The following is a 72,089-nucleotide window of genomic DNA, read 5'->3' as shown; positions in this document are numbered from 1 at the left end:
ATATGACTTAGTCCATTCTTTCCATTTAGAAATTTTGTGACACATTAGTTGTTATTTTACAGATCAGGTTGTCTAAACTACACTTTCAATTGATAGTTTCAAATATAATTTAAATAAAATTCCCTGTCCAATTTTGTTTCCCCTTTGATTTAAAGGTAATTTATAGTCCTGTTATCCACCATCCTGTTTATTTTTTTTATTATTTGTCACAATCTTTTACTGGCTTTGTATTTTTTGGGGTGACATTTTCATGTTAGCACATTTAATTGCCTGCTACTTAATTTTACTATTTTCAAAATTGGCATTAAAAACAATTTTCTAGTTTAATAACTATGTTTTAAGCTTGAAAATGTTATAAAAATTCCTCTTAAATTAAAACATTGTTACTGGCAAATTATCCAAATATCAGAAAACTGAATTACGTATATCAGTATTTACTATAGTGTTTCAGGCCCATGTCACGGTAGGAGAGAAAGCAAATTTAGTCACATAGTTGCTTCCAATATGTAGTAACAGCAATGAACCTTTTTTCTATCTATCCTTGCAAATGTTTTTGAAATGTTTCCTAGGCTTTCTTTCTCATTTCTTTTGAAACTAAATATAGATACTACCCCTGCTGTTGTCCTTCTACTAAAGATTTAAATTTAAGAAATAATAAATGCCTGTCTAGACAACCCTAAAATTGTTTTAGTTACTGATGTATGGATGACGGATAAATGTCATCTTTTCTGCCTACAGTGCATTTTGAATCTATTCTACTGACATTTGTCTATAGCTGACCTGTGTCTGCATTTTAGATTTACATGAAACATTTAAGTTTTACAACTATAAACTTTCAATTTCATTATTCCTACTCTACATCCAATACAATAAAACAATTAGATCCTCTACCATGTTTCTTCTTCCTCACATGGATATTTTTAATTAAACCAGCAGGGAAGATTGTAATCAAATGAAAGGCAATGGAATTTACTTCATCCCTTACCTGGTGAAACAATTATTAAATTCCCTAGCTTCATATTTCTCACACCGATAAAATTAAATCTGCAGCTCTGCTAGGAAGGGCAGGGAAAAAAAAAAAAAAAAGCAGTCCCAAGTAATCAAAGCCTATACGTCTTCAGTACAATAATGCAAAATAGAACTCGGTTGTCTGGGAAATTGTTAGCTTACTCTTGCCGATATCGTTATCAGTTTTCCTCATTTTCACTTTGTTGGGAAGTGTTCCTATATTTTACACATAATAACAGAACAGCAGCCCTTAGAAATGTGGTTATAAGACCTAATTAGGTTATTTCTGAACAATGTTTTTGTAGAATAATGGCTTACCTTGAGATGACCCATGATTCTACTGAAAGAGCTAGTTTTCTTTGCTTTTGCTATAATATAAACAAAAACATTATCAAGAACATGAATGTGAAGAAGAGTTTTTCAGGCTGTACGTCTATGAATCTTTTTTAGACATCTCATTAATCTGATACACTGTGACATGTGACATTCCCACTTTTCACCTTTTACGCTGTTTAAAATGCTTGGGTAAGTTTAAAAATTTTTATGAAAAACAATCCTCCTTACCTTTTAAGTATACGGGGTAAACAATTTACATAACTGCTAGCCAATAAAGAAACAAAGACTGAGCAGCTATGGAAATGATAGCTGCAGTAAAATGAGCCATGGTTCCTAATAGCCCTCCATCGGATTTAGGTTTGCATCAGACATTCAGCTGGCAATGGCCAGTGAAGATGTTCTTTCTGTGCACATGTTTCATTTACAGCACATATCTCCAATGTATCCGTATTTGTCTCCGTCATCTGACTGTGAGATTAAGAACAGAAAACATAACATTTATCACCATCAAATACTTCACTCATGGTAAGCCCTCAATGAGCATTAAATGAATTAATGAATTAATTAATATTAAAAGAATGAATAAGGATGCTGATAGTTGAAATATGGAGTTTGTGAATCCAAACTCCGTCCCCTTTCACACCAAAATATTAAAAATACTTGTTAATCTTCTGCAGGATCCTATAAAGGAACCTGGAAGGTAGAAGTGAGATTGAGCAGCTGATGAACACGCAAAGACCCTGAAAACAAAGGGAAAAAACCTTTTACGTGACTAGCATATTTGGATGAGATGAGAAGAAGAAAACGCAACAAGGGAGATGGGTATAATTTTACAATATTTTGATTATGAACTGAAGCTTTAAACTATGTTAATGAAGAAACTTAATGAAAATTAGGCTGCAGTCTTAACTTCATGACTCTCCTTTATGATTTATTTTGTGTGGATTCAAAACCGAATCCATTTTCTGCAAGGAATGCAGACTCTAATTTATGAAATGATTTATATGGGCAGATGCAGACAACGTTGGCTGAAACTGGTATTTGGTCAGGCATCCAGGAAATGGAGTTTTATCTGTGGTAAACGTGACTAGAGTCAATGCAAATTTTTCAGACAATATAATTAGCAAGATGATAATGATTTTTGAAAGCAATTTACAAAGATAAATTATGCTATCTTGGACTGTTTGGGATATGGATATAGGAAATCAAGAATAGAGTACAAAAAAAAAAGCAAAAGGAAATCTTCTCAAAAAAAAAAAAAAAGAAGAACATTCCCCACAGGGGAAATAATAAATGAAATAAAACAAAATGTAGGTGAATCCATTATTATTCTCCTTAAAAGGATTATTAACATCTTCATTAATTTCCTTAGTTATTATTTTTCATCAATTTCTTGTTGAAGCATTACTAGTTAACATAAACGGAAAGTAGACAAAAGATTCCTTGCAAACCAAGTAGATAATTAATAAATGAGAAGATAGGTCCACAAATTTACCCAGAATGCACTACAGAGAGATGAAAACAACAAAAAAATATGAACAAGACTTTGAAATATCAAGGCCAGAATGTAAAGGTACTAGAAATATCTAACAGATGTTGTGAGTTTAACTTTTGATATGGTGGAGTGAGTTTTCAGTAGACTGACCTTCCAACCGCTATTTATTCTTATACATTCTGGGCAAAATACCATAAAACAACTACCTTCTGGGTTTAAAGAGTGAACGGAAGGAAGCCTGTTTTGCATGAGACCAGAGGATTAGAACTCTCAAGGGGTGGGTGTCCTTGTGGCTTTGGCCCGAGGGCAGACTGAGATTGCTGCAGGGCAGAGCTCCCAGAGAAAATCTGCCATCTTTCTGGCCTCCGGAAAAGGAAGACAGGACAACCAGAAAGCAAGGGAAGAATCTGCACAAAAGAGATCCAGAATATCGGAGCCCAGTTCCATCAATAAAACTGATCCCAGTCCTGGACACTGGACCCTGCATGTCAGGAGTCCATAAACCTTGCAGCTAGGGAAGGCTCTCAAACGGAGCTGCCCACAGCAGCTGGAACAGTTTGCTGCTTGAGTCTAACTTCATTAACTAGATGACAGAACAGAAGAGTCGTATTTTTTGGAGGAAGCTAACAGAATCCAAAGACTCCACAACCTAATATTCAAAATACAAATAATACAATTGTAAACTGCTCAATTCACAAAATACTCAGGAACTGTGGTATGTTCCAAAGACAGAAGATAATCAGTAGCAACTACTGTGAGATGGTTGAGATGTTGGGATGAGATAAGGATTTTAAAGCAGCTAATAGAACTCTGCTCAATGAGATGAAGGAAAATATTTTTGTAATTGAAGAAAAGATAGTAAACTTTCAGCCACAAATAGGGAGTATAAAAAAAGTTGCAGATGGAACTGTGCCCTGCCAAAAACATGTTGGAGTCCTAACTGCTGGTACCTGTGAATGTGACCTCATTTGGAAGTAGGGCTTTTGCAGATGGAATTAGTTAAGATGTGGTCATAAGGGAATAGTGTGAGCTCTAAATCCAGTCACTAGTGTCTTGATAAGAAGAGACTCACACACACAGAGGAGGTTGAGGTGAGAATGGCACAGGAAGGTGCACACAGAGATTCACGTGAGGCCACATAAGGAAGGAAACCCTGAGAACTGCCAACAATACTGATGGAATGCGGCATCCTGACTTCAGGCTTCTAGAGCTGGGAGAGAATAAACTCCTATTGTTTGACATTACCCAGTCTGTGGTAACTGATTTGCAGTTGCCTGAGGAAATGGAAACAGTCATCAAATGGAAATTTTAAACTGTTTTATATGTGTATATATATATAATTTTACATATATAATTCTACATATATATATATAATTTTACAATTCACTGCATGGGCATAATAGCAGAATGGAGATGACAGAGGAAATAGTCAGGAACTGTAACAAATTGATGGAAGGTATTTATCCAGAAGAATATATGCGGACGTGCAAGAGAAGTGAAACACAGAAATGGACTTTGCAAGGCATAAGACAATTTAACCCAAGTGAGTAACTTTCACTCTACCAACATTTATGACTTTGAAAGAAACTGCAAGAATTACCAATTTAAGAGGAAATGTGAGAATTTACTTACAAGTTTATAAAGTTTTTTTTATTGGCGCCAAGAAACCAATGAGCACAAGATTTTAGTTTGTACTTATTTATATGGAAAAGAAGGTATGAGAAAGGTACTTAACAAAAGATGTTGGGGATGACCCATTCTGAATGACAGTGAGGTGTCAGTTTTAGGTGTCCTGATAGATGATTGAGATAATATGAGGATTTTGGAATAAAGGGGAAAACATTCATAATAAAGGCATTAACATAGATATTAAAACACAGAGGTTATTGAGAGGGCTTAGAGTGGAGGAAATAAAACAAGTCTTATTTTTAAATTTGAGAATAAACTCATTTAAATAAGATTTATTGAGCTCCTACTTGGTAACAGTCACTGTGTACAATAAAGCAAAAATAAGTAGCCGGTCTGTTTTTGAAAAAGCTCATGATACAGTAACAAATCGAGAGAGTGTCCTGGGGACTAAGAGTCACTGGTTCTGGGGGTTTGTGTTAAACCAAGGGCGAAACATCAACAGTGTGGTGCTGTGGAGACGTGCTGCAGCCAAATTTCTGAAAACAAGAATGTGAAATAGAGGGTGTGTCTACTCCAGGGGGAACTGAAGACACAGAGGCCACAGTATCAAAGGGAACTGGGAGAGAATTACAAATTAACAAGAGGAGACAAAAAGATGGCAGAAACAATTATATTATTTCAGATGGGTCGGAAGAAATTGACAGCTGTATGTTAAAGAGTCTATAGAGTAGAAGGGAAAATGGTCGTGAGCAATTAAAGGTTGATTTAGCCAAAGACAAGATCAAGCTGAATAGAATTAAGAGAAGTAGGAAATGGACTTTTAAAATTAAAATCAGTTACCCAATGGGGCATCAATATGGTTAAATGAATGAAAGGAATTTCACTGTAGGTGAACGTGCATGTGACTGTGTACATGCATATGCTTGTGGGCATATATGCATGCATGTGCAAGCGTAGTTAGTGAGAAAAAGTGAAGTTAAGAAATATAAAGGCTAGAAACAGCGTAGGCAGTATACTTTTCTTCTAAAAATTGCTTTGTTTAATTTAATGAAATCTAGTTGGGGTTGAATAGAATAGAATCAAGTATTTTCCCAAAGATTACTAACAATGGTGTAATATTGGTATTTGAGTACAGGGAGTCTTAAAAGCACTTCAATTTTAGATTTTATTTTCAACAATCAGCCAATCGTACCCACCTGGTTATTTAAAGCCAATGCTTTTTATTTGTGACCGTGCCCTGGAACTACCATAATAACTAACATAACACCTAATTGTTTTTTTATAACACTGTATCTGACTTAAATAAATTATCTTCTCTGTGTTTAACAAGTACAAATTGACAAGTATAATTTGGCAGGTTCCCAATTTATGTGCCACTGAGACTTGAAAGCAGGTGCACACGGAGCAGAATGTAGAAGGAAAGATTAAAAAGAATAATTTAGCAAGCAATCACTATCAGCCTCACGATTTTCTGTAACAAGAACAAAAGCGCATCATTATATTAAAGCGTAACAGAACCTGTTTACAGCTCTTACTGTTGTTGTCAGTTTTAAATCAAGGACTAGTTTGTCCAAAATCAAAGAGATCCCATTTGTCACCATTCTGCAGAGGGTGCTGTTTACCTGGCTTCCTAGGTGACATGAGTCACTGGAATGGGGACAGGTAGTCCTTTCATCTATTCAGTCTTAATAGCTTAATATCTAAGCGGGTTCCTCAAAGAAATAGAAACTTTTTTCTTAAGTATTTAATAATGCATAGTCATCTAAAAAACTGGAAAATGTATTGAAAGAAATGAATCAAAACATCATTTCAAGGGATGCTGGGGTGGCTCAGTCAATCAAGCCACCAACTCTTGGTTTCAGCTCAGATCATGATCTCACGGTTTGTGAGTTCAAGCCCCACATAGGACTCTGTGTTGACAGTACGGAACCTGCTTAGGAGTCTCTCTTTCCCTCTCTCTCTGCCCCTCCCTTGCTTGCTTTCTCTGCCTCTCTCTCAAAATTAAATAAAAAAAAACTTTTTAAAATTTTCAAGAAAAAAGACCATTATTATAAGAGTGAGCAATACTACAATACCTTCTCATATTTTAGAACATTTAACAATTTCTACCTTACCACATATAATTTGCTGCCAATTATTTTTCATTTTATATTATATTGAAAAGCATTTTGCTGTGTTTCTAAAATCATTTAAAATAATTGCTTCAAATTAGTAAATATCCCATTACCTTCTTTGAAATTTTTTGTTTTCAATTCACATCCTTAAGGAAAAGTTCATTGTAACATACAATGCTCTCAAAATATAAATCAGCTTAAGTATAAATGCAGAAGGCAATTTGTTTGGATATACACAACACACGTACAGATATATATGAACTGTGGAACTGATCTGGTATTCTGGTGTTATCTGCTAATCTTCCTCACAAAAATTGATAAAGTCATCAGTTAGATGTGGCTCCGGAGAATGTCTCTGTTCTGATTCCAGGCTAGGTCCTCAAATTCTGTCATTCCGGCTTCCAGTCACCTAACTACCTGATTTCTGTCTCCTCCTCTGTAGCAATACCAGTAAGATAAATTTGCATAGGACCCTTTTCAAAGTTTATAAATGTTCTCAAGTAATTTTGAAAAGTAAAACACTTGTTATAAACAGTACTTCCCACGGTCTGGCCATCTCTGTTTCTACGGACTACTGTGCATGGCTCAGATGTTCCACGTGACCGGCACGCACGTGCGGGGGACCAGCCTTCCTCTGGGTGCTGCGGTGACAGAGTCCTCCATGCCACTTGGCAATTTGGAAACAGCTTCTGCTACTGCTGCTGTTTGCTGTTTGGAAAAACCTTTTTTCCAAACGTGGAAATCCCGTAGTTATATTTTGCCTAGCATCTCTGACATTCTTCCTTATGGCTATGATTCTATACAATAGTCCAAATATTACTTAGGGGGTTGTTTTGTAGGTATTTATCCCAGTGAATATGCAAATTTAACTAATCTTCTTTACAGTGCATAGCACAAATATAAATACAGTTTTCTTCCCCACAACTATGCAGAAAAAGAGAGGCAGTTACATCTGAACTGAATAGCAGTCTCCTTTTCAGATATTTAGTTCATTGTGAAAAGATGACAAACTTTTTACCCAAGTAGCCTGCAGAGGAAGTTATGGCTTAGTTAGAGGATGCTTATCCAGTACTAAAGGAGAGAAGTGATAAAAAGGTATAGAGAGTGAAGAGAAATACGTATGAACTTTTCTTGCTGATTTCTTTTTGTTGGTTTGAGTTTCAGTATTTGCTTGGTTTCATTATTTTTAAAAAAAATTTTTATTTTTATTTATTTTTGAGAGAGAGAGTGAGAGAGAGAGAGAGAGAGCAAGAACACAAGCAGGGGAGAGAGAGAAGGGAGATACAGAATCTGAAGCAAGCTCCAGGCTCCCAGCTGTCAGCACAGAGCCCAACAGAGAACTAAAACCCACTAGACTCGAGATCAGACCTGAGTCTTAGTCTGACACTCAACCAACTGAACCACCCAGGCACCTCCTGCTTGGTTTTATTATGCTGGTGATTACTTAACACGGCAGAAGATTTTTTCATTGCTTCCTATGATTCTGCAGTGATCAGGACTGGTGGAAGAAATCGGGCACCCTAAGAAGGCTCATAACCTGATACTCCTTCAAATAAATATTGTCAGATGACTGTTTAACATTTTTTAAATAAGGAAGATACTGCAATCTATAGGAAAGAGAACAGAAAAAGAACTGCTTATGACAATACCGCAATGTCTGGAGGAATTCATCTCCAAACTCCAAGATCCAAATTTGCATTTTCCACTTAGCACAAGACTAGAAATTCCTGAAGGAAGAGTCTAGCATGACAGCTGGGAATGGGGAGCCAAAGCTCACCCTAAATATTCCATCTTTCCACTCTGTACCCATACAGAGAGTTCAAGGAAGTACAATTTTCTTCATCCTCTTGTTTCTGGTGGCACTGAGTTCTAGAGAACATTGAGCAATTTCCATACTATTCTTTCCCTTAAACCAGTTCTTGTAATTTCAGCATCAATCCTACTTGTCTTATAGGCATTATAGATGTGAGTGATGATTTTTGAAAAAATGTCTTTCTTTACTCAATATACAAATGGGCTTTAAAAAACATTAGAGAGATATGAGTAGTGACAATTCTAAATCAAAGAGTTAAGGCTATATTCATCAGAGTTCTGTCTCCATCTGTCTTTCCAGCTCTCTCCCTCTCTTCTCTCTCTGTCTTCTCCTTTTCTCTTTCCATCTCTCTTTTTCTCTCTCTCTGTCTGTATCTTATTTCTTTTTTTGACAGTTTTCCTCTTTTATTTTTTCCTTACATGAAGTCCAATGTCAGAACTTCTTTCCCTGGTCTCATTGTCACACATTAATCCTTAGAGTAAGATTTGTTTCTGCCTTAACCTACTTCCTTGAAACTTACCTTTTGGTGCCACATAGTTTTGAAATAATAGTGATGGATCTGGTGAATTATGACACATGGGATGCAGTTAAATTCCTTAATGATTTGTTTATATGACTGAATTAATTGATATAAATTTTCAACCAGATTCACAGTGAGTTTTTTTCTTCTAATGGATAGACCATTTCAAATCTTTTAAGTACATCAGGTAGAATATTTACAAATACTTCTTCAGGTAATTATTTATCTAAGAACTGAGGTCAAACACCTGTCAAACATCCCTACATAAAGCTGTATAGACTATGACTAAGAATCACCTATGAATACCTATTTAGAGACTTTGTGCTCCGGGGAAGTCAGTAAGCCTCTCTAAGCTCAATATCCTCACTGTAAAATGGATATCACGGAAGGTTGAGAGAAAAATGAAAAAAAAATGCACATAAAGTATTAAGTACAGCACTAAGAAATAAAAGGCTTGTAATAAATATTCTCTTCAATTGTTACTTATCTCAAGTCCTCATTAAATAATCAGGATCTTGTTGTTTTAACAGTTTAATTTAATATATTCTTATTCAAATGTTACAGAAGACAGAAAGAGCAGAGTTTAAAATGACATAATCTTTAAAGTATCTTCAGACCCTAGGGAATAATGATTCTATGATTCATACAACTATGAATTACCCTTCGGAATGAGTGTTCAGTCAAATACAATTCTACATACACTCTTACTAATGTATTTTTTTAGTCTTCCTTTGTTCTTTGTAGACGTCTGACAGCAACTTGATGAAACTCAAAAGCAATGAGATTGTAGCATCAATTTTCTTAGTTTTACTTGAGTATCCAATAAAATAAATGTGGGGGTCCCTGTTTATTGATGTTGAGAAAGTGAAACTAAAATCACCATTGAAACAAACGGAGGTTGATGATTCCCCCATCACTTGAGATGACATCATTGTTAAAGATTATTTCTTTGGGGATGTGTTTGCTGTCGAGTCCTATTGGCATCGGGGAGGATGCCTTCATTATCTGGTTACCCTGACTGGAGGTTCGAGCAGTGGAACTTAGAAAATGCTTCTGTCAGTACACAGCAACAATTTGATGATTTTAATGTTTTTGCTCTTTCAGAACTCAGATTTTTTTTCCCCCCAAATAGCCAAAGGCACTAATGCCAGACAGGCTGTCCGATTATTTGGTTTAAAAATCAAACTAAACTCCTAAGTCCAGTTATCATCTTTTTGACAGATTTTGAAACAGAGCACCAGAGCTACACTACAAACTGTCAAAAAAAAAGTTGTGTTTCAATTCTATAGCTTCCCCAAGGCCTGGTTACCATTTGGTATTCTTAACTTACTTATTGAATTTTCACTCAAGTAGTCTGGGTGTCTGAGGATTGTCAAGCCGTTCTATTAGAAAGAAAAGCTCATTTGTAGAATGGCAGTGTAAACACGGCTGAACTAGAATGATGTCAATTCACTAATTTTTACCTCTCATAGGAACTATATGTCATATTTGAACATGATTGTCACTTGGCTCAGAGTGATCCATTTCTAGAGAGTTCTTAGTACAATGAAAACAGATAAAAGAGGACTGCAGTTTAATTTTATGCCAAATTTAAGTATTTTGTTTCAAATTAGTGTGTATATTGCAAAATGGGTTTCCACAGTGTGTGAATAGAATGTAGTCTTTTCTAAACAGAGGAGTCTTTTGGAACACATCATTCCCCCTCAAAAAATAAATGAGTGGGGCTCCTGGGTGGCTCAGTGAGTTAGGCGTCGGACTTCAGCTCAGGTCATGATCTCACAGTCTGAGGGCTCGAGCCGTGTGTTGGGCTCCGTGCTGACAGCGTGGAGTCTGCTTCTGATTCTGTGTCTTTCTCTCACGCTCTGTCTCTCTGGCAAAAATAAATAAATATTAATAAATACATACATACATAAATGAGTGACAGCAATTTTGCTTTACACATTCTTGACATATTTTATTTTCATGGCTTTATAGTTTTCTTATATTCTTTCCAAAATGGAAACATTATGGAAATACCAATTACTAGTGGCTCTAAATGTTCAAGTAATTTATAGAGTATGAATAGTCTAGCTACAAATGATATCAAGCAAGCCCATTTCCGTGTATGTGGCTAAACGTCTGCTTAAAAATGAGTCAGGGTTTTTTTTGTTTGTTTGTTTTTAAAGAAAACAGTTAATCAGGTAGATTTTTAGATGCTCATTTTGAAAATGCATAGCATAATCTTCTCATTTTACAGATGTGGGGAAACTGCCCCGAAGGAAGGAAGGAACTTCCTCAGAGTCCTGTCTGTAGCGGCACAGTGAACGCGGTCCGATCCCCGGGTCTGACGTGGTTTTCCAGAAGCTCCCGCTACCTGCATGGAGTCCCTTCCTCGTTCCCACTTTGCTCGCCCGCACCATCGTATACAGCAATAACATAACCAAAACGAGTTCTGATAACCATTCACCCATCACGACTTTTCCAAGACTGCTTTTATTGTGAAACTTCTTGCAAAAGATAGAAGGGCAGTTTAAGGAGGTCCCGAGTGGCGTCAGACTGATTACAGTTCAGGTCATGATCTCGTGATTTGTGGGATGGAGCCCCGCTTTGGGCTCTGTGCCAACAGTGCGGAACCTGCTTGGGATTCTCTCTCTCTCTCCCTCTCTTTCTGTCATTCCCCTGCTTGCTTGCTCTCTCTCTTCCTCAAAATAAACATTGAAAAATTAACATAGGCAGTTTAACACAGGTCTATAATCTGAAACTTAGTTCTCTCTGAGATGGAAAGTTTACAGAGAAACAAATTAATGCTTCAGTGTTTTTTTCTTTTACTTAAATTTTGTGATAAATGAGGTGGGAAAGATAAAACTGAAAAAGCAAATGTTTCCTACTTTAAGAATGGGAAGTTGGATTTTGGTGGCCATAAATTCTTCATCTTTGCCTCAAATAGCAGCTTCACAGCATTACTATTTTCATATATTTGCATATGTCTATGAAGACATGTCTACAAAAATTAATCATAGTGAGTTTCATCTTTGTTCTACATGTAACTCATTTCTCATAGCATTTGCGTTGTTGCTGTTAACTCTTTTTTAAACATACTTTTCTAAATGTTTATTTATTTTTTAGAGAGAGAGAGACAGAGTATGAATGAGTAAAGAACACAGAGAGGGAGTCACAGAATCCAAAGCAGGCTCCAGGCTCTGAGCTGTCAGTACAGAGTCCAATGCGGGGCTCGAACTCATGAACTGTGAGATCATGACCTGAGCCAAAGTCGGATGCCTAACCGACTGAGCCACTCAGGCACCCCTGCTGTTGTTAACTCTTGACTTCAAAGTTGGGTTTTTTTTTTTAAAGATCATGAGTTCAATACCCATAATATACTCTTCTCCTCAAGGATTTAGATGTGTCTCCAAAAATGCACAACTTCACATTATGTTCTCTGACAGTAAAATGCAGTAATACAAAACACCAATTATGTGAACTGCTGTGTGGATATCACATTAATACTTCCTGTCATTTTTATTCAAGTGCATGAATGATGTACTGTGCAGTTTGCTTGAGATTCAATGATATTCTGACTATTCTAATTAAAACGTGTCTGTCGAAATAAACATTATGGAACATATAGTAATTTTAAATGCAAACTGAATGAGATTATTTTCTTTTATACCGTTTGCTAATGTGTATTTTATTATTTGGATTGGAAAAAAAAGGTTTTGTTCTACTGTGATGAAAACCACTTTGACTAGTTTAGGTCATTCTGTCAGGAAAGGGATGGAAGAGACAAGACAGAGCAGGGGAAGAATATTTGTTCAATAGTTCATTCTGTGGCCAACAGAGAGGCTAATTTGCAATTTACGAGAGTCTATAGTTCAACATTTCCTGTCTGCTAGATACATATAGAAAGATGACCTATAATGCATATACCCCAATTCCAGAAATTGGGAAGTAAAGCTAATAGTTTTTAATTTGTCTTTCTTAAAAGACAGCAATAAAAGACAGCAGTGTCACTCATGTTTTAAACTTATAAGAAAATCAGGTTTTATCAGTTTCCCCTCATTTGTAGTGATCTTGACGTCAGATTACTGAGGGATGTCACAACACTCTTAAATAACTTAATTTTGTTTGCTACATAAAGTCAATATCCAAAATACCAAGTAACTCAAACTTTGATAATATGCACTGTGAAATATGCTTTCTCCTTTATAGTAGCTCTCTGTCTCACTTTCTCTATCTCCCTCACTCTCTTTATCTTTAAAAAAATTTTTAATGTTTATTTTTGAGAGAGAGAGAGCATGAGAAGGGCAGAGAGGGAGGGAGACACAGAATCCGAAGCGGACTCCAGGCTCAGAGATGTCTGCACAGAGCCCAATGCAGGGCTTGAACTCACAAGCTGTGAGATTATATCCTGAGCCGAAGTCAGACACTTAACCGACTGAGTCACCCAGGCGCCCCTCCCTCTCTCTAGTTAGATCAGCAGCACATGCACTGTTTTAAAAAGTAAACTTCACTTTTCATCATAGCTTTTTTGGCAGAGTCTGTAACTTTTAATTATTTAAACTCCTATTCTTTGGAGAGAAAGTTCGCTTTTGCAAGTGACTGTGTGAAGAATGATATAATTCTCTCTATTATTCTTTCATTATTAATTTTAGCAGGGCGTCGCTTTGCCCTGCTTTCCTGACTAGGTTACAGCAGAGCCCAAAATCTGCTCGGTTGCACGGGTGCCTGCAGCAGTTCCTATTTATCTCACTTGAAAAGATCAAATATATTTTGAAGCTGTGCAAAATATTAAGCCAACACAAGCAGAAGCTGATCTGGTTTGGAAAGTGAAAAGCAAAGGCAAGATTTGGAAAGTTCTCTGCAGAGTCACTTGATGATATGAGGTGGGCAGGAGTCTGAGAGGAGTCTCCATATGGTGCGGGGCAGTTTTGTGTCCTTACAGGAACATAGCTGGGGTGTAGCTGGGTTCTTTTGCATTGGCGGGTTTACGTTCCGGCATTAGCCAGGGCTACAAGACCATTAACGGCGAATTCCCAACACAGAGGAGCTGCCTTGAAGGGATGGTTGACAAGCGCGAGGATGGCTACCAGGCAGGCTCGTGACCATGAGCAGGAACAGACAAAAGTTGTCAGGCTACAAGAGTTTGTGCAAAGCTGTATTTGTCGTGAGCGTTTATGGAGTGATGAGCAGTTTCTTCTACGTGGACTGGATAAGGGTGGCTGAGGGGTGTGAGAGCAGCGGGATGGTTGGTCACATACTGAGTGGGAACAACAGCTTTTCACATGTTTAAGTTCCCAAATCATTGAATCATTTAGTCTCAATTCCTTGTGTGGGCATCCTTGTCTAGTTCTCTTAATTTTTTAATTTAATTTAATTTATTTGATTATTTTGTGTTTTTAATTTTTAGAGAGAGTAAGTGGAAGAGAGGGGCAGAGGGAGGGTGAAAGAAGCTTTATTGTAAAGTTGTCTCCTTTTTCTCAAGTTTACCTATTGAGAGAGAGAGACAGCACACACAAGCGGGGGAGGGGCAGAGAGAAGGAGAGACAGAATCCCAAGCAGGCTCCATGCCACTAGGGCAGAGTCCAATGTGGGGATGGGGGGGGGGGGGGTGCTCAACCCCACAACTCTGGGATCATGACCCGAGCTGAAATCAAGAGTCAAATGTTCAACCCACTGAACCACCCCTGTGCCCGTTCTAGATCTTAGCATGATGTAATATATAATTTTAGAATAGTCTAATATTAGAACATGATCATATTCTCATATACAAATTACAAAATAAAGAAGAAAAAGAAAACTATGCCCAAGTGGAAATAACCATGATCAGAGCAGAAATAAATAAGAGGCCATTAAAATTCATTTTATGGGGTTAGCCCCACCCTTATACAAAAGCCAGACCTGGAACCACAAGAAAGAAAGTACAAGCAAATATCTCTAATGAGTACAGAGGCAAAAATCCTCAACAAAATACTAGCAAACAGAATTCCACAGTATAGTAAAATGATCGTACACCATGATCAAATGGGACTTATCAAGTAGGGTTTATCCCTAGGATCCAAGGACAGTTCAAAATATAAACATCAATGATGGGAGACACCACATCAATAGGATGAAGGATAAAAATCACATGATCACATCAATAGATGCATAAAATGCAATATTCAACATTTTTTCATGTTAAAAATTCTCAGTACTTTAGGTGTAAAAGGACTATAATAACGAATATTCTCAATATAATAAAGGCCATATACAACAAGCCCATGGCTAGCGCCGTGCTGAGATCGGGAATAAGACGAGGGTGCTCACTCTTGTCCCTTCCGTTCAACTCAGTACTCAGAGTCTATTTAGGCTTCCTAAAGTCAGAAAGAGAGAGAGAGAGAGGAAGGAAGGAAGGGAAGGAGGCAGGGAGGGAGGGAGGGAAAGAAAGGAGGGAGGGAAGAAGGAAAGGTATCCCAGTTGGAAAGCGAGAAGTAAAATTATCTGTATTTGTATATGACATTATCTTGTATATAGAAAACCTGAAAAGACTCCACCAAAAAACTTTTGGGACTAATAAATTAATTCAGCAAACACATAGGACACAAACAATATTACAGAGCTATAATAATCAAAGCAAAATGGTACTGGCAAAAAACAGACACATAGATCAATAGAACAGAGTCACAGTTCAGATATTTACAGTCAAAAAATTTTGACACGGTTGCTAAGAACACAATAGGAAAAAGGTAATCTCTTCAATAAGAGGTGTTGGAAAAACTGGATATCCACGTGCAAAAGGAAACTGGATTCCTATCTTACACCATTCATAGAAATTAACTTGAAATGAGTTACAGACTTAAGTGTAACATCTGAAACCATAAAAATCCCAGAAGAAAATACAGGGAAGAAGATTCTTGACTTTGGTCTTGGCAATGAATTTTTAGAAATGACACTAAAACACAGGCAAGAAAAAAAAATAAACAAGTAGGATGACATCAAGCTAAAAAGCTTTTACATAGCAAAGGAAATAATCAACAAAATGAAAAGGCAACCTATGGAATGGGAAAAAACACTTACAGACCACATATCTGATAAGGGGGTAATATCCAAAACAAATAAGGAACTTACACAACACAAGAGCAAAAAGTATCAAATAGTTTGATTTAAAAATGGGTAAAGGACCTGAATAGATATTTTTCCAAAAATGATATACAAATGACCAATGGGTACATGAACAGATTCTCAATATCACTAATCATTAAAAAATGCATGTCAAAACTACAATGAAATACCATCTCACAACCATGGGATGGTGAGAATGTGGGGAAAAGGCAATTATTATGTCTAAATAGTGGCAATGTAGAATGGTGAAGCCACTGGAAAATAGTACTGACTGTTGTCTAAATATTAAAATACTGGGTATATATCCAAAGGAAATGAAATCAGTGTTTTGAAAAAATACCCCCACTCTCATGTTCATTGTAGCATTATCACAATAAGCAAAAAATGTAAAACTGAAACAACTTAAAGTTTCCATTGATGATGAGTAGACAAAGAAGATATGATATAAATACACAATAAAATATATTATGGAATATTATTCAGCCATGAAAAAGAAGATCACTTGGAACAACATAGGTGAATCTAGAGTCACTGATGAATCACATGCTAAGTGAAATTATCCAGACAGGAAAAATAAAGTAGAACTTACAAAAACAGAGAGTAGAATGATGTTACCAGGAGCGGGAGGTGGTAGTCAAAGAGTGCAAGCCGTCAGTTATAGGATGCATATGCACATGGTGACCATAGTTAATAACAGTGTGTGGTGTACTTGGGATTTGCTAAGAGAGTAGACCTTAAACCTTCTCACTACACACACACACACACACACACACACACACACACACACCCAGGTAAGTGTGTGTGTGATGGATGTGTTATTTAACCTGACTATAGTAATCACTTTATAAAATATATATATGTCAATCATCACATTGTTTACTTTAAATACATACTATTTTCTTTGTCAATTATAGCTCAATAAAACTGAAAAATAAAGAAAACTCTAAGTAACATTACCATCCAAAGCAACAAGAAAACACAGAAGATGGTGATTTTTATAAAGTCATAAACCAATAAATGGCCACCGGGCTTCAGAGTAAAAGAAAAATTCTTTATAGATACTTTTGAATTAGCAAAGACTGGGACACATTTTGTCACCAAATAAAAGCCTTTTAGTTAGTTGATGTCTTTGGGATATCTTACAGAAAAGAGTCAATTAAAATCATTATCTACTGAAATATCTTTTGGTTAGCCAACTGATGACACACCAAATCTAAAAATTTTCACCATAAACTCCCTGCCAACAAAATAACAAAAACATTATTCTAACTTCCAAATTAGCTTACCATTTCTTCTCCTTGGTTTTCTGCTTCCACCCACAAGTTTTTGTGAAGTTCTCAGTAAGTTAATAATCTTAGTACATGTCCTCCTCTACAGAAAGGCAGCTACTAACAGAAAAATTTTTGTTTGCTTTAATTTTGTTTTTGATAAAGCTTGGAAACACCTCTGAGATATATATAGGGATACAGTCACCTGTTAAGCTAATACATCTAAGCTAACTCAAAGTTCCATTAAAAATATATGAAGAACATGGTATGTTAGGATGTAAAAGTCGCTTCTATGGCTAAGTAATTTAAAATGCTCTTTACTTGTTTCCCAAAGAATATTTTAAAGTTCTAACTATTTATATAACATTTCTTTAGTTAATGCTTCCCATGGTAGCTCTTCAAGGGATGTCTAATTAAAGTCCTAATGATCATAAACAGAAAGAAATCCTTACAATGGAAAATCCAAATTAGACAGAGTAACAGTCACTCCTAAAGACTTGAGCTGACATCTGAGATGTTTTTCTTTATTTCTTAGGTTTGAATTGTTGCCATTCTTAGTTGTTTTCATTGATGTGGTCATCACTGTATCCAACAGCTTTTGAAGGAAAAAATAACACTGTAGCAAAGTCATTGAAACCAGCTGATAGACCATTCCATAATGTGAATGCATATCTCAACTACCAGAACAAATATTGCATGAAGTAAAATTTAAAATAATGTGCTCATTTGTAATTTTCCACTGTCTTTTCTTATTGGACATTTTAACATTAATTTCATGCTTCCCTTTTCTTTGCCCAGGACTTCTCTGTCTCTCTCTGTCTGTCTCTCACAAAATAATCACAATCACTGTTTATACATTGACAGAACTGAATTCACTTAAGTATCTACCTGTTATTATATTGTATCCATTTGAGTCCTCAAGTCTTTTTTTTTTTTTGTGATAGGATCATTGTCTTATTTTTTAAATCTTGGTTTTTTTATTTAACATCATGTTTTTGAAATGTATCCATGTTGGTTATGAATCAGTAGTTTGTTCTTTAATTGTTGAATTGTATTTATAACACTGTAGCAGTCTTTATCTACTTCTCAGCTGATGGACATTTGGGTTGTTTCTGTATTTTTACTATTGTAATAAAGCTGCTATGAACATATGAGTATAAGTCTTTACATATACATGTTTTTCTTTCTATTGGGTATCAATTGTCATACTTAAGGTATTTCTCTGCATATTGTTGGAAATAAAATTTTAAGTCTACCTTTTAACACATTGTTATAATTACCTCTAGTTAATTGTTACTCCACAGTTTGAATCACAGGTTTTTAGCTGATAGTTCTAAATTTTCTTTTATCACTTAATTGTGTACAAAATTTGGGGTTGTGGTCACGTAGTATGGGCCCATCACTTTCATGAAGTTGTAAGAGTTTTTAGTTGTTTGATCTTTTATCAATATATTATATAACAGGAAGGGACAACTAACAAATTGTAAACTGAAATGGCCCTTGATTGCCATCTGATAACATACTGAATCTAGTAATCTTCATCATACACACTAACCATAAAGCTCCCCACAAATTATTATTCTAACATACAAATTAGTTGTTTCCTCTTATTGATATTTTTGCTTTAAAAAGTTGAAAACCACTGGTTAGTATGCAGTAAATATTGTTCTCAGTGATACTGAGTTCTTAAGAAATTACTGAGATGAATGATGAAGACAATAAATAAAATGAAACAGAAATATTTATTTAATTTTGCTGAAAACTTTTTAGTCATTTATACACTACCATAAAAGTTCATCTTTGGGGTCTATGTATGAACTATTAATGGTAGACACATTTAAAAAATATGACAGTCTTATGGACAATGTTATTTCTTCCATTGGAACTCAACCCATTAAATCCATTATCCATTTTTATTTTCTTGTCAATGCAATCGGTCTCTTTGCTTTGCTCCTATTAATGCCACATTGAAAAATTGAATCTGTTCTTTAAGTTAGTCTCTAACCTCTTTTATTATTTGAAAGAGTTTAGTGCTTGGGAACTTGCTGAGGGAAATAGAATTCCCTTCCTAAAATTTTCCACAGCACAAACATCAGTATTGTAAGCATGTTCACCAGTGAGCTCCTGGCCTGCTTTTGAAGAATTGCTGAACAAAATGACTGAGGTCAATATGGTGCCTCTCAGAGGCTCAACTAACTCATATGTTACAGGTGACAATGATCCCTTCAGACTAGAGAAACACCACTGCTTTCTAAGGCCCATTGTATGTGGGGGGTATAGTAATGGCAGGGGGTAGAGAGAGATTGTTTGTCTGGTTTACACGCTTTCAGAACCTAAAGAGAAAAAGCCTTAATAAATTCAATGGCAGTTTCAGATCTCTTAACAGCACATTCTTTTTTTAGTCCAAGCTAGATTCTGGGTTTTTATATTAAATTATTTTATCACAAAATTATTGATGATAATTAAATGTAATTTTTATATATTGGATGTGCTAGAATAATTTGAGTGCTCAGCATTGAACATGTACTGTGAATGAGGTCATCTAAAAATCAAGTCAAGGGTTTTTTTCTCTCAGATGTACGGGGAAGAAGTTAAGGCTAGCTGATTTCAGCCGTCTGAGCTGCCCTACCTCTGAGGCCTGCCTTCTTGCCTCCGCATCTCAGTGAGACCACTTCGGTCTGCGTCCTCTCCCTCCCTCCCTCCCTCATGGTCTACAGGGTTTGGCTGATTTCTCCACGCAAAGAGAGGAGATAATTGTAAGCATTACATGATTTTTTTTTCTTTCTAAGGGATCACAAGCCTGCATTTTCATCTGTTCAATGTCTAAAAACAGCAGTTGCATTTACTTTGTCCAGTTTTCTCTATTTTTAGTTTTTTTCTGTACTGTTAAGAGAACAAATCCATGCTCAATGACGTCCTCAGAACAAGAAACAGAAACCCCTACATCCAATTTTAAATTGTAAACTTTTTAATTTCTGAGTAGCCCACATATTTAAAAAAAGCTGCACAAATCATAAACACATAGACTAATTTCAGTAAAAGGAACAGCCATGTATATAGCACTTAAGTTAAAAATAAACTATCACAAAGAGCCCAAAGCCCTATGCATGCCCCCCTTTCAACCACTATAACCACTCTTTTGACTTCTAATAGCGTTTACTCAACATCATGTTTTGTGATTAACTGTGATGTTGCATGTGGTTCATTTATCTTCTTGTTGTAGAGTATTCTAGTTTGTTCCATACACATACCACAACTGGGCAATCTCCAGTTTGAAGCTATTACTGGTGGCCCTCCCATAACCATTCCCAAAGGGCTTGTTTTAAGGACATATGCATATATCCTGTTAGGTATCTACCTAGAAATTAAGTTGTTGCGCCATAAGGCATTTGTTCATTTAACACAAGTATATACTGAAAAATAATTGTCTTTCCCCTCTTTTTCATTCATTTTCTTCCCTTCTGCCTTCTCTTTTGATTAGTACTGCATTGACATATCGCAGTATGGGAAGAATTAAAGTCTTGTTAATACTCTTGGGTCTTCCAATCTTCACCTTGGTGTATCTTTCTTTCTACTTCTTCTTGCAAATATGTTTAGTACTCATTATATGGGTCTTGCATATTTTTAATTTTTTCTTAATTAAATTTTGGTATTCTTGTAAATGGAATGTTTATTTCCCAGCTGCTGCTTGATATCATACAGAAATAAGTTTTTGTTTATTTTTATACTGATATCTGATGAAATTTATTTATTAGTTCTAGTAATTTCAGTGCTTTCTATGTATGCAATCAAGATATCTGCAAATAATAACTGCTGTCTTCTTTCTTTATAGTCTTTACATCATTTATTTCTTTTTCTTACTTTAATGCATTGGATTTAACTTCCAGTACAATTTTGAATGTAAGTGATGGAGTGAATATTTTTGACTAGCTCCTCAAGAGGAAAACAGTGGGTAGTTTATCATGGTTTTCAGATTTGAGGAAGTTCCACTTCACTCTATTTTTCTGAGAGTTTTGAAATTCATTTCACCAGGTTTTTTCTGTATCACTTGAGATTATCAGATAAGTTCCCTCCTTTATTCTGTTAATGTGCTGAATTACACTTATTGAATGTTCAAACACCATCCCTCCTAAGATAAACTGCTCTTCATCATGATATTTTATTTCTTAGATACATTGCCAGATTTTATTTGATTCGGTCTCAGGATTATTTTGCTTTCATAAGGAAGCTGGGAAGCATTTTGATATCATTCATTTTCTTAAAGGTTTGTACAAAGTCAGTCATATTTCTACTTTAAATCCTTCATAGAATTTGCCACTGAAGCTGCCTGGGCCTAGGAGAAGGTTTTACATTAGAAATTCAATCATTTTGAGGGGCGCCTGGGTGGCTTAGTCGGTTGGGCCTCCGACTTCGGCTCCGGTCAGATCTCACACTTGTGGGTTCGAGCCCCGCGTCGGGCTCTGGGCTGACAGCCAGCTCAGAGCCTGGAGCCTGCTTCCGTTCTGTGTCTCCTCTCTCTGCCCCTCCCCATCTTATGCTTTGTCTCTCTCTGTATCAAAAATAAATAAAACATTAAAAAATAAAAAAAAAGAAATTCAATCATTTTGATAAATATATGGTTACTTAAATTTTATAGTTCTTCTTATGTCTATTACAGAAACTTAAAAAAAAACTTCATTTCTTATAAATGTTTGTATATTTCCATAAAAATGTTAATGACCTTTTGCTATACTTTAATGTATGAAGAACTTATACTGATAACTATTTTTCTTTTTTTATGTTGGTCATTGGTGTTTTCTCTCTTTTTTCTTGATTGTTACCTAAGGGTTTATCAATTTCCAAATTTTTTCAAGAATAACTTTTTATGTATATTACTTTTCCCAAATATTTTTCTCCTCTTATTTCATTGATTTTTCTTCTACCAATATTTGTTTTTTTTCCTAATAATTTTTGGTTTAATTTGTCTTATTTTTCTAACTTCTTAAGGAGCATGTGTACATCTTTGATGTTTTTCAACATTTGTTTTATAAAACAAGTATTGTAAACTCAACTTTTTCTTCTAAGCATTGTTTTAGCTACATTGTACAAGTTTAAATATGTTAAGCTTATCAAATTTCAGTACAAATGTTTTCTAATTTTCCTTGTGATTTCCTCTTTGACCTAAGGGTTATAGAAGCATGCTGCTTAACTTTAAATATTTGTGATTTCCAAGATATACTAATTTTATTGGCTTCTAATTTAATTTTGTTAGACTCAGAAATCATATTCTATATGATTTTAGAAATTTGAAAATCATCAAGACATATTTATGGTACCACATATATTTTACCTTTGTGAATGGTCCATCTGGTTTGGAAGAGTGCCTAATCTCATTATTAGGTGTAATACATCTCAATTAAATAAAATTGGATTATAATTTTGTTTACATCTTCTATATCCTTACTGATTTTTGTCTATTTCTCATTTTGCCTCTATCAATTGCTAAAAGATGAGTCTAAAACTTCTCTAGCTTTGGCTGTGAATTTGTGCATTTCCCTCCTTGGTTATCAATTTATTTCATACAGTTTTTAGCATCGATATTATATAAGGCAGATGTATGATCATTGTGTTCTTGATGAATTGAGGCTTTAATATTATAAAATGTCTTATATTAACATAGTCAATAATATTTTGCTATTGAATTTTTTTAAGAATATTTCTATCTTGGGGCACGTGGGTGACTCAGTTGTTTGAGTACCCCACTCTTGATTTCAGCTCAGGTCATGATCTCACAGTTTGTGAGACTGAGCCTCACACTGGGCTCAGCACTGACAATGTGGAATCTGCTTAAGATTCTCTCTCTCTCTCTCTCTCTCTCTCTCTCTCTGTCTTCCTCTTTGCCCCTCTCCTGCTTTCTCTCTCTCCTCTTTCTCTCAAAATAAATATTTAAAAGAAGAATATTTCTGTCCTTTATTTTCAGTACATCTGTAGTTTATATTTAAAATATAAACAACATTTAATTGAATCTTCTCTATTTCTAGTCTGAGTATCTCTGACTTTAAATGTTTAAGTAATTTACATTTAAGGCTATTATTGATGGGTTTATGTTTAAGTTTATCGTCTTGTTTTTTTTTTTTTTAATTTACCCTCTGTTCTTTTCCCCTCTTTTTCTTATTTCTGCTTTACTGTAAGTCAATTTAGCTTTTTTTAAGGATTCTATTTTATCTCTATCATTTTATTTGTAGCTCTTTTTAGCACTTTCTTCTGGTTGCTCTAGGGATAAAAAGTACTGGCTGTATATAATTCCTCTGAAGTTAAATATCTGTCTTTCAATTAGTTAATCCAACAAATATTTGTCCATTTCAGCTACTTTCTCTGTAACTCTACTAAGAGTACAATGATGAATACATTAGACATGATTTGTTGTCTCATATAGCTTATATTCCAAATGGGAGAGAGGGAGAAAGCAGGAAAGGCAAATGGACAAATAATAATATAATTGTTCATCGAGATACATTTTTGGAAGCACTCATTATTCTGATGATAGGGAAGATAACTCACAGAACAGCGTCAAAGAGAATGTCTCTGAAGAGGTGACACAGGGATGCCTGGGTAGCTCAGTCATTTAAGTGTCTGACTCTTGATTTTGACTCAGGACGTGATTGCATCGTTTGTGAGATTCAGCCCCATGTCAGGTTCTGTGCTGGCAGTATGGAGCCTGCTTGGAGTTCTCTCTTTCTCTCCCTCTCTCTCATTCGCTCCCCCACTTGCTATCTCTAGCGCTCTCTCAAAACAAATAAATAAATATTAAAGAAGTTGAAGAAATGATAGAGAGCTGACACGTGAACTATTAACAATATGTTACCCATGTGAAGGGTATTCTAAATAAAGAAAACTGCATGGCCCAAAACCCTAAATATCACTAATCAAAAGTATCCAATTTTATAATTTGATAAGGTGTTTTTCTGTGCCAAATACAGAAAAACTCCGACTTTCTAAAGCTATTTTATTTTATTTATTTTTTTAAATGTTTTTATTTATTTTTGATACAGAGAGAGACAGAGCATGAGAGGGGGAGGGGCAGAGAGAGAAGGAGACACAGAACCAGAAGCAGGCTCCAGGCTCTGAGCTAGCTGTCAGCACAGAGCCTGACGCGGGGCTTGAACCCACAAAGGTGAGATCTGACCTGAGCCGAAGCCGGAGGTTTAACCAACTGAACCACCCAGGTGCCCCTCTAAAGCTATTTTCAACAAGCCAAAATATCTTCACTTGCACAACTCATAATTACATTCATTAAATGTAACTGTAAAAAATATAACTGTAACTAGTAATCTTCCTTTTTATACTTATTGCTACTGAAATTTCATGATTTTTTTTTAGCTGCTAATATGCACAAGTGGAAGAAATAATTTTGCAGCTTTTCAGTTGGTTTCCTAGGGGAGGCTGCTCTTTGAATCTGACCTTATCTGAGTTCACCTGGGAGTCAGGAGACTGACAGTCTTGGTCCCACAGTGAATTGCTGTGAAAACTTGGCCAGATCTCAAAACCCCTGTGGGACCCACACTCTGAGCCTTCTGTAATTATGGAAAATTCTCAGCCTATAGGAGTTAACTTAGAGTGATCCTCATTTATAGCTCGCTTGCGATTGCACCTGTGTAATTATTTACGGCACACAGGGCACCAAGAGGACAATGTCTCTCAGACTGTCTGGATCTTAGAGATTGCCACATAAAATCTGAACCCTTGGGCTGTGTCTTTGGGGTCATTCTGGCTACCTGGTTCAGGTGCACCATTAATTCCTGGATGAGAATGAACCACTTCCTTGCATATCTATTGTTTCCTTTCCAGCCAGTTTGTTTCTTATATAATAGAAATATGTATTCAAGTAGATATTGTATATCCCTTTTAAATTATTGTTTATAAAGGTAAAAAACACACAAGTAATTTTTCAATAATTATTTTCCTTCTAGTGTTTATAAAATGTTGGTCAGTAAGTTCTTGGCTAGTTTATGTAATTCCTTATTGCAATGCTTTATCACAATATGAAATTAGTGTTGTCATATTAGATTACCATATTAAAAAATATACAATATGTTTAAAAATTCCTTGTGTATATTCAAGTTATGATCAAGACCAGATTATGTGGATCACTTTTAACCTAAGAGTTTATTTAGCTGGTTAAAAAAATGGATTTATTGGAGTTCCTGGGTGGCTCAGTCAGTTAAACATCCTTCTTGTGATTTCGGTTCAGGTCATGATCTCATGGGTCACGCACTGGTGGGGTGGAGCGTGCTTGAGATTTGCTCTCTTTTTTCCTCTCTCTCTGCCCCTCTCCAACTCTCACACACTGTTTCTCAAAATAAATACATGTTTTTTAAAAATACGATTTATTTGGGGCACCTGGGTGGCTCAGTCGGTCAAGTGTCTGGCTTCTTCTCAGGTCATGATCTCATGGTTCGTGGGTTTGAGCCCCGCATCGGGCTCTGTGCTGACAGCTAGCTCAGAACCTGGAGCCTGCTTCGGATTCTGTATCTCTCTCTCTCTCTCTGACCCTCCCCTGCTTGTGTTGTCTCTCTCTGTCTCTCAAAAGCAAAAAAAAAAAAAAAAAAAAGAAAGAAAAGAAAACAAAACAAAACCCTGATTTATTCAATTAAGCTCTTGAAATTCACATTATAGCATTATTAAGATGACTTATCATAAATAGTATGAAAAATAACTTCATTATTTTCCAAGATGACATTTTAAAGAGAAATTTCTCCAAAACATGTTTTAAGAAACTATGGGGAGGAATATGTAGATGCTAAAATATACTTGAGAAAATATCTAATGCTTGCACTAGATTATGGTTTTAAACTAATCACTATAATATTTCATAATCAGAAATCATTAATTTTTTTAATCTGTGCTCTCAGACCTGTGTGTACCTTTAGTAACAGTTGCTAATATATATTTTTTTACTGTTTACTAAGCCTCAGATCCCATGATAAGCATATTTTATAAACTTTCTCAATTCATCCTGATCACAGCCTACCTGATGTTAGTAGTACAATTACTCTTTTGCTGGTATTTGTTTTGTCTCATTTTGTTCAAAGATGAGTAAATTGATACTCAGGGAGAACTCGCAAATAATTTTACCGATATTACAAACTAGAGCCCACATCTGAATCTGGGCTTGGCCTGCACTCTTCATCTCGAAGGTACACCGCATCTTAACACTGACTGCTTTCTCTGCCAAAAATATGAATTACTTGTCAATCTTCCTCAGTAAACTTCAAGCCCCTTAAGAAAAAAATGTATTTCATTCATTTTTGTTTTCCTGACTAAATTCAGCTTAGTAAATTCATTCGTTCCTGAACCTAGTATGTCCAAAATAAATATTTGTGAGATATTAAATATGCTTACATTAAATTTTTCTTAATTCTATTTTACTCAAGAATTATCATGATATATATCATTGTAAATATTTTCTGTATGTTGATAAGGATCTATTGCAATTAATTATGCTGCAGAAATGCTGTCATATTGTGTATCTTGTGATGCCGTTAGAGGTCATTTCAGATTTCTCTTTTGTAGACCAAGCGTCCAACTCTAGATTAAGATCAGTGGTTTTCTAAACACACACCACTACATGTTTTGATTTGTGTTTCTGATCTTATTTATCTGCCAGATAACTGTTCATTAGAGCTTTACATTTATACTTAAATTGAATTATTATACAACTCAAGTGCACCAATGACTTAGAAATAAAATTATCAATAATATAACCTAATTTCATTTCTCTCCTTTACTGACATTATCTTAGGGTGAATGGGCTCTACATGGTTTTCCTAAATTACCAGTGTGTTAACTCCACATAATTCTGTAGCTTAAAAAAAATAAACAGACAATATTGTAGCTATCTACTACCCTGCCTAGAGCCCTAAGGCCTAGTGTAAGTGGGGAAATGGCTTGTGTAAATTACAATTTAGATTAAATGAGTACAAACTCCCAATGTATTATTTAAAAAAAACCTTTTGTGTTTTGATGCTGTTTTTTTATATTATAAAATACAATATATTTTGTGTGGCAAAATATCTTTTCAACAAAGTTTATATTTTAAAATATGAAAAACAAATTGATGAAATCTGTGCTAAAACCATATCTGAGAAAAGATCACAAAATAATACTAGAGACAAGGATTAACTGATAATGTTTCACTGATGAAAACAATTTTACAAATTAATATGATAAACTGATTGTTTTGTAGAATTAGTTACCATATATATAAATATAATCCACTGAATAGGAGGTAGATACGTTATTTTTATCTTCAGTTCATTTCCTTCTTGAGCTTTACTACCAAGAATTCATGGTTGCAACGAATCTCTTGTCTAACTTAGAAATCACTATTGATCACCCATTAATTGCTAGGAGTTCTGTGGAATCTTGGGAATTCAAAGTGTTCCCCCCCTCCCCCCACCAGCTCTCCTGGGGTTTACTCTCCCTGACAATAAGCAGTAAGTAAAGCTTTGGGATAAATGGTATAAAGAGCAGCATTAACAACACATAGTAAAACATGTAAGAAGCCCTAAGTTTTACCTGAGAAGGCTGGAAGCATGTTCACAGAAGGGTGAAGGTGACACGTTAAGGACATTTTACAGGACACATAGGAGCATGCCAAGAAACCAAAGAAAAGAAGGAAACACCAGCAGAAAAAGAAATAGCATGTGAAAAAGAGGAAGCTGGAAGTCTGTCATCTAGGACTCCTCTTTTACAAAATCCGTAACTATAACAGCTTTTTCTAAGGGAAACTCTGATCTGGCCCGCCATTTCCATTTCATTTCTATTTCCATACATCTGTAACTCCACGTCATCAACATCCTTGCCTTAATCAGTGCCTTAATTTACCTGAAGATAAATAAACTCTCAGAAATGCCCCATAGCTTTCAGCATTTCAGTGTAACACTTTTCATTAGATTATTTTTTCTAAATTTGACTTCTGTTGGTATTATAATCTACACTTCATAAATCTGACATTTGCCAATTTTTTTGACGATATTGTAACCCATAGAGTTGATTTATTTTACAGTTACCTATGATGGCATGTAAATATAAATGAATTCTATAGGTTGTTTCAGGTTGGGTTGCCTAGGTAGGAATCAGACTCTGAAATGAGTATGTAGGATATTTAGAAGGGAAGACCACTAAATACCCTGAGCTGATATCAAGAGTCCACACTCAATAACTGAGCCACCCAGGTGCCCCTAAAGTTTGTGAGGGTTCTCTTTGTGGAGTTTCATATCAGCCCCATTCTGGTCACAGTGAATCATGAAAAAGTCTGCATTTCTTTTATTCTGGTGTCATCTGCCTTATATTACGCAGAAAAAAACTTTAATTTCATTTAAATTTTACAATTTAAATTAAATCTCAGGACGTGTATAGATGGTTCTTATTTTTAAGAAGTCTTCCTCTGGGTAGTTCAGTGAGACCTTGGATGGAAGGAAGTGACATAAGTTAAAAAGATCAACGCAAACGCCAGAGTTGAAATGGATGTCAGATTGTACTTAAGTATAGAGTAAAATAAACTTTATTATCAATACATGCAATGTTTTATCTTTATTCTATGTTGTGATCTTCCTGTGGCCTAGAGCAAGCACTCTTCTTTCTCTATAAATTACAGTATATTTCCTGTATTCTCCACAAGGATATAAAAATTACATTTTTTCATATTTTAAAACATGGTAAGCAAGTAGTAACTACTGAGTCAAAAATATTGATTTATAAAAATTTAGGAGAATATGGTGGGAGTTGAGTTTAGATAAGGTCTAAAACTGAAAAAAAAATTGAAAAATGTGATAAACTATGGAGAAAATACCAGATAAAACAGTTACAATATTTAAGTGTTTTTTTCTGAAGGGGCAGAATGTGGGGAAGAAGGTAGTGGTCAAATGGAGTACTTCAGATTTTCTCTATAAACCTTATGTATAATTTATTTTTAAATGATGTAGATACACTACAGCGAAAAGAGTAAAAATAAAAGAGTAGAATTTTTCTAAAAATAAAATACTGGTTTTTATATTTTAAGAAATTTTACAAAAAAGCTTTAAATACAAAGAGGACAATGGCAATTAAAATATCTAGATTAAAAATGCATTGCCAAAGTATATGGGTACAACGTTTAAACCAGGGTAGGCCATTTATTTTAATCACTATCACAAAACTTTCAAGAATAACTACATAATAAAGTGCTGATGTGAGGATTCTCCCTTCAATCCACATCCCATTCTATAATTATTTGGAGATATGCCAATTAATTTTGCTCTGGCCTATTTTTTTTTAATTTATTTTTGAGAGACAGAGAGAGACAGCACGAGCAGGGGAGGGTCAGAGAGAGAGGGAGATACAGAATCCGAAGCAGGCTCCAGGCTCTGAGCTGTCAGCACAGAGCCTGAACGAGTGCTCGAACCCACGAACCGTGAGAACCTGAGAACCTGAGCCGAAGCCGGAAGCTGGACGCTTAACCGACTGAGCCACCCAGGCGCCCCTGCTCTGGCCTCTAAAGACCAGTATTAGTGAACTGTTTATGAATTTAATTAAACATCTGTATAAAATATGTTATCTGTATCTCTAAAATTACAAAATCACTTTAAACAATAATGAAGAATCTTACTTAATTTTTTCCTCAATTTTTATTTAGAAAGTTCAGTGAAACAACGTATCACAGTTTAGAAATATTTTAATCTCACTATAATTTACACTTAAAAATTTAGTAATTTTTGATTTTCAACAATAAAATTTATAAAAATAATTTTACATTTATAAAATGAATCATTATTTCACAATAAATTATTCATATTTATTACCTGAAAAAGTTTGTGCTATATAAAAGCAGTAAGTTTCATTATCAATATTTTGAAAATATGCTGAAAACTTCAGTTCCTCTGTGTCCAGCATTTTTGGCAGTTAAGTATACAAAAATATTATATTAAAAACTCCCTGACTATAGTTATTAAAACAAAATTGTTAGCAATAATTTCTAAAACAAAGCTGTTTAGTAAATATATGCAGATAAGTTAAAGGGTTCACTAAAAATGAATTTTATGGTTTACATTTTAAAGGTTTTTTCTTAATATCTACTAACAGAACAGCACAAAAAGTTAAACAGAAGTCTACAAAAGATACTTATTTATAAAGATCAAAAGCATTCTTATACATGAAATTGAGATGCTAGAGTAAATTTCCAAAAAGTAAGAGTTAACTAAACTTTCTTCTTCCTTCACTCACTCTCAAAGATACATTTTACAGTTTTCAGGTACCAGCTACTAAAGGAATTTTGATTTTATTAAATCCGTGATAGCTTCTAATTAATCACTTTTCTACTCTGACTTAATAAGTTAGTTAACATTAACAGAATCTTTTTATTTGTAGGGTAAACGGGGGTTATGAAATCTTAAATTTTGAGAAATTCTGTAAAAATCATTTAATTTAATCTCTTACACGTTGAGACACTATTTTTTGCATCATTCATAATTACTCAGTGATATCTCCTTGCTTCAGGAAAGGAGTGTGTGTGTGTGTGTGTGTGTGTGTGGAAGTGATAGGGAAAGAGATTGAGAGTGATCACCATCTCTTGAGGCGGTCCATCATTAATTGTTTTTAAAAAAAAACTTCAGCTTTAGATGACATCAAATAGTTAGGGCTCAATGAACTAGTCTCCTCAGTCCATTGGAGTTTTGAAAATCTGCAGAGTCAGCGACTTGAATTTGTTTTCATCATAACCTATCTGGTTTATCTTTTATTTCCTTTAGTTTGTTTTAAAGTTCTGTTTTGTTTTGTGTTTCTGGGTTTTTTTTCAGGAGGAAGACATTAAAGCTACAACAGTGGTTTCTTATTCATGCTACAAGAAATTGACACTCATTGATTGTCTGTAAATATGTATTACAGGTAACAAGATGGACAGGATTCAGTCGTCACATCAATTGCATATATTTAAAAACCATAGTAAGAACCCCTCCCTTACAGGTTGCTGTGAGGATTCAGTGAGACACTGCGTGTATGATAGATGGCCAGTCAGTCTCCCAGAGCGGTGCCCTTTTAGATGGCACAGGGCTTATCACTAAAGACTGCTCTCCCAGGCTCCCGGGGAACTAGATGTGGGCATACGCTAAATTCAAGTCACTGGATGACTACTAGAATGTTTTAGGAGAGAGAAATCAGTGTTTCTCTTGGTCAAGCCACTGTTTTAAGGGTTTCCTTTTTTTACCATTTATCCTGTATCCTGATTGGTAAAACAAACATGTTCTATGTTAAAATACATCTTCAAGTATAGGCAGATTATAAGGAATACCCAGTCATCCTTGGAACAACTATGTATAATTTTCTAAGCTTAAGATAGGCATATATAACTGTGGGCCAAAAAGATGCTTCTTAGCCACTAGATATCCATGAGTGATTTGTCTTCAAAGAAATATTTCCTATTTTATGGCAATTGCTTTGTTTCTCTAACTTCAAGTTTAAAACTGATTTTAAAAAAACTGGGTACATTTTACATTGATCTAGAGTTGCTGATCTACCTTTCTTAGTCAAAAAAGGACACTCAGTTCTACATCAGCCTCACAATGAAGCAATTATTTATAGATTTAAATTCATATCAAGACAACAAATGAAAGTAGTACATAAGATCCAACTGGTTCCAGAACAGTGCAAGAGAAGTTGGAAAAATACACTATACAAACATATCGAAACTCAGACATAGATTATTTGCACCTGAAGGTTTTAAACAGTAGCAACAAACAAAATGAGCGTATAAACAAGAAAATGGGAGACCATCTTACAACAGCACCATGGAGAAGCCTTGGCTAAGAGTTTGCCAAAAGTACTATCCTGAGTTATTTAAACAAGTTTTCACATTTATGCAGTGCCGTTCGGGAGTAAACATGTTCTCACAATTGCTTTTGTTTGGAGAGAGGCTGGTGCGAAATCACCGAAGCTTGGTTTGCAGCTATTTTGTGCTGTTCGTGTCCAGAGCCTTGTGGTGGAGAAGGAAGTGGAGTCTCAGGAGTTGCTAAAAAAGAATCAGAGAATTGTATGTGATGGTGACAGTCATGCTGGCCCTGCCTAGTAAGCCCTGCATGACACTGATTTGCATTATTTCACTGTGGAGATGTTTTTAAAAGATCATATATAAAGTACGATTATCTAATACATGATGAGCTCAGTAAGGTACCATTTGAGTTGCAGCCCTCTTCACTCCCAGATAGCATCCACATGGAAAAGAGCATGCTTACACATCTTAGTAGTCACTCAATAGTCACTTCCTGTCTTTCTTAATAGCATTTATGAGCATTTGATTCTCTCACAAACCCAGCAGAAAAAAAGTTAATGACGAGAATGAACAGAATGCCAGTTTTTTCCAAATCTTAGAAAACAACTGTACAATTTTTGCAATGAAAAATGCACATAAAATAAATTCGGTTTGGATTCCCCTAACTCAAACATAACAGACATAAAAAGATATTTTGTGAGTGCTTTGAAACCTATATTGGAATTAAGTGCATCTGAAAAATACTGGCATTTTGTTTCAAAATTATTCTATGAGAGTTGAGGTCATCCATCCCTTCCTCATCAAGAGCAAGCCCAGGTGATCGAAAAAAAAAAAAAGAAGTTACCGTTTGAATACTTCATTATCTAGAATAGTGTTTCCTCCTATTGCAAAATTTTACTATATTATAAAATAATCTAAGAGCTATTCTAGATTTTTTATTTTTTTAAACTTAAAAATTTTAATATTCACATTGATTATAATTCCATATATGTAACAGAATGGGTAGAAATGTTTGATAGCCAGACTGAGGCACTGCAAACTTTGTAGACTTCTTTTTTCAAAAGAGCTTTTAAAAATGGATAGAAAAATTAGAACAGTTGTTTCTGCCTGACCTTCTTTTATGTATTGACTTTATATTATTAAATATGGATTAGCAATTGCTTGGAAACAACATATTTAGATACAGCTTAATTAACAAAAGAATTACCATAATTGCTTTAAAAAAATATTTCTGATGAATCTAAGCCTGCCAGGGCCTGCTCTAAAAGGCCAGGAAAATACACATGAACTTAAATTTTGTGTGTGTGTGTATGTGTTTAATGTTTTGTTTTGCGTAAAATAAAAACTATTCCAAACAGGTATTCACAGAGCAAATTTCTTCTACAAATGATTCTCAGAAATATTATGTTGGGAGGGATAACATAAAAATGAGAAATATGATGTGATTTTAAATAGATTAGGGTCAGTAAATATGCTTCTAAAAATACTAGAAAACTAACATTTAAAAAGTAAGAGATCCAACCACCAACAGAATTGTTAAACTTCCTTGCCAGCCGATGCCTATAATGTTTAATATGTTGTTAATGTGCTTTATTTTCTGAGTTGATGAATAACTGATCCCTAAGGGGGACAGCTCTGGACTTGGCCTCTCTGCTCTTGACTGTGAAAGAAAAATGGTAACATTTGCTTTGCAAGGATGGTTCCAAATTGATGTCTTTCAAATACATTTCAAGTACTATTTCCATAATTTGAGATATATTTTAATGATTTTATTTCTGCCTTTATCATGTAGTCAAAGAACTTTCTGTTTCAGACAATTTACATGTAGGTTTACCAGCAGCTGCATCTAAGGGGTACCAGGGAAAATACCCATTTCTGTGGCCTTTCCTTCCCCTCCATGGCTAGGAAGCAGTCAGGTGGTACTCCCTAAATTGTTGCATTTCTTTGAACACTTTCATGAAACCACATTGAAACTAGTTATTAAGGGCTATTGTAAATTCAGTAGGTAATACAGGGACGCATAATAATTATATCACAGTTACTTTAGGAATCTCAGTGAGTCGGCTGGTTTAGTGTTGGAGGACATAGATCAAAGGTAAATGTGGGAATACTCAGCACAAATCCAGAAACAATCCTAGGTATTTTGTCAAATGGAGATTTTTATCTCTGGAGTAGCTTATGAAAAATAGAATTTGTATTAAATCTGTAATACTATCAAATTTCCTTTGCTACTAACCCCTACTACTTATGTAATCATTTTAGTTCCGAAGTGTTTTCCCAGTGGCCCTCACTTTGCACAAATCTGACATGCACGAATTTCAGTTATTACAGCTGAGATGAATAGCACCAGTCTGGCAAAAACATGGTTCACATTTCAGTTAGCATGGTAACTCATGATTAACTGTGACTAATTGCATAAATACAAACTTAACTGCTACTCTTCGGCCTACATTGATCAGCTCAGTAACAGATGGGTATTGTGGTCGGTGACCATCCACATCACATCCTGAAGTCGGTCTGGGAGGTCGCTATTTGATTCAGTGCCTGTCCTGACAACTAAGTGGGTAGTTGTGTCACTTCCTCATCTCCTATTGATAAATTCTCGGAACATTTTGCAAAAAATGGACAATTAAAACAGAATTGGCAAAATATATATATATAAAAAAGGAAAAGTGACAACGCAGGAAGTGAATGGAACATGGATGGGTGGAGTGCAGAAGAAATCGTGCCCGTGGGAATGCAGAAACTGCTGCTGTTTGAGTCTCTAAATCTGCCTTCTGTGAAATCTTGCCATTTGCAATCACGTGGAAAGAGCTAGAATGTATTATGCCAACTGAAATAAGTCAGTCAGAAAGACAAATACCACATGATTTTACTCATATGTGGGATTTAAGCAACAAAACAGATGAACACAGGGGAAGGTGGGAGGAGAAGAAAGGGAAACAAATCACAGGAGAATCTTAATGATAGAGACCAACCTGAGGGTGATGGAGGGAGTTGGGTGGGCAGTGGGCTAGATGGGTGATGGGCACCAAGGAGGGCACCCGTGATGGGCACTGGGTGTTGTATGTAAGTGAGGAGTCACTGAATTCTACTCCTGAAACCAATACTGCACTGTACGGTAACTAAAATTTAAAATAAAACCATAAATAAAAATAAATCTGCATTCTGGATCTTAATGAAGGAAAACTGATGGACATTAGTGAAAAAACTTCATATTACATAATTTCTCAGAGATATTTAAGACATGGAAATTGCAAAGGGTGAAATATTAGAGGTTAATCCAAACTTCCAAAAAAAGTAAAATTCATCAAGGTATAGAAAAGATGCTCCTTCCACTTGCAATTTAGATCAGGGGAATGAAAAAGCACTGTTTAAACTACACTTCATAATTTTTTTTTACAGATTTTTAAAAACCGTTTTTCATTTATTCGGGGGGGGGCACGAACAGGAGAGAGGCAGAGAGAGAGGGAGAGAGAGAATCCCAAGCAGGCTTCACACTGCCAGCGCAGAGCCCAACGCGGGGCTCAAGACCAACAAGTCGCTTAAACGGCTGAGCCATCCAGGTGCTCTTTCTTCATAATTCTTTTAACAAAGAAATAAAATATGTTAATTCTCACTGTATCTAATGCTTACATTATAGTGTCCTAAATAGATATTAGGATTATTGTTATTCAGCTTCACTAAAGATTTATAATCTGTAGTTAAAAGAGTTCTTAATGTTTCAGCACTTCACTTATTTTTAAATGTCTATCTTAGGACAGAGAGAGAAAGGTAGAAAGCATGAGCAGACACACACATATGTGTGAAGGCAGGGGAGGGACAGAGACAGAGAGAGACAGAAGTTCCCAAGCAGGCTCCGTGCTGTCAGCGCAGCATCCAATGTGAGGCTTGATCTCACGAACCATGAGATGATGACCTAAGCCAAAACCAAGTGTCTTGGCACTTAACCGACTGAACCCCCCAGCCGCTCTGGCAAGCATTTTAAAAGGTCACAATCAACTATAATTTTCCTATTGATTAATAAGATTTCTTAGCATGGTTCCAGCTTGCACAGTCCCTGCCCTACCAGACCAAACCAGGACTGCCCGGACAGTCCGTTGTACTTTAGAAACATGTATGCACTCACATCCCATTTGAGGGAGTGAACCCAGGCGTAAGGAGAACAAGTGAGTTGCTGAATAGCACAGAGTCTTCCATGGTTGAGTCCTACAGAGGAAACTGCACCTAGGTTTTGCTGTTTCTGGGCACTGATAGATTCTTTCCCCAATTCCACTTTTTCTTAATGAAGCTTCAAAAATATTATGGTTGAAAAGATACTTACAGATCTGGTCGGTATGAACCAGTGTTGACATGGGACCTAAAAGTATAGTTTGTCCAGTTAATGGATCTTGAGACAGATGTGGGTGCACTGGATGATGGAGGTGACCGGCGTCACTGGATGCGCCTAGAGGAGAGAAAAAGATGCCTGCTTTAGTGATATTTAATCAACGACGCAAGTTTAGCTTGCGAGGTATGCTTTGATTGACAGCTTGAATATTGCTATTTTTACAAAGTGCGTTTTGGGACTTCAAAAATAAATGAATAGAACTGTTGCCATATTAAGGACAACGTCAGCTTTCACTGTGCATTGGCTGGATTAATGTTGTATCATGTTATGTTGTATATTAATAATGGACCTTGTGTGCCGTTTCCTGGAATCATTAGGTTTGCTGCCTGTTGTTAAGGCAGTTCCAAGAACCACTTACCTCAAGTTTATGGTATTTGGGATCACACTAATAGCATAAACAACTTTTATTTCAGAAAGATGTCATTAGGAACACATTAAGCACCAGAAAACTAAACCTACACGAAACTAAAATAAAGTGATTTTACAAGGAAATTTAATTTCGATCCAAACACAAAATAAATGATTTCTTAACTTGTTCCTGACATTTATTGCAGCAATGAAATCTCATTTTTCCCTTCTTATTGTGTGATGTCAATTAATTATTTCAGGAGCCAAGTGTTTATTTTTAAGGTATTTACTGTAAATACTTGTAGGTGATGTTGCAATGTTGACATCTTTGAGTTTTTAAAGGAGTTAAGGCATAGAAAAACATAGTACACCCCAAGGAGTCCTAAAAATAGGAAATCCATTTCTGTTTACCGTATTTGAAAGGATAAACTGAGGCAAGAACTGTGTGGGGCAAAGATGGCAGGGACTTGTAGGAATCGAGGATTTCAATGTGGTCAAGTATTTTTTCCTCCATCAAATGGGTTTTGCACCTTCTAAATGTTAAAACAAAAAATAAGCCCACTATGTCACAGACAAAAAAATAAGTAGGTTCTACTCCAGAAACCAATACTACACTGTATGCTAACTCACTTGAATTCAAAGAAATAAATTTTTTAAAAGAAACTTGGAAGAAGAAAAATAGGCCAATCTTTTCCAGAGTGCAATGCTAATAAAGAACAAAGAAATTCTTTTTTTTTTCTGATGTTTTATTTATTTTTGAGAGAGAGAGAAAGAGAGACAGAGCGAGCAGGGGAGGGTCAGAGAGAGAAGGAGGCACAGAATCTGAAGCAGGCTCCAGGCTCTGAGCTAGCTGTCAGCCAGAGCCCAACGCGGGTCTCGAACCCGTGAACCGTGAGATCATGACCTGAACCGAAGCTGAATGCTTAACCGACTGAGCCACCAGGGCCCCAAGAACAAAGAAATTCTTAAATGCACTCACCACCCAGTAACATTTCCTGAAGTAAGTTGTCAATTTTAACCATCCCGAACAGTTTAACCAACTGGATTTGCTCGATCATCTGCCAGGTGATGCTCTGCAGCGTGGGCAGGAGCAAGAGCAGCTCGCCAAACCTCCCCCGGGAGTCGTACTGCCGGTCGTTGATGTAGTCCTCCAAACTGAGCTGCACTTGGAATCGCATGTTCTTAATCTTTACTGGGTCGCTCAGCCCTTTTGCATCTAAGAAAGGAAGAAAAGTGGCAATCTAAGAGATCACGTCTTGCTAGCATGTGTGAGTAAGTATTCCAATATTAAAGAATGCTTTGATTTTCATCATAATTATTTTTAATGGAATTCTGAAAACAAACCTGGATCAAAAAATACAATTGCTTTCAAACAAGCATATTCATTGTCATCAATCTGAATTTCTTGAAATGGCCGTACCAGCTCATCTAGAACCCGGTTGGCCACACGGCTGATCTCAATTTCACTGCTGTTGCGGTGAATTATGTAGTTGTTTCCTGGGGGGGGGGGAGAAAAAAGATCAGCACACCCCAGTGAAAGATAGTCGGATATGATTTAACTTTTTACAGGTAAATATTTTAAATGGTTCTTCCCTGGAAGGAATAGGAAGAGTACTTCCTTTCAGTAGTGTTAAGTTACGTATGTTAGGAAAACTTAAGAACACGTCAAGGATCAATGACATTGATAATATGATCACATGCATTTTAACAGCCTCAGTCACTAGTGATAACACAAAAGTACAGACTAATAACAAGCTAATAATTGACAGGAGAGAAACAAAATATAATGATTAGCCTTCTACTATGTCAGTTATCTATTAGTGTCTTAATCATTAATGAGTGTAACACAAAACCTAAAGAAACTTTCTTGCTTACAGAGGATAAAAACAGGACTCCTTTGATGGTCTGGGTGTATGTTGGTGTAGCAACTTGTGAAACACAATTTTAACAAGCCTAAGTAGATGAATTCAACAACCTCTGCAGAAGAACTAAAAAATGTAGCCTTGCTCTTATGAAAAATTAGTTCACTTAATTATTCAGAGTAAAACAGTTTAGAATTAGGTAGCAAATATATTTGGGTTTTTAGGTATATTGTATTCAATCCATAATGACAGCAGTAGTATGGCAGTCTTATAAATGCAGGAGAGTGTTTAACAGAATCCCAGTGCATCGTCTCTGTGGTCCCATTATGTGGTTTAGAATTCTGGCTCTGTCTCTTATTAGTTTTGTGAGTTTAGGTAAACTTTCTCTGCTTGCATTTCTTCATCTGCAGAATAATAGTACGTACCTACCCCTTAGTGTTATGATGAGGATTAAATGAGATGCTGTGTATTTATATGTAAAGCACTTAGAGAATGCATCTTACATAGCAAGTCCTCAACAGATACCAGCTGTATCTATTATATTAGCTATGTCATATTACATATGGCAAATATATCATGTTTTATTTATTTCTATTTTAGGTCAAAATATCTAATACAAAGATAGAAGGAGCAATCTAGTCATCATTTCACACAGCCACTGAGAACTGGAGGTAATAATCATTAGAGCATCTCTACTCTCTCAACAAAAAAACTAATTTTAAAAGGTAAGTCAGGTGAAGGGATTGAAGCAATTACTTAAGGAAGACAAAATCCCTCCCTTTGCTTCTTCTCCCCCCATTCAACCTGCCATCCTACTTTGCTTCTTCCAGTACGACAACATAACTATCAGGATTTTCAGACACAACCACAAAATAATCTTTTTAACTTGGCATTTTGCATGGTATCATAGGCAGTGAGATTGTAGGAAATAAACATGTTCCTCGGAAGTGTATAAAACAAGTTACAAGTATTAAGTAGCTGCTGTAGGAGTGGGAAACAACACTGAGACTCCAATAAAGTGGTCATATAAATCACCAATTTGTTGTCCTGATAGGATTCAAGCATACTTCAATATTGTGTTTATTGAACAACATTTATTTCTCTTTTATTTTAAAATATTTTCCCTCCAGTTTTATTGTGAAATAATTGACATACATCACTGTACAGGTTCAAGATGGACAGCAGGATGGCTTGATTTACATATATTGTGAGATGGTTACCACAGTAGGTTCAATTAATGTCCATCTTCTCACGAATACAATGAAAACAGAAGGAAAAAAATCCCCTTGTAACGAAAATGCTTAGAATTTACTATCTTAACAATTAGCTCCCGTCATCGTGTCCACAGTATTTATCTAACTTATAACTGGAAGTCTGTACCTTCTGACCACTATCTCCAACTCTTATTTAAAAAATTTTTTTTAAGTTTATTTGTTTTTGAGACAGAGACAGAGAGAGTGTGAGTGAGGGAGGGTCAGAGAGAGAGGGAGACACAGAATCTGAAGCAGGCTCCAGGCTCTGGGCTGTCTGCACAGAGCCCGATGTTGGGCTCGAACCCTCGAACCATGAAATCATGACCTGAGCCAAAGTCCAATGCTTACTGACTGAGCCAACCAGGTGCCCCTCTCCAACTCTTATTTTTAAATTTTAATTCCCCCACAACATCTCAACGCCCTCTGAACTTTCCTGCAATCACGTCAAGGAAAGATAGGGTCTTGAGTGAAGACACAATTAATTAAATCCAATTTGTGAAATGAAAGAACCATTTGACACTGTCTTGAATGCTTGCTACATAGAGAATAGATCCGGTGTAAAGATGTAGCATGCATAATTTCTTCTTAAATTAAAAAAAAAAAAAGACTTACCCAAAAGCAAAATATCTTTATACACCATGGATCTCTTTGTAGCTCCAAGCAGCAAATGTTCCCCTGCGTGAGCTCTCAACAGTGCCACCTTAATGAAAAATTTCAAGTTTAACAATTAATTATAAAATATAATGATTAAAAGATGGCATAATTTAAAACACGGTATAATATGTATCTGATTAATTCAGTGTTCTTTAAGCCTGGGACCCTCTTTTTTCAGTTTTAATAAACTATAATATAGATAGATGCTTGCCGTCATTAACTCTTCCATTTTTCTATTTCAGCATGTCAATGGAGTTTTACCTTTCAAAATTTCTAAAGCTTAGAAAACAATACCATGGAAACTAACTAACAAAAAAGTAGATTTGGGCTGAAATAGAGTCAGAATTCAAATGCTAGCCTGGCCACACACTACCTGTTGACTTTTAGATACGCTAACCAGTATGTTTAGGACTCAAGTGTTTTCATCTTTTCAAGATGAAAAGAAAATATATAAGAAAATATATGTAAAATACAGTTATTACACAGAATAAACTGAATCAACAACAGCAAATCAAGGACTTGGGGCAAACTGAGAAGAGGATGGGTGACCTCATAGCTAACACTTTGTAGACGGAAACTAATTGCACTGAGCTCTCAGCTGAGCTTCACGCATGTGCTCTACTGCCTACTTGCCATCTCCTCTACTAGGAAGGCTAGGAAGCATTCCAAGTGTAAAACATCAAAGTAATGTTTCTCCAGTATCCTCATCATCTTAGTAAACGGCCCCCTCATCTAAAATGCTTGCTCACGCCAAAACCAAGAGCCCGTTTTGGTTCCTTTCTAAATGCACAGCAAATCCAGGTACTGCTTCTCCAGAGCTACCACCCCACTGTCATTCTTCATCTGCCAGAATGCGCTCCACGGAGCTAATATGCCGATTCTTGCTTCCCTTCTGCTTCCTCCGTCCTAAATCCTTCTGGCCCGAGCTTCCCAGATAACATTTGTGAAAGAATAGTCACCTAATATCACGCCTCTCCTGAAAAGTCTTCACTGGTTTCCAGCTGTCTTTACAATAAAACCCAAAGTCCTTAACAATGGCCTCCCAGGTGAAAGCACAATGGTTTGCGCACCCCCCACCCCCCACTTCTCTGGTTTCATCTTGTGACATCACTCGCTCTCTTTTCTCTGGGCTCATTATTTCGACTCACCTCACAGGCTTTGAACATGCTGCTCCTGTCCCTGGAATGCCTTGTCTCCAGGGCTTGGCATGCTTGGCCCCTTGTCCTTCAGGCCTCAGGAAACATCTCCAATCCCCAATTTAAAGTATGTCTGGCCATTCCAACACAGTCGTTCTACAACTCACCCCATTCCGTTTTATAGAACTTATCCCCACCTAGAATTAACTTACTCATAATCTGTATCTTTTTTATTGTCTGTCTCTCCCAAATAGAGTGCAGAATTTATGAGAATTGTGACGAGTCTGTATTTTTACTGCCAGATCGTCACAGTCCCTAAAACAGAAATGTAGTCCTAATAAATATTCGTTTGATGAATTTTCTGAGTGAATTTAACTGATCTAGGATCAGTTTTAAAAACTGTTAAGTGGAGGTAATAACACTTATGTCAGGGTTCCTGAGGGAATTAAATCAAATAATGTAATATTTAATGCAACTGAAAGCTACTTCTCGAGTGCCTTAACCACATTGGACATTTGCCCATCCATGGCTAGTCATGTTACATTGTTAGTATTAAAGTGTTATTTTGCAAATAAAAAACATTTCTGACAGGTGACTAGATTTTAAGTCTCCAATTTTTAAATCATTGCCTTCATACATAAGTCAGCAACTTTTAAAGAGGAGTGATAATAAAAGTGTAAAGCTGATAAATAACATAACCCTACTTATATGGCTTGGGGTGAGACACATATGTTTTAGCAATTTGGCATTATTCACTCTGAAACAACCTTCTGAACTAAACTATCTTTATGATATGTCAATAACCATGACTCACACCAGGAAGGCAGTTACAGAACATTTTAAGAATGATTTCAGATTTCATAGGACTTTTTTTATTTTTTGGTCACCAGGAGAAATGCTGTCCTAGAAATATAACTTCTGACCTCCTATGATCACTTTTCATTCTGGTTGTGTAAATATTTTGCCCTTCTTTGATTTTTAAACAATCAGAAATGCACCTTTCCATTTGATTGTTTGTTTTTGTGTATCAGTGATTAAGAGCACTGGGCAGAGGGTATTAAAATATACACTGGGTATAATACACATCACGGTTTATGCAGTGTGGGGAATTAAAATTTTTTTAATTATTTGCATCTACAAGTTATTATAAACTTCTTAAATGAAGGCATTAAAAATGAATCTGCAGCTAATAATCTAATTTCACAGACCAGGAAATTAAAATTCTTAACTATTCATTAAAGTGTCTTAATGTATGTATGACAAAATATAAAAAATAAATGTATTAGGATAAGATTATTTTATCTGAATTCGATTTCTCTGTAGATTTTCGAGCATGATTCTACAGATGTTTTTGCCGAACCCATGTTTTTATACGGTAAATGCTAGGATAAAATTGACAACATGAAAGGCAAAATTTTATGTCAGTTGCATAAAATTCCTACCAAGACACCAACACAACCTATGAGGTTGCTGTCTAGGAGTGGCCTGGTGTTTCCGTGGAATTTTATATGGTGCCTTCCAAGGCACATTGAGACATGATACTGTACCATTTGCCCCCCAGACATTTGTCTCCCAATGGCAGCTACTTGCTATCTGTTTTCCTTCTTCACTCACGCCTTTTTAAAAAATATTTCACATGATTTATTTTATTTATTTAATTTTTTAAAATTTAATAGTTTATTGTCATATTGGTTTCCATATAACACCCAGTGCTTCTCCCCACAAGTGCCCCCCTCCATGACCATCACTCCCTTTCCCTCCCTCCTCCTCCCCCTTCAGTCCACGGTTCGTTTTCACTATTCAATAGTCTCTCATGGTTTGTGCCCTCACTCTCCCCAGCTCTCTTTCCCCCTTCCCCTCCCTATTGTCCTCTGTTAGGATTCTCCTGTTAGACCTGTGAGTGCAAACAGATGGTATCTGTCCTTCTCTGCCTGACTTATTTCACTTAGCATGACACTCTCGAGGTCCATCCATGTTGCTACAAATGGACAGATTTCATTCTTTCTCATTGCTGTGTAGTACTCCATTGTGTATATATACCACATCTTCTTGATCCATTCACCCGTTGATGAACATTTAGGCTCTTTCTATGATTTGGCTATTGTTGACATTGCTGCTATGAACATTGGGGTACATGTGCTCCTATGCATCAGCTCTTCTGTATCCCTTGGGTGCTATTGCTGGGTCATAAGGGAGTTCTATGGATAGTTTTTTGAGGAACCTCCACACTGTTTTCCAGAGTGGCTGCACCAGTTTACATTCCCACCAACAGTGTAGGAGGGTGCCCGTTTCTCCACATCCTCACCAGCATCTTTATTCTCTTGATTTGCTCATTTTAGCACTTACGCCTTTCAAACTCCAAGAGGGAAGATTAGTATCTTCCTCCACTTTGCCCAATTAATAAATTTGCAAGACCCCTAAAATAGAAGGTAAACAGTTGTGCCTCTTAATAGAACAAGGTGAATGGACAAGAAAGCTGATCTTTTTTGTCACAAGATAATTTAACCCTTGTCAATTATGGCAAATCTATTATAGATATAATTTTTAAAAAACACCATAAACTTAGCAAGGTTCAAAAATCATTTCTGAAAGCATTCATAGAAAATTTAACTTATACCTGATCATCCAGCGGTAACTCACAGAAGGCAGGAATATATTTGGCCCATTCTACTAAGACTAAGAGCTGCTGCTTCATAGATTCGCAGACGTCACTGATACTTGCGATTTTCTTAACATTTATGTCAGTGCTTGCCCCAGGGCTCGAGACTGAGATCTGGCATTAAGAAGATTACATTAATTTATCATTTAAAATACCACATGAGTACCATTTTTCTTTTTCTTTCTTCCCCCTAGTTTGCTTGTTCATTCATTTATTTATTTATTTTAATATGATTTATTGTCACATTGGTTTTCATACAACACCCATTGCTAATCCCAACAAGTGCCCTCCTCCATGGCCATCACCCATTTTCCCCTCCCCCCAGCCCTGCTAATCAACTCTCAGTTTGTTCTCTCTCTCAGTTTGTATTTAAGAGTCTCTATTGGTTTTCCTCCTTCCCTCTCTGTTTGTAATCTTTTCCCCCCAGGTCTCCCCCATGGTCTTCTGTTAATTTTCTCAAGGTCTACATATGAGTGAAAACATATAGTTTCTATCTTTCTCTGTCATTTCTCTTTTTTCTAGGATTCCGATAAATAAACACCTTTGATGTGGACACTATTATTGCCACAGTATCTTGAAATATATGAAACATTTTAAAATTGAGGAAAAAAAATACCAATCAGTTCAAGTTAAATTGAAAATATTCACTGTACAGAACCATGCTCTGGGAGTGGTACTTTATTTTATTGGCAAACCCATAAAATAAGTTACTCAACTTTCAGGGAGTTTCCTAATTCAAAATGACTATACAGAAAGATATGCAGTATTCACATGAAATATACTCTGAGATTTTATTTTTAATTAAAAAATGATATTTCCACTAAGAAAGCCCACCTTTAACTTTTTAAAATATCTGAAGAAAATGTTTCCAATGGATACAGTTTACCAAACTGAGGAGAAAAGAGTTAGATGAGAAGCCATAACTACTTATGGTGCTGCATTAAGTAAAAACCCATCAAAATTAAATTAAGAAACCAACTTTTGACTCAGCAACATTGAAAAGAGGAAAATGGAATGAAGAATTTTTCAAACTATATATAATTTTGAACTATATAAGATATAAGTGGTCTCAAAATGCTTTTCTGCTACAGAAAATCTCTTTCTAAAAGTCCTTATAAACTTCATTTTTGAATATGCATGTGTGTGGTATGTGTCTTTTTAGCTGTATATTTATTTCCTCACAGTTTCCCTTTAAGCCATTCCATAAATGCTCTATAGGACTATCAAGTAATCTTCGAATACTGATGATTAGGGTGATGTTGGCCTCATCATACTACTCTTGTGCTATCAAAAATGAAAGTAGTTATGCTGACTCATTATAGGGCCTGATTAATAGTTAGCTAGTTCATAATTTGCTTTACTATAGAAAAATACCATTAACTTTTCTAATGGGACAATGCCAAAATAAACCATCTTCAAAAGGTTTCCTCATTTTATTTGTAAATGATTTATTTTTATGTATATAATTAATGGCAGACATGTGTTAAACTTTGGACTGATAGTCTCATTCTAGAAATTTAAAATAATAAACTTTTTCTCCATTGCTTCTGAATTTTGGCTCTTCCATTAAATACTTGTTTCCAAAGCAGACGACAAGATAAGTTCTTGAGTCCAGAAACCATTTTCAAGGAAGGAAGCTCTGATGATAGGTCTCAACCAAACTCCCAAAAAGTCATCATAACCGATTTTACAGATTTAATCAGTCAAACAAGATAGTGCCCCCAGAGCACTGTGCTCCTCGTTCAATATTTTAAATCAGTCTCATAAACTAACTTTTATTTAGCAATATTATATTGAAATGCATTTCATTTTTTCTGTTTAAAAACAGGAAGTTGTCCAGGAAAATCAAAATTAAGTCAACAGCCTTCCTAATATTTTCAAAGTAAAACTGCAATTTATTTAAGTAGTGAGCACATTTAAAGGAATGTAGATTATTTTAGAATGATGCCTAAATAGACATTTGATTCTTTTAAAGAGGACTGGGTACTGGTGTGCAGCGGGTACCTGGCGAGACCGAATTTCTGCTTGTGCCAGAGTGTTAATGGAGGGGATGTTGCTGCCATCAAATGTGCTTCTTCTGGTGCTTATTCGATCACGTTCGTTTTGCACAGCTGGGGAGAAAAATCGCAGTATTCATTGGTCAGTTCTCTTCAGTATATGTCAGGACAAATGTTTAAAGATAAAAAAAATAGTAATAAATAGTAAGAATGGATAGTTCTTAAAGACCTGAGAAGGGCTTAAGACAGAGTGACTGAAGATATTTTTCATTCTGTATCGTTTTCAAAAAAGTAGAAAGCCAGAGCTCATAAAATGTTGCCTTTTGAAACTTCATGGTTGCATGTGTGTCACAAAGTGTTGAGTCAGCCAGTTCAGCCACGTTGTATGAGGATGACTTTCCATTCTCTCAGTCAATAAAACCATAAGATAAGTAGACGAAGAGTATCGCCATGAGATTGACCAAGTCAGAGAGTGTCTCCACAGTTAGAAGATATGAGTCATAGATTTTGAAACTTCCATATTCTTTTTTGTTTCTTAAACACTAGCCAAAATGGAAAGTAAATTTATTTAGGTAAGGTGATTTTAAGCTTGCAGTCTTATGCTCTCTTGTGAAATGATGTCCTTGGGACAGTTTACTGACATTAATAAAGCAAAAGTTGCAGCAAGGGGTCTCTCTTGAGAAGAATGAGGTTTTGAACATCAGCATTTTGGAAAGGTGAGGGCTTCTTAAGTATTAAATAAAAATCTTCTAAGAGACAGCCAAATTCCCTATTAAAAACTACATTTTAAACATAAGGATGAGTGAGCAAGGGAGTATTACCTTGTATATTTGTCATATAAAGAATAATACAAGTCAAATATTGAAGCTAGAGTTTAAAACTTAGGAGATAAATTTATTTTCTGTTAACCAAAAAGAACAAGGCCTACAGTCTCCAAATTTTTTTAAATCAATGCCTTACTGTGTTCTTCTGGAGAGACATTAAACTATTAGAATCTTTTATGCAATTATTCTCTTTAATACTAAAGAGATTCATCAGTTCCTAAGCCAAAATCTACTATCTACCAAAAACGTACTATTACCCACCAATTCATTAATTTGGAAGAGACTACACTGGACTTTTGCCTTTAAGAGTGAATAGTGTTTAAGTTGGAGTGAATCATTAATATTTTATTTTAAAATCATATTTACTGGTAGCTTACTCTTTTATTCCCCTCACAGAAATTATCATTGATTTTCAGCCCAAACTGACTCATGTGGAAATGCATATGTGGAAATAAAAAATTAAAATGTAAGCTACGCTTTTATGAATTTCATTTACATGATCAATCCTTAGAAACATGCCGAAAGAAATTTTGAACATTTGTAATCTTACTGCTGTCATTTTTGACATAAAACCATGTTTCTATATGTTTCCATTCAACTAACTTTGATATTATGCTATAACTGTAAATAAGAGAAATATATCTACTTTAAAACCCAAAAGTTACTTCCTGATCTACTGAGAAAAAACAACAATGCACTATTCTATGAACAACAGAAGACACGATTTAACTATTTTTGAAAGTAATTTTATTTCAAAACCTGTATACTCTTAAAGGAAATACAGGATGGTGACTTGCTTATACTTTTGTAGGGGTAATGCTGTGGTTCATGTGAAGTAGATGAAGTTGACAGACAAAGTATATAATTAATCCCATAAACTACTAAATATGCCATTAGAAATAAGTCATTTATAGTGACAAAATGTTTCTCCCTTAGTTCTGTAAACTTTGTTTTGCCTTCTTTTTGAGACTAGCAATCTAAATAAAACTAATGGAATTTTTGTCTCTTTAAAATATTGTGACAAAGAAAAAATGAGTTACGTACAAGATAGGTTTGGTATGTTTTACATTTCTGTAGTGTATTAATTTGATTTAATTTTTTATGGATTGTGAAATAGTTCTGAAAAATATTTCTTTGTATATAAAAGGCATAAGCCTGTGATCAAACTGATAAGGATAAAATCTTGCAGTGGCTCATCCTGACAAATCCCCCAGATTTGTTTCTAAATTAACCATATTTAGGGGGTGTGCCTGGACGGCTCAGTTGGTTAAGCACTGGACTTTTGCTCTCAGCTCCAGTCGATCTCATGGCTGGTGAGTTTGAGCCCCATGTTGGGGGCTCTGTGCTGACTGCTCAGAGCCTACTTGGGATTCTCTCTCCCTTCCTTTTCCTCTGCCACTCCTCCACTGTGCTTGCCCTCGCTGTCTCTCTCTTCTCAAAATAAATAAACATAAAAAACAAATAACCATCTTTAGAATGTAGGATAATATATCAAATTATTTACTATGTTTGAAATGAAATTAATGTGCACTAAAATAGGGTATCTAGTCCATTATCTCTGTTCCTCAACAGAAAGTAAGCTTCCTGAGAGGAAGGACTCCTTCTTCTGTTATGTTCACCACTGCGACCTTAGCATCCAGAACAATTTTTAGAAAGAAGTGCTCAAGAAATATTTCTTGAATAAACAAATGAATGAACAAAAGGCTCATGTTCAATGTTGGTAAAATGAATAAAGATAATCAGTTGCTGCTGACAATAAATATGGGTTTAAAAATACATTTGTAACTTTAACCTATTAATAATTTTGACATTTATCTTCAGAACGTTACTTAGAGAATAACTTTGTTTCCAGGTGTTAGACCCCAGTAGACATAATAGTGTCTGGAAAGAAACAGTCATCAAAGACTAGGTGTCAGTGTTCTTGGGTAAATCCTTACACTCAAAGAATTACAGATTCCTCACTGAGGCAATTCAGAACACATGTGAAAAGGTTACTGTGATTAAATGAGGATGTAAATTTTTACACTTTTGCTTAAATAATTGTCATTATTACACTATATATTATTACCTTCTTTTTTCATTCCTGCTCTAAAACACTTTCTTAATCGACAATATCTACATTGATTCCTTTTGTCCTTGTCAACAACACATTGCCGACTGAACCTATAACATCAAACAAAGAAATATTAGCTTGCAGACAACTATTTATTTAGAAAGTGCACAAATAAACAGACAAATAAACCTTGGATAAGTACGGTCAAATGTGGCCCAACAGAAGGGATGTATAAGAACGATTACCTGTGACATTTCCAGTCAGTGATGAGCACGTACATGGAAATGTCATAGGCTGATGAACAGATCAATAAAATGTGGAAACGCAGGTCTCACCTCTCATGCCGTCTTCATAGTAAAATAAAGCTGAATGATACCCCACTTTTCAGCAGTATACATTATCGCTTCTATCATGCGTCATGAAAGCCAAATCTAGTTTAAAAATCTTGGCGGGTGAGTCCTAATTGCTTATCGCTAAATGGTTCCAGTGTAATGGAGAATATATCAGAACTTCATTCCTCTGCGCTTTCATGCTTTGCTCCCTTTCAATATTTTTGTATTAATTTTAAATGTGTTCACATGCAATCGAAATTTACTCTAACTGCGCAATCACAAACCCAGAGGCGGTTGAGAAGGGCACTGAGAGTCGTCGCTGTTTAATTGGGTACTACCTCACACTCTCCAAAATGGCTGTACTCAGAGGGATACGACAAACAATGAAGAGTGTTCATGAAGATGTGGAAAAACTGGAGCCCTCATACTTGCTCTTTTTTTTTTTTTGAATACATTGATTTTTGTAATATAAAATGATGGAGCTCCTTGGGAAGAAAGTTGGGCAGTTTTTTAAAAAAAGTTAAACGTTAGAGTTAGTCTCTGACCCAGCATTTACACGCCTAGGCACACCCACAAAAGAATGAAAGCATGTGTTCACACAAGAACTTGTACCCAAAGGTCCACCCGCCATTATTCATCATAGCCAAAGTGCAGGGACAGCCTAAATGCCCATCAGTCGATGAACAGATCAATAAAATGTGGTACACAGACACAATACTTATTATTGCTTGGCAATAAACAGAAATGCGGCGCTGATATATGCTACAACATAGATGAACCTTGAAAACACTGGGTTAAGAGAGAAGTCGGACACAAAAGGCCACATAATGTACACAGCCATACCTGAGAGAGACTGCTGTTTCCGCTTCGTACCACCACAATAAAGCAAGTATCATAATAAAGTGAGTCAAGTCAAATTTCTTGGTTTCCCAGTGCATATAAAAGTTATGTTTACACGATACTGTAGTCTATAAAGTGTGCCACAGCATTGTCTAAAAAAGCAATGTAATACCTTCATTAAAAATACTTTACTGCTGAGGCGCCTGGGTGGTTCAGTCGGCTACACAGCTGACTCTTGATTTCGGCTGAGGTTATGATCTCATGATTCATGAGATCAAGCCCCACATCAGGCTCTGCACTGACAGTGTGGAGGCTGTTTGGGATTTTCTCTCCCTGTCTCTCACCCTCTCGGACTTGCACTCTCTTTTCCTCTCAAAAAAATAAACCTAAAAAAATACTTTATTGCTAAACACTGCTAAATATTATCTGAACTTTCAATGATTTGTAATCACTGATCACCATAACAAATATAATAATAATGAAAAACTGAAATATTGTAAGATTTACCCAAATGTGACACACAGACACAAAGTTGGGAAAATGGTGTCAGCAGACTTACTCAACACAGGGTTGCCACAAACCTTCGATTTGTAAAAAACACAACATCTGCACAGCACAATAAAGTGAGGGGAGTTTGTTACTTAATTTATATTAAATGTCCAGAAAAGGCAAATCTATACAAATAGAAGGTGGATTAGTAGTTGCCTGTCATTGGAGGGGAGGGAGTTAGGGAAATGGGGGGTGACTGTTGAAGTGTATGTCATCTCTTTGCAAGGTGACGAGAATGTTCTAAGTTGGTTGGAGTTGGTTGGTGGCACCACTTTGGGAACATACTCAAACCTGACTTGTGTGCTGAAAAAGAGAAATGTACAGTCTCTGGAATTAGATGTAAACTTGATTTCCAGGTCATTCACTCTTTTTGGGGAGGGGGTAAGTTTATTTATTTATTTTGAGAGAAACACAGAGAGAGTGAGTGGAAGAGGGGCAGAGAGAGAGGGAGAGAGAGAATCCCAAGTAGGCTCTGTGCTGTCAGCATGGAGACCGACTCGAACGCACAAACCATGAGATCATGACCTGAGCTGAAACCAAGAGATGGACGTTCAACCAGCTGACCATGCACTCCCACCATTCACTCTTGGTAGAACTTGGGTTTATTATTTAACATTCCCAAATTCCCTTACAGTCATCCAATAGGAGGGACCCGCAGTAAGAAGTTATTGTGAGAGAATACTTTTAAGGCTTTGGGGCAAATATCAATCACATAGTAAAATAGTAACATTTTCTAATAATAACAAGATAATAAAATAATTACATAATTCTATCATAAAATTGCCCACATGTATTGGCATATTACTGATTATTTGTAGTGGGAATAAAAGTACATATTTTATAATCTATAAAAGATGATATTTTTCCTAAAAATGATGAGTAGCTACTTTATTTTTTTTTAATTTTTTTTAATGCTTTTTATTTATTTTTGAGAGACAGAGAGAGACAGCTGGAGCAGGGGAGGGTCAGAGAGAGAGGGAGACACAGAATCGGAAACAGGCTCCAGGCTCTGAGCTAGCTGTCAGACAGAGCCCGACGCGGGGCTCGAACCCACGAACCGAACCGTGAGATCTGACCTGAGCCGAAGCCAGATGCCTAACCAACTGAGCCACCCAGGCGCCCCAGATGAGTAGCTACTTTAAATTGAATGAATATAAAACCTACTATAAATAAATTGAATTGGAAAAGAGATATTTTCAGAGTGAGAAGAGAAGAACTGTTCACTTGGAAATGTATGGCTGAGGAGACTTCCGGAAAGGGAGGCAGATTACGGATATACAAGAGGAAAGCACACCTAATTAACATTAAGGATAAAATTGCATAAGCATATTATAAAGCACCTTCTCTGTACAAGATCCTGGTGTAAGGATTTTACAAAAAGGAATATTACCGGTCTCCTCTATTCATGAAAACTAGGGTCTAACAGAGTACACCAAATTTAAAAACAGCCATAATAAAAATAAAAACAAAAAACAAAAAGCAAAAACAACCATGATGTGAGAAGTATTGAAACAGTAATTTAAAGTGCTTTGTAGGGGGGTGCCTGAATGGCTCCAGTGGGTTAAACAACTGACTCTTGATCTAACCTCAAGTCTTGATCTCAAGATTGTGAGTTTGAGCCCATAGTGGGCTCCTGGCTGGATGCGGAGCCTAATTAAGACAAAACAAAACAGGGGGCCTGGGTGGCTCAGTCAGTTAAGCATCCTACTTCGGCTCAGGTCACGATCTTGCAGTTTGTGGGTTCGAGACCCATGTCAGGCTCTGAGCCTACTTCACATTCTGTGTCGCCCTCTCTCTCTCTCTGACCCTTCCCCTGCTCGCTCTCGCTCTCTCTCTCTCTCTCTCTCTCTCTCTCTCTCAAAATAAATCAACATTTACAAACAAAACAAAAATAAAGTGCTTTGGGAGGAAAGTCCACCTTCAGTGTGGGGAACAGAGTGGAAATGAAATTTGCACACCTAAGGAAATGGATAAATTTGAGAGTAGCAAACTCTGAGCTTTAAAAACCTTTATGCTCCTATACTTTCATCATTACAATAATAACTATTTTCCAAATGGAAAATCATAGCGTTTGCTTAATGCCAAAATATGTAAAGAAGGCTAAGTTGGCAGCAATACTCATGAAGGGAAGGTGTGAGGAGTTAAACTGTATATGTGGTGGGAATATTTTTTAAATTCCTAAAGTTGCTATGGGAACACTCCTTTCTTACTTTTCCCATACAAGAAGTGAGGAAATCTTGGAAGCCCATGGTGCTGATATAATTTGGTTCTTACAAGTCTTTGTTGGATTTAGTTGTTTGGATGACACCAATTTTCATAGGCGTGTCTTTCATCTTTAACAGAACACATGACTGAAAATATATTGTAATTTTGTATTCATTTTAGCTGTTAATTTTGCAAAAGCACTCAATAGTTAATGTAATTAGATAAAAAGTTTTGATGTGGGAAATCTACTTGGTCTACTTTTTTACCTCTAGAGTTTTGAGATATATAAAAGCAAGTTTCATCTAAATATGTATATTTTTGTTTATCAAGATGATTTTAAAGTAGGTGAGTTACATTTTTTAAACCAACTTCAAGCCCTCCTGGAAAAATTACTAGAGGACACTAGTTAGATTTTTGGAGAGTTATTAACTTTTTTCTAGATCCCTAGAAATCAAGTTGCACCATATTGTGAGAGAGTTAATTTCTTCCCAAATGTCTAATTAATCCTAAAGCAACATAGCAATTCTATACAAGCTTTTCATCAACAGAGCAAGCATTGATATTTTTCTCTTATCATCAGCCATTTTAATAGTCCACCTTTAACAGAGCCAATCTGCACTCAAGAACCGTCATTCTTGGGGCGCCTGGGTTGCTTTGTGGGCTAACTATGGCCAACTTCAGCTCAGGTCATGATCTTACCCTTTGTGAGTTCAAGCCCCACATCAGGCTCTGTGCTGACAGCTCAGAACCTGGAGCCTGCTTCAAAGTCTGTGTCTCTCTTTTTCTCTCCCCATCCCTCCCCAGCTTGTGCTCTCTCTCATTTTCTCTCAAAAATTAAAAAATAAACATAAAAAAAGAACTGTCATTCTGAACACTCAAGGGGGAATATATAACCCTAGTTTGTACTATAATGTTAACTAGATATTATTTTTTAAAAGGCCTATTAGAAACATGCGCTATATACAGTATAGTTACATACATTTTAGACAAAACATTAAATTCAACGGCAAAATTGTGGCATGAGAGATATATTTAAAATTTGGGGACTGAAAATATAATTCATTTACTGACATCAACAAGCTACCAAAATCACCTGCACTTTATAATTTTGTTTTAAAAGACTCAGGCTATGACGATGTTGAAAATAAAATCATTATGCAGAAAAATACACAGATTGGGAATCCATTTAAATATAGATTTAAATATGTCTGTTAGTATGTGAACATGTAGTAAAACAATAAAGAAAGACAAAGAAAAGACAAACACCAAACTTCAGACAGTAGCTGCCTCTGGGAGAGAGGAGAGGAAGAGAAAGTGACAGGGGAGTGGGGTTTGCTGGAGGCTTCAACTATATTGATCTACCTTAGGTGGGAAGGATGTGGATTTTTTAAAAATACGTTTGTATCTAAAATGTTTCATAAAAAAGAACCACCCTGTAGGAATGCATCCTGCATAGGCACCCACATAGTCTCACTCTTTTTTAAAGAAAGCTTTAAAAAAATTTTTTTTAATCTTTTATTTTTGAGAGAGACAGAGACAGAGACAGAGAGAGGAGGAGCAGGGGAGGGGCAGGAGAGAGAGAGGGAGACACAAAACCTGAAGCAGGCTCCAGGCTCTGAGCTAGCTGTCAGCACAGAGCCTGACGCAGGGCTTGAACTTGTGAATCATGAGACATAACCTGAGTTGACATTGGATGAGATGGGGCGCGTTCAGGGTGATATGGCCGTAGATGACCTGAACTGAAGTTGGATGTGTAACCAGCTGAGCCACTCAGGAGCCCCAAGAATTCCTTTTTTAAAATGTTTATTTAGTTTTGAGAGGGAGCGAGGGAGCGAGCATGGGTGCATGCACGTGCATGAACGCGGGAGGGGCAGAGAGAGAGAGAGGATCTGAAGCAGGCTGTGTCAACAGCAGAGAGTCTGATGCAGGTCGAATTCACAAACCATAGATCATGACCGTGAAATCAAGAGTCAGAAGCTTAACAACCGACCCACTCGGGTGCCCCCCATCACCTTACTCCTGCTGTCGCTTACAGAAATCTGAAAGCTCTCATCTCATCCCTCACGTCTTGCACGCCATTTTGAAATGCCTCTAAAGATAACTTTCTCAAAAGGAACATCTCAAGTACCTGCAGGAATAAACGTGACTCTTGCGTATGCTGCGTCGGAAGAAGCCCTTGCACCCATCACAGCTTGACGCTCCATAATGCTTTCCTGTCGCTCTGTCCCCACAGATAGCACATAGACAGTTGACACCATTGTCTGTGGTATTCATACTTGTTGTCTCTGGAGCAGAGCTCTCTGTTGAAGAAAAAGCAGAGTAGCCTTCAAGTTAATACTAAAGTGGTTCCAACAACCCTACTAATTATTCACAGGCTCAAAACAGTCTGTTCCTTGGCTTCTTGGAGCGCACAAGGGCTCTCCTTTTAGCCACTGTCCTCTTCTACCAGTCTCCATTCCAGTTTCCCCTCTCATATTTCTCAAGATTCAGCTTTGGGACACCAAAGGTTTACATTCCCCCAAATATGCCTTTTCCCAAGGAAAGCTCATCCAGTCCCATGATGTTAAATATGTATATGATGAAAAATCCCCAGATTTTATCTCTAGCCCTGATGTCTTCCATGGGTATCCTCAGTCTGAAATGACCAAATACCTATTTAACAACTTCACTCGGAAGTTTAATAGGAATTGCAAATTAATGTATCAAAAAGAGAACTCTTAGTTTTTCTTAAACTTGTTCTTCTTTCAGTCTTTCTTATGTCAGTCAATGGTACCATCTGGTACTTAGGATCAATAACCTGGTGGTCTTCATTGGATTCTCTCCTTCATTGTCCATATCCAATCTAACAGTAACTCCATATTTGGAACACACACCAAGTCCACAACTTTTCACCCTTTCACCAAGGCAAGCCTTAACCAATCGACTGTAATCCTTCACCTGGATTACTGCAATAGCCTCTTATCTAATTTTTCTATTTGCACCCTTGCTCCCCTACTTTATTACCCCAAAGAGTCATGAAATGAGATATTTGGATCCTATGAGCCTTCTGCACCCAACCTTCAGAAACAGAATAAAGCCTATACGTCTTATAAAGCCTTGCATGGCACAGCCCCCTCCCACCTCTCTGATCCCATTACTCCGAACGACTTTTCATCCTGTTCTCTCTTCAACAATGTTGCCTTTTTTACCCCTTTGAAGTCTGTTCCCATCTCAGTCTTTACACTTGCTGTTCCTTCTGCCTCAAAGAAACATTCTTCCTCAAGGATGTCTGGGAGCTGCTCCAATCTCACGCTTTCTGTGAAATATCCTCTGAACACACATCTAAAAGAGTTATCTCTCATCTACCCTTTAAGTAGAATCTACAACCCTGTTTATTTCTTAAATAACTGTCTCATTTTTTAAAACTATATTATGTACAGGTCTGTTCTTTTATCACCCCTCTTTCACTGCAGAATATAAACTTCATGATGTTAGAGAATGTAGATCTGTCGTATGCACCAACCCCCGCCCCCCAGCTCTCAGAACTGCGCCTGGTGTAAAGTGCACATCTAATGCACAGTTTTGAAGGAAGAGGCTTGAAAATTTCCACATGTATGTTTTTGTTTAAATATTTCTTATACGAATCAATATGCAATTGTTTAATACAAACATAGCAACAGCTCATCATATTTTGAATGTAACAAAAGTTAAAATTAAAGGTTGTCATATCCTGATTATATTCTGTAAAAAAACACATATTCTACTTACTGATACTTTTGAGTAGGCAAACATAACTATATATAATTTCATCAAGTTAAGAAAAACCTTAATGAGAGTAAGTTAAAGGGTTAATCGTGTGATGTTACAGAGTTTAAATCTAGGAATCTTTCTTTTGGTAACATAAATAAAATAGATATTGAAATGTGGTAGTTAGAAGTATTAGGATTGATTGTATTCTAGGAAGCTTATGGAAATAGGAAAATTTCACCTCTTGCTTCAAGTTTATGCTATACTTAGTATATTGTTAACAACATTATCACAAAACAAACAACATAGAAAACACTTGGAAAAGTCAGTTGTGTTAAATATTTAGGGTAAACCTGTCCTTACTGTTTAGTAATCTACAGCCTTAAAAAAAATCATGATTAATCTGACAAATCCATTGTTAAATGTCTCAAATCAAACCTAAACATAAGGAATAAAAATAGTGACTTCCTAAGATTTGAACCTAAGATTACATGTTCCTCTAAATTCTCTTTGTGCTAGAATTTCAGAATTCCTCTTCTAATGATTAAAAAAAAATCTCCCCACTAATATTGTTTACTTAAATATAATGAGAAGAGCAGTTGTAAAATTGAGGAACATAGCAGAACATTACCATATCCTGAGTGCAAGACACATTCTCAGTCCTGAACTACATATACACTCACACACCACACACACACACACACACACACACACACACACACACACACGCCTTTCAAATTATACATAATTACCAGATTCTAGTAGTTCTAACAATTACAGCTAATCTTGGACAAGATTTTTATTTGAATTAATGTCTAAATACGAAGTCATCAGTAAACTCTATTATATAAATACACGAACTCTAAACAATTCATGCCATCTTTAAAGTTAAAATGTTACTGTAGATAAATACCAAGGGCTCTGGGAGGCTAAACATTAGCTTGACAAGTAGTAAGGTTATAATATAAGCCTTTATTTCCTTTCATATTTGTTCGGTGTTAAAACTTGATAGTCATTTTAAATGCAGTTTCTCATCAGTAGTCACTGAGAACTGAAGTGACAGGGGGAGGCCACCAGTAAAGCCTCCAGTGTTCCGTACGTCATTTTATATCCTGCATAGAGAATGGACTTCACAGCCAATCTGCCAATGTTACCCACTGCTGTGATTTAAAGTAAATAAAGTAACGTTGAAACTGTTCCTCTTTCCCTGACTGGCCCATGACGGGATTCTGAGGCCACTTTATTTCACATAGCTCCACTCTTCGAAAGCTTCCACATAAAATAGCGTAGCAGTCTTAATATAAATTTTGGGATGAAAGGCAAAAGCTCAGATTCGAGGTCTTAAAAAGCAAGCTCTGAATTCTTCAGCAAGAAAACTCGGAGCTACCTCCCAGGAAGCTCAGTTTAACCCTCCCGTTATACCTGTTCTCTTTAGATCTACAAACAGATGAGAACTCACCATTTGAATTATATAGAATCTGCATAGTTTCAAATTCCAAAGTTGTATACGTTGGGTCCAAAACTTCACTGTAATTTGCCATATCCATGTCCAGTATTGGTTCCGATACCCTCATCATTGACTTAGGAACACACATACAAGTGGCACCACAGGCCAGCGTGTGTGATGGCTGTTGGGCTTTCAATCTGTGAGTGATAATCCAAAGTTAACTGTAACTGAGTGACTTATGTGCTGCCGTGGGAGGAGCTGTAAAACTGTAAACTCCTCGCAGGCCATATTCTACTCATTTCTTTCTCTTTTATGGCATACGAAAGCAATTCCTTGTGATAATCTTGGAATGCTTCGTGGAATCACCTTATCTGAAATGCTTAGTGGACTAGCATGATTTTCTAAATTGATTTCCAGTAGACAATAAATGATGTCATCAAGTAGTTAAAAATAGAACAGAGAATCTCCGTCTTCAACTATTTATAACATGATTTATCCCAGGTAAGGGGCCAAAATCACATACCACGGATTCTAAAAGATGGGGCTTTACTGTTATACATTTGATATCAGGACTATAGGTTAACACTTAACGTAAGCTCGTAATTTCAATTTTTCTTACTGTACAATAGAGCTAACATTGTTTATGTTGTGATTTGAAGTGTCAGGGATGTATGATATACATAACCCTAATATGGCTTAACATATCCGCCTTAACTATCTACTTATGAATCTGTGTGTCATTTTACATCCTGCATAGAAAATGGACAATGTCCTCTGAATGCAAGCTGCCCAAGGACAGAACCAGTGAAGTTGCTAGTATATTGTGGGTATTCTGTATCTAAGACCTACATGAACAAGGTTTCATTTCTTTTGACCTCTGACAGCCTATTACATCTAAGCCTTGTACTGAAATAAATTTATCCCTAACGTGTACATCCACGTACTTCCATCATCAACCTTCTAATATCTGCCATCCATATAGCACACGTCGCCTTTGGCGAGCACATCTGACAAGGAGCATTTAGAATTTGTGGAACGTTTAGAAGATAGTAGTCAATGATTATATTTTACTTCTGAGAGTATGTTTATTGATTTTATCTTTCAAGAAAGAATTCTAGCCACATTTACATTATAAAGTCAAACTCTCATTTCCCACATTTGTTAAAGATTCCTGCAAACTAATATTTCTTATTCAATTTCATATACAATAAACCTTGTGAATATTGCACCTTAGAAATATTAGCTTTTTCATCTGGGACGCCTGGCCTCTTAAACTCAAAACCGTGTGAAGAATTTGTTGATGAAAACAGCAGAGTCATGCTCGCAACCAAATTCACTAAATCAAACAACGACCCCTGGAATCGCCCACTTGCCTTCGTATTCTGTAGCACTCTTAATTACGACGATAATACCTGAGGGATACATTTTAGGGACTGATTCTCTTTCGGGAGGTCTATTGGTAGTTATTCAGTTTTTGGAGAAGTGGACAGCAAGCGAATCCTGTGGTTTTCATTTGCACGAAGTAGTTCCCACTTGCGGTGAAGTTACACAGAGATGCAAGGAATTGTGCACAGCCCATCATCTTTCTTGTCTATGTAGTAACTGAACAACGCTGAGGAATGTCACCCATGCAAGCGTACCAACAGAGGAAAGGAAGAAAAGAAAAAGGTGGAGAGTTATTCAGATATAGGATTCAACTCACTAAAAGAAATGTGACTGTAGCTCAGGAAAACAATACAATCCCAATTTATTCTTCTCCCTCCTGTGCCTATGGGCGCCATCACTGCTGAGTCAGCGCATGTTCCTCAAAGAGGGAAGAAGCCACAGACTCATCTCGACCCAGATCGTCAAGTACTCGCTAGCAATTAATCAGAGCTAGCTTTCCAGATGAAACCTGTTTCTCATCCATGTGATTGTAAATCATTTTCTTCATTTTATAGAGTAAAAACTTGAGAATTTCCAGAAGATACAGCAGATTCAAATAGCAGGTATATCTCCTCAAATGGGCAGTTTGTCTTCCTAATGATATTCAGATGTGGAAACACCACAGAATCCAGTCAGCCTCAGTCTAGTAAAGGGAAGACTCTCTTTAGGTCTTTTTTTTTTCTCAAAGAAATTACAAAGTACAGTAGAAGTCTTTTCTTCAATGCTAGGATTGGTAATTTACTGAACTGGTTAAGCAAATAAAATAATTAAAACAGAATTGTGAAAATGGTGTATCCGTATTTAATAGTGTATTTGACTTGAATATGTAAATTGCTCTCTTTTCAATATATTTTTACTTTTTTAAATGTTTATTTACTTTGAGAGAGAGAGTGAGCAGGGGAGAGGCAGAGAGAAAGAATACTAAGCAGGCTCTGTGCTGTCAGTGGAGGTAACATGAGGTCAGAAGATCATGACCTGAGCCAAAATCAAGAGCTGGACACTGAACTGACTGAGCCACCCAAGCTACCCCTAAATTGCTAGTGTTTTGTTAGAAAGCCTAGACTTTTTGTTTGAATAAGAACCCACTGCTTGCGATTCTTTATCAATTTTTTGTTTGTATAAATCTCATACACTGTCTTTGATGTCTAGTTTTTGTCTTAATGGAGGAAAAAAGTCAAAGCTATATGTAAAACCTAAATGCAGAAGCCTTCTAGAATTTTACACTTTTTCAAAATATTTTACATACTTGAATCAACTTGCTTTTATCCACTTCCAAAGTACTTCCCTGGGTTTTTATTGGGAAAAAATCTCTTTTAATACTCATAGTTCATCAGATTATGCAATGTTTAGCTAAATCATGATGAAATAATAAGAACAAATGACATAACCACGCTATGTAACAAATACAGTTGACCTTTGATCACTATATATAGTTGGTAGGATGGTCAGGGAACATTACAACACTCTTCACAACAGCCAAGGTGGAAACAATATAAATATCCATTAGTGGATAGATGGGTAAAGAAAGTATGCTATACAATAAAATACTATTCAGCCTCAAAAAGTAATAAACTATTGATGCATAGTACACCATGGATAAACCTTACAAACATTATGCTAGATAAAATAAACCAGTCACAGAAAGGCAGAGACTACATGATTACGCTAGTATGAGAAATCTAGGTCAAAATCATAGATTCAAAGAAATGAATGGTGGTCGCCAGGGGCCAGTGAAGGGAAAAATGAAGAGTTACTAATAAAAGAGTACAAAATTTCAACTAACAAGATGAATAAACTATAGATAATCTGCTGTACAACATTGCAACTGTCAACAATATTGTATTGTACACTTAAAAACTTATTAAAAGAGTAGATCTCATGTTAAATGTTCTTAGTGAAATAAAACAGGTTTATGAAGGAAACCTAAACTACATCATGGGAAAAATATTAACATTATTAGTAATCAGAAAAATGTAAAATAAAACAATTAATGCTATTAAAACAAACAAAAAAAGTGCCTACTACTTAAGGAAGTTAGCCACCTTTGTGTACTCCACAAAGGAAGTTGAAAATCTGAGTTACCTCAGGAAGTCAGCTAAAGGAAGATTAGAGTTTTTCTAGTATTTATTTTAACATGACATGTTAATTAATTTCTATTCCTCCTTCTATTGTGACCAATCCCTTTTCTCTACTTCTAAAATTAATTAGGCTAAATTCAGAATACTTTTATTTGCTTTAAGAGGAATAGGGAAGGACAATCATTTGGATGAAAAATAAAAGGAAATATCAGGCAGAATTAGGGAGAGCCCTCTTATAGCTCTTACAGTGAATTTAAACAAAGATAGCAACGTTCCTGAATTTTTCTTTTTTTTTTCTTTTATAGTTTATTGTCTAGTTGGTTTCTATATAACACCTAGTGCTCATCCTCACAAGTGCCCTCCTCCATGCCCCTTCCCTTTTCCCCCTCCCCCATGAGCCTTCAGTTTGTTCTCAGGATTCAAGAGTCTCTCATGGTTTGCCTCCTTCCCTCTCCTCAACTATTTTTCCCCTTCCCCTCCCCCATGGTCCTCTGTTAAGTTTCTCCTGTTAGACTTATGAGTGCAAACATATGGTATCTGTCCTTCCCTGCCTGACTTATTTCCCTTAGCATGACACCCTCAAAGTTCATCCATGTTGCTATGAATGGCCAGATTTCATTCTTTCTCATTGCCATATAGTACTCCAATTATGAACTTAAATGGATGTAGTTATTATAAATTAGAAAAATGATTATTTTAATCAATTATTATAGCCACTGGTCTAATTTTTATTGCAATCAAGAATTCTAGTTTGATTTTTGTCTCTTGAAAAGACTTAAAGACATTTGCTTGACTATTGGGTTGGCCATAGTCTTATTTCTTTATCTTTGGTGACAGCACAAGCTGGTTTTAGACTTCAAAGAGAAGAAAGTGATGGAATAATTTCTGAAGTATTTTTAAGAAGGCCTTTGTTGAATTTGTAATCAAATGAATATGTAAATGGTTCTCACTTTAATAGATGGGTCCTAAGAGATTGTAATTACGTTTTTTTAGGATGACACTGAATCCAATTTCAAAATGCAATGTGAGAGCGATGAGAAAGATTGTATGTGATCAATGAATCTTTTTGTAAAGAATCATTTTTAAACACAAAAAAAAAGAAAAAAAGAAAAAGAAAAGAAAAAAAAGAAGAAAAGGAAAAAATGTCACAGAGAAACAATTTTAGTCATGGTCACTTTTAGATTTTTAATTCTGCATCATAATCTAACCAAGTATCACATTCTTAAGTATTTTTTGTGTTTTCCACTCAATAGTAATTTGGAAATCACTATTGAATCACTAAATCATAAATAGTAAATGTGATTTTTGGAAACACATCCATGGCATAATTGAACAAAATAAAGTTATATAATTTAATTGTATAAACTTTAGGTACATAAAACAGTTATGGTATTTGTATATTTTCACATTAAAATTCAGGTATTTTCAGGAAAAAGACAAATGGATACCACACAAGGAGCCTTTTATTCTTGCTTTCCCAAGCACTTCTTATGGGTACCATTCATTAGGCTACATTAGATTAAAAGCTTAAGTCATTATTAAAAACTATATTAATTTTATGCCTAGGTGACATAGAAACAATCATCCTACATAAATGGGACTTATATTACCAAACCCTATATTCAGCATAAATTTATGAGTACTTTTAAGCTTACTTTTAAAGGTTTAATTGGGGAAAACATCAAATATTCATGCTAATTCCTAAGGCAGTAATTTATAGTAAGTATCATACATTATCCAAAGTAGAATATATATGATAAACTATGGTAGAATTTATAGTGAGTAGCATACATTTTCCAAAGTAGAATATATATATATATATATGTATATATATGTATATATATACACACATATATATGTATATATACGTGTATATATACATATATACATATATATATCTCCACACATATATACACATATATATGTATATATATACATGTGTGTATATATATATATATATATATATATATCCACTTCCAAAGTATTTCCCTGGGTTTTTATATATATATATATATATGGTAAACTATGACCTACTGAATATCTCTCTTAACAGATGGTAGAATTTATAGTGAGTAACATACATTTTCCAAAGTAGAATATATATATATATGTATATATACACACACATATATATGTGTATATATACATGTATATACACACACATATATATCTCCACACACATATACATATATATATGTATATATACACATGTATATATATACATATATATATATATCTCCACTTCCAAAGTATTTCCCTGGGTTTATATATATATATATATATATATATATATATATATATATATGGTAAACTATGACCTACTGAATATCTCTCTTAACAGAGGTCACTTTGTAGTAATGTTTTGTAAGCTGAGTAAAATGTTATTGTCCTTTACTGTGATATCATGATTGGTAGGCAAAGATGTATCTTCTTAGTCCTAGTCAAGGCAAATACCCCAGACAGAAAGACAATATTACTTGTAGCTAAAAGGTCGATTTTAAAAAGCACAACTAATGTTCTTGAAAAGGATTTCTCTCTGAGCAATGGTTTTCTAAACTGACATATGAAACATGCTATTTAAATTTCTTTAGAGCAACATAAAGAGATGAAAACTACAGGGTGTTTAAAGAAGACAACTCAATTCTCTATTGACTCAAGATAATAGTAGAAACATTTCTATCTTATCTGTAAGACTATTAAGCCTGTTAAATTGTTCTATACTTCATATTTGATTTAATCATCCCTTCATAGCATGATTTAAACTAGAAAACAGGCTAATAAAAAAATCAAGGTTATTTTCATAAAAGAATTTTCATAAAAATGATCTTGATTTTTTTTATTCCCCTGTTTTCTAGTTTATATTCCATAAAACAATCTGCATGAAAATAATCTGGGATATTACTATCAATATTAAAACGTTTTATTTTAAAGTTAGAGTTAATAAAATTTGTTCTGTGATCATATTCTTTGAGGTTACTTTTCATTACCAAAAATACTATATTAATCCCCAAAGCACATTAGTAGCTCCTCTTGTTTCCATATTCCACCTTTTCAAATAGGAAGATTACACAAATGCGATCACAAATAAATAACCATCACGTCAGCTAAGTGTGGCTTTCAATGGAAGAACACCATGAAGTGGAGGATCTGCCCAGGAAAATGACTTCAGCTAGAGCAAAGCCTCCTTTCACATCTCAAAAATCACTTCATTAAAAAAAATCATTATTTTTCTTGCTGCCATTGTCTTGACCTAACCCTCATTGCTCTTTTGATATAGAAATTTTGTCTCTTCTCACTACTTTAATGAAGAAAAACAAGCATTATAAAATTAAAACAAACAAAAATAGACATTTTAATCTTCAAAGCACGCTGTTATCACTGACATGCAAAGAAAGAAGCTTGGAGTTGACTATAATGATGGGATTCTATTTTCAAGGAGCTTCAGAAATCCTTTCTTAAAGCCCAGATTATATACCATTTTTTTTTTTTGGCCTTGCCTTTTTTTCTTTCGTCTTAGATCTAGCCAACAACCATGCAACGAGCAGCAGAACCAAATGATTTGTTTAACCAAAGTCATTCTCAACATTAAATAATTTGTATTATTATTATTTTTGAACATACTTCTATTCTAAAATTACTGAAACATTTTAAAATTTAAGCTGAGCTTCTATAGATTTTGTTTACATATTTTTATAATTCTCTTTAAGTAATTATAATTATCCATGGCTCATTGTTCAATTTCTGTTGATTTTCTTTAATGTTTTCTTTATTTTTGAGAGAGAGAGAGCGAGCATGAGCAGGGGAAGGGAAGCTAGAAAAAGGGAGACAGAATCAGAAGCTGGTTCCAGGCTCTGAGCTGTCAGCACAGAGCCTGTTGTGGGGCTTAAACTCATGAACCTTGAGATAATGACCTGAACCCAGGAGATCATGACCTGAGCCAAAGCTGGATGTTTAACCAACTGAGCCACCCAGGCACTCCTAATTTCTGTTGCTTTTTAATTCATGACTGTAGCCCAAAGAAAACAATTGTAAATCCTTATTTTAGGTCCATCTTATATCTGATCAATGAAAATAGCTCCCTTCACTACTAAAAGTAAAGTGAGTAAAATCTCAATACATTGCACCTTATAAAATAGTTAACTTAGGTTAAAACTATGTTGCTGCTCTTTACAATATTCACAATTTACCTCAACTATTCATGTTTTCCCTATTCTCTCATTAAAACATCAGTTTATGATTTAAAAGTAGTGATACAAATAAATGTGAGACCCCCAATATTAGAATGAAATCAGTTACTGTTAGGATAGACGAAGGGGTACTGCACATCTGAGACCTAAATGTAACCAAGAAAACACTCTGAGCAACAGCTTAGAGGTGCTTGGAGAAATCTGCATATATTAAGTCTACCTTCAAGGTCACTTGCCTTGTGATTCAAAACAGACTCTCCTTTTCAAAAGATAAGGAGCTGATTAGTTCTAAATTATTAACTGGAATATAGATTATACTGGTAAGGAAAAGAAAAAAAAGCCAGGATATAAGGAACATTAGGATCCGACAGTCACTATTTCTGCATTTCCTTTTTACAATGGGTATTATCATTTTTGCACTGCAAACTCAGCAAAGTTGGTCAGAATATTTAAGATTGTGGTGGCATTCTGATACCAAATTGCTGCATTATGCAAAATGAAGGGAAAGAAGTTATCAGTTTGGGCCAGTACCTATTTCAAATATGTTCTGAAGAGGTATAATGTTAAATAAAAATAGCAGCAGTTTTACTATGCTGAGTGTACAGTAGACTTGAACATTTTGAACAAATATATTGTGATCGTAAACTGTAGCATCTGGGAGCCAAATCTATCCATCCATCCACCGCTACACACATACATACCTACCTACATACACACGTAAGAGTTACCGTTTCTTCATTTAAAAGACGTAGTAAGAGACTATCCACACAGTCATAGAGTCAAGAACTCAACTTTCTCCCTTAAAGCTTTTTTTTTAATCTACATGGAAAAACAACATATTAATGTGATATTTGATACAGATAAAACTAAATAATGTTTGCATCTCCATTTAATAAAGGTAGGCATATAGTTGACTCATTTGAAATGTTAAATATTTCACTTCCTTTTATATAGATTTCATTTTGAAAAAAGCAATTGGCTTTGTGAAAATACCACAGTGACATGTTTCTTTTAGAATAAATATACAGGATGGAATTAAAATGATATTAATAGAAAACAAATATTAACTTAACTTGAACTACATATCATAGATAAGGTCATGGCTTTTGGCAATGTGTTGTTTCAAAATTAAATTAACACAAGTTATTATTACTCTCAAGTAGTTTGTAACTGTTTAATATTTACCCTATACATTAGGGTAAATACATTCACAAATTCTGCTGAAAATGAGAATCATCTGGAAAACTTTTAAAGACCCCAAGGCCCCGGATGCATCATATCCTAATTTAATTAGAATGGCTGGGAGTGGGACCAGGTATGTCTTTTAAACAATTTGTAGGTGATTCCCATGTGCAACAAAGTCTAAAAGTTCCTGAAGGCAAAGAGCTTATATTCTTTATTCATTACTGTATCTCCAGGGCCTAGAATAGTGTCTGCCCCATGGCAAACACTCCCCAAATACTTATTGAATATATGAATAAAATAAAGACGTAAATACTTAACTCTGACACAAGATAGCATCATATTGAACGTACAAGTACATTTTATATGCCAAGTACTTTTGTAGTCATTGAGTAATTTTACATGAACAAACAGACAAAATCCCTGCCCTCATGAAGCTTACAATCAAGTAATAATTTATTGTTAATATTATTATAAAATAAGTTTATATATCTCCATAGATGGATAATTAAATCATAGTTTTTTCAGTGGATCCACAGAGATGGAATGAAAATATAATCAGTATCCTATACATTTAGACCTTGAAATGGCTAACTCACTGGTTTGCAGGTAAATAGAAAGAGGTATAAACCCTCCTATTCACTGACTCCTCAATGACTGTCTTAATTGACATTGTTGTTTATTCTTAGGTATTTCAGAGGGACAATGCTGCAAAAACTGAATTGGCAAATAGAACCTTTGCTCCTAGGGGAAACGCGGGGTTAAGTTCTGTGAGCCTCTGATCACATTTTTATCAACCAATCAATTTGTAACCCCACTTTATGTGAGTTTCAGTCCAAAGACCCCTTATTTAATTTATATACATAGTTGATCCAGTAACACTGAACTCACAGCCAACAGCATTGTAACTCAGGGCAGAATGAAGCTCATCTAAAATGTATTTTCTTTGTAAGGCATATCCCAGCCTTCTTGCCATTTGGAGTACTAGACAGTACTTCAACAGTACATTTGGGGGTCATTTTAAATAGCCAAAACACAAAAATGAGAAAAGTATTGCATTAAAGATGTTGTGAAAAGGACAATTTTGGTACGGGAGCTGACACAAGAAGGCAGAGCATTGCCTTGTATGATCTCAACTGGGAACACCTTATGGAGCAACTCAGACTTCTCACCAGTCAGCAGACCCACAATGACTGCAAACGGGCCTTGAGTACTGATTGTGAGGTCAGATATAAATTTTAACAAGTAGGCATATCTGCAATCAGGGACCCTACAAATAATGAAGATCCACCACATATATGGACATGCAATTATTACTGAGGTTTTCAATATGCAATAAAAAGAAAGTTATTCATCAGCTTTGTAACACATTAATTATATATTGAAATAAATAAAACCTCCTGAGATTTGCAAAGTCCTTTGCAGTCTTTAAATTTTTAAAAAGTTATGTGAATATGTTTCTGTTACTAGTATTTGCATTTCAAATGTAAAGAAAAATTTGATGTATATATTAATAAATCTTTTCCCTTTGAGATTTGTCCATTTTTGTTGATCCAACCTCCTAATGTTTATGTCTTATTATTTATTTACTTATTTATATTTGAGAGAGAGAGAGAGAGAGAGAGATTGTGCACATCTAAGTGCTGGGAAAGGGCTTAGAAGGTGGGGGGGGAGGGAGAAGAGAGAGAGAGAGAGAGAGAGAGAGAGAGAGAGAGAGAGAGAGAGAGAGAGAGAGAGAATCTTAAGCAGGCTCCACTCCAGGCTTGATCTCAGGATTATGAGCATGGAGTCCAACTCCGGGCTTGATCTCATGATTTGAGATCATGACCTGAGCCAAAATCAAGAATCAGATGCTAAACTGACTGAGCCAACCAGGCCCTCCTATAAGTCAATTTATTTGATATAAGAAACCAAACAATAACCTTTCAATTCTATGCTCCTAAAAGTGAAAACCATAATTCTAAATTTATAATTTAAAAAACCAGTCATTAATTTCACTGTGATATTAGGTTATAATAGTAAATGGAATGTCTGTTCAGGCAAGCACTGTTACAGTCATGTTAATTAGGGTAATTTAATTTTTCAGTGATAAATATTCATTATGACAGCAGAAATCATGTTTTTCCTACTCTTCTCCCTTTAACTATAGTCAAAAAATTTTTTAAAAAAGCAAAATAAAATGAAAAGAACAAACAACTTAGGTTAGAAATAAGGACCTCTGGAAAAGTTTAAGCTGTAAATATGTACTATTTAAATAAATATTTTTGTAGGACATGTGGGTGACTCAGTCGATTTAGCGTCCGATTGGCTCAAATCATGATTTCACCATCTGTGAGTTCAAGATCCACAGCTTGTGGGTTCTGTGCTGACAGCTCAGAGCCTGGATCTGCCTTCAGATTCTGTGTCTCCCTCTCTCTCTGCCCCTCCCTGGCTCATGCTCTGTCTCTATTGAGAATGAATAACGTTAAAATATTAAAAATAAATAAATATTTGTTTCAGAATACTAGAGGCATAAAATTGTTTTGCTTGAGTGTTAAGAACACATCTAAATAATTTTCATGGTCTTACTACTATTTTTAAAATGATTAAAAGTTAATATCAAGTAGAAAAAACTATAAGTAAAACTATACAGTATCTGATCTATTTTTCACAAACCTGAAGCCCCTTTTGAGGGGTCTCCTGAAAAGACATTAAATTTCTAGAAACACACTGCCAAGGCCCCAACAGATCCCAGAACAGGCTTATACAACAGAAGTCCCTCGAAATTGAAGTTTCATTAGCTTCCCTTAAAATCTAACCCTGACTTACCAATTACAATAACTGTAAAAGGCAACTCTTTCTTTTTCTCTCCTTCATAATACTCATTTTTTTTTAGCTTGCTGCTATTTTATTTTGGAATATCATGCATCTAAAATATGATTCCAAAATTTTATTACAATGATTACTCCACTGTAAAATCTGATTTTATAGCCTCAATTTTTTTAAGTGCTACACCCAATGTGGTGCTTGAACTCATGACCCTGAGATCAAGAGTCATATGCTTCACCAACTAAGCCGGTCACCCTATATATTTAACTTTTTAATTAATCCTTTTTACCCTAGAATGTTTTTCTGTTACATAGAGTAAAACTTTTCCATACTATTATAAGTGGGGACCAAAAACTTCAATCGGGTACTGTGAGGTTAATAAAATGACCCAGGTGAGCCTACAGAATTAGTTGGCTTAGAGGCCAAATGTCAAGTGGCTTAATTCAAGTCTTTGCAAGTTTCAGAGGTAGTTTGGACATGGTACTGTTTGACCATCAAGGCTGAAATGTTAATGAAGATTCTGGATATTGTCATTGGTTAGAATTACACCAAGAATATTAGAATTATCAAAAACATTATTCCCCAATCTCATTATTATGAAACAAGTCATTGCATATTATATATATATATAAACACACACAAACTTTTATATATAAAGTGGAACTCATTTACCCACAGCAAACAAAAAGCTTTTTTTCTGATTTTCCTAACTTTATCTTGATAAAATTATTCTTCTAGTAAAACACACACACACACACACACACACACACACACACACACACACACACACTTAACAATTACAGCAAATTCAGCTTGCCTTAATATTATTGATTCAGTGGACAAGTCATATTTCTCCTAAATAACACATTTTTCATTTATCCCTAATTCAAGATGGCATCACTTCCTGTCTGACTAGGGCAACAGCCTCCCAAACTTTTCACTTGCTCCTTCCTTACCCTTGTCCATTTCATTATGTATATTCTATTATGTATACAGACTACTGTTCCTAAAATACATAGTTTATGTTATTGTTCTGATAAAAAAATGTAATGACTCCAACAACTTAAAAAGCATATAACATGGACATAAATTAAGTAGGTCTTCAAGACTACTTAGGAAACAACCCTAAATGATGAAATATTTCTCAAGACAATCATTTTACTCGGACTGATCAGACTGATCTTGTAATTTCTTCAGTCTTTGCTCCTTACTGAGGAGGAGGAGGTTGAGTATGTAATTATAGGATGTTTTGAAATGATGACTGAAGATTCCTTTTACTTGTCTCCATATTCATAGCAATTCTTTCCAGAAGCATAATCTTACATAGTTATTCATATTCCTTATTGTACTTAGCAAATACTATGCATATATGTAGCATAAATTTTTATTGAATAAATAATTTAATAGGAAGTCAAACCACGTGAAATGCGTGTATGGCATAGGTCTCTAAAAGGTTCTCATATCACTATGTTCAAATTCTAATCTGTGGATGCATGGGAGTGTTTAGTTGCAAAACTTTATCAAGTCATACACTTATGTATCTGTATTATGCTTCAATAAAGAGTATAAAAATTAATCTGCTGTAAGATTGTATCTTAAGGAAGTGTTACTATTTCTAGCAGTTTAAGGTAGCTCATATAAAGTATCTTCTATTAAGTGCTTTCATTATACAGCATGCAGCAACCCATTAGGAATATTCTTAGAGAAGTAATAGTTATTGACAGTTTCATGAAAAATACAGATGAGCAAATATATAGTTACCTTCTTTCTGGTCAGTTAAAATCAATTAATTTTGTTAATGAAATGTCTTGTAAGCTTTTTAGTAAGCTCAATCGTCTATTCAGCATTATGGATTTTAGAGAAATTTTTAAAAATCCATTGAATTTCTTTCCTGTAAAAAAAATCTTCAGGAGCACCTGGGTGGCTCAATTGGTTAAGCCTCCAACTTCAGCTTGGGTCATGATCTTACAGTTGGTGGGTTTGAGCCCTGCACCGGGCTCTCTGCTATCAGCACAGAGCCCACTTCAGATTCTCTGTCCCCCCTCTCTGCCCCTACCTCGCTCACGTGTAGGGCTCCTGTAAAAAAATC

General features: G+C 35.6%; 1 protein-coding gene across 1 annotated transcript; it reads right to left on the bottom strand.

The window, feature by feature from the left end:
* Nucleotides 1-32,079: 32,079 nt before the first annotated feature.
* On the bottom strand, nt 32,080-58,435 carry HNF4G (hepatocyte nuclear factor 4 gamma). Its single transcript, XM_029923778.1, has 10 exons — nt 58,333-58,435; nt 55,276-55,447; nt 49,237-49,331; nt 46,352-46,458; nt 44,306-44,461; nt 40,511-40,598; nt 38,128-38,280; nt 37,763-37,999; nt 36,370-36,492; nt 32,080-32,285 (listed from the first exon to the last, which is right to left on the bottom strand). The coding sequence occupies exons 1-10, from the start codon at nt 58,418-58,420 to the stop codon at nt 32,164-32,166; spliced, it is 1,341 nt and encodes a 446-aa protein (XP_029779638.1). The 5' UTR covers nt 58,421-58,435; the 3' UTR covers nt 32,080-32,163.
* Nucleotides 58,436-72,089: the final 13,654 nt, after the last annotated feature.

This window comes from Suricata suricatta, chromosome 15 (assembly GCF_006229205.1).
Source record: "Suricata suricatta isolate VVHF042 chromosome 15, meerkat_22Aug2017_6uvM2_HiC, whole genome shotgun sequence".
Classification (NCBI taxonomy): domain Eukaryota; kingdom Metazoa; phylum Chordata; class Mammalia; order Carnivora; family Herpestidae; genus Suricata; species Suricata suricatta.
This window is presented reverse-complemented; position numbering and strand designations above follow the sequence as displayed.

Bases quoted from the DNA above. Each gene is read 5' to 3' on its own strand.
- HNF4G (XM_029923778.1), bottom strand. From the start codon at position 58,420: ATGGATATGGCAAATTACAGTGAAGTTTTGGACCCAACGTATACAACT. The intron at 49,332-55,275 runs GTACTTGAGATG...TTGATGTTATAG, and splicing joins AGTCACGTTTATTCCTGCAG to GTTCAGTCGGCAATGTGTTG. The intron at 38,000-38,127 runs GTTTGTTTTCAG...TTCCTTTCTTAG, and splicing joins AATTGTATTTTTTGATCCAG to ATGCAAAAGGGCTGAGCGAC.